Source organism: Electrona antarctica (assembly GCF_951216825.1).
Source record: "Electrona antarctica genome assembly, chromosome: 7".
Taxonomy (NCBI): domain Eukaryota; kingdom Metazoa; phylum Chordata; class Actinopteri; order Myctophiformes; family Myctophidae; genus Electrona; species Electrona antarctica.
In genome coordinates, this window is record NC_136812.1 from 22,451,235 (window position 1) to 22,523,323 (window position 72,089).

Genomic DNA, 72,089 nt, shown 5'->3' on the forward strand with positions numbered 1-72,089 from the left:
CTTCACCGCATCTGGTGCATACATCTGGAATATTACAATTATACTTATTAAGTTTAACTGGTGTAATGTACACTCTCATAAGCCAGATGTATTGTAGAAGTTTTAGACGAGTATTCCCAGTCTGGGATTGAGCTTGTGCACAAGCCGTACTCCATTGTTCCACTGTTAAATCCTCCTGAATATCTGTTCTCCAGGCATTAAGCCTATCTTCCGAGGATTCCGGAGAAAAGTCAACCAACAGGGCGTAGAAATCTGATATTAACCCCCTTCCGAATGGGTCATTAACCAAAGCTTTCTCCAGCACAGACATGGATGGGGCCAGCATGGATTGCCCCAGATTAGTTCTAATAAAGTCCCTCAGTTGCAGATATTTAAAGAAGTGTTTGCGAGGGATATCATATTTAATGACCAGTTCCTCAAACGAGAGCATACTCCCCCGACCCCTCTCAAATACATCCCTTAATTGACCTATTCCCCTATCAGCCCACAATTTAAACCCCCCATCAGCTCTACCTGGCACAAATTGATTATTACCCCATATTGGGCTGAAGCGAGAGAGACGTGGATGTTCTCCCAAAAATATATTAACCTCATGCCAGACTTCAATCATTGTTTTAACTATAGGATTGCTTGTAATTCTTTTTAGGTTTTTATAAGTATCTGAGTAAATATGAAGGGGGAGTGGTAACTTCAAGGAGCTTGATTCCACATCTTTCCATGCCGGCGCCGCATCCGTTGTAAAGTAGAACATTAGTGTTCTCAATTGAGCTGCCCAAAAATACCACAGCAAGTTAGGACACTGTAATCCTCCCCTATCATAGGGTAGATAAAGTAAGGACAATCTAAGTCTAGGACGTCTATTGTTCCAAATAAAGTTGGTCAACAATTTCCTGGTTCTAGAAAAGAAGTTTGGTGGAGGTGACAAGGGTACGTTCTGAAACAAATACAATAGCTTGGGAAGTACATTCATTTTGAGTATATTAATTCTGCCGATCAAAGATATTGAAAGACTTGACCATCTATTAATTGAATTTTCGATTGTGGCTAAAATTGGGTCATAATTGGCATTCACAACCTCTTCCAACCTTGGCACGATTTGGATTCCCAAATAAGTAAAGGCATTTACTGGTCTGAAGTGACGAACATGACCGGGAGGGTTTGATCTTTCTTCCGAGTTCAGAAGCATAATGGATGACTTAGAGTTGTTTACCTTGTAGCCAGATATGCGACCATACGATGTTATTAGATCCAGAATAGCTGGGACAGATATCTCCAAATTTTTCAGGAATAATATTACATCATCAGCATATAAAGATATGCGGTGCTCTAGATTTTCTATATTAATACCTGTAATTAGTGTATGTTCCCTTACAGCAATTGCAAATGGTTCAATTGCGATCAAAAATAAGAGTGGTGATAAAGGGCATCCCTGTCTACAGCCTCTATGGATCCTAATCGGTCTAGATATATTATTGTTGGTTAGTATTTCTGCATATGGATCGTTATACAACAGTCTTACCCATTTACAAAAGTTCTCCCCCAAGCCAAATCGACCAAGAAGCTCGAATAGAAACGGCCACTCTACGCGGTCGAAAGCTTTTTCCCCATCGAGAGATAAAAAGGCTGTATCTGGCGCCCCCTCCTGGACATGCAATAAATCCAATACTCTCCTTACATTGTGAAAACCCTGGCGGGCCACCATGAACCCATTCTGGTCCTCATCTATAATTTCAGGTAGGATAAGTTCTAGTCTCTTTGCAAGTATTTTGCAAAGTATCTTAAGATCAGAATTTAAGAGGCTGATTGGACGCATATTTTCGCATCTATCATTTGATTTACCAGGTTTTGGCAAAAGTATAATGAGGGCTCCTCTCAAAGTGGGAGGCAATACTCCCTCTTCAAAAGATTCAGTATACATGTCCAAGAGGGGTTTCGCCAATCCGCCCGCAAATCTTTTATAAATGTCTATCGGCAGACCATCAGGCCCTGCAGCTTTTCCAGACTTCATATTACTCATTGCCTCCAAAATCTCACCAATACTCACATCTGCCCCCAACTTTTTACTGTCTTCCTCTCGAATTTTAGGAATATTAATTCCATCCAAAAAGGAGCTCTCAACTACATCTTCTTGATTTGTCTCGGAGCTATATAATTTACCATAATAATCTCTAAATGCCTCGCAAATTTGGATAGGGTCTTCTATCGTCTCCCCAACATCATTTTTTAACATGTTGATTGCTCTTTCAGTTTGCATTTGTTTAATGCGCCAGGCTAGAACCCTGCCAGACTTCTCACCCTGGTCAAAGATAGTTTGTTTGAGCTTTAACAAATTAGCTGCTGCTTTGGAAGCGGATATTTCATTATATTGTGCACGTAATAATAATATTTCCTGATGTAATTTAGGACAAGGCTTCTTAAAGTAAGAGCCTTCCATAGCTTTAATTTTTGATTCCAGTAATATAACTTTTTGTTTGTTTTTCTTTGTTTTGGAGCTCGTAAAATTTATAATCTGTCCCCTAATAAAAGCCTTAAATGCTTCCCACCTTATAGTTGCCGATGTTTCATCCGTATTTGTAGCAAAATAGGTGTCTATTTGTTCTTCCAAAAAAGTTATCAGCTCAGGGTCCTGGAGCCATCTCTGCTCAAACCTCCACTTAGGGGGGTCCCGCATCCGACCTGGGTCTACATAAATCAAACTATTAGGAGCATGATCTGAAATTAGGATACTATCATACACACAGTCCTTAACTCTATTTACAAGACTTGCAGAAACCAGAAATAAATCAATTCTACTGTACGTTTTGTATGTACTAGAATAGCATGAGTATGCAGATACACCAGGGTTTCTATCTCTCCATATGTCTCTAAGATTTAAGTCTTTGGAAAACTGGTGAATAACTTCCCTACTTTTAGAGTGAGTTTTGTCTGAATGAGTAGATCTATCTTCAGTAGGATTAGGGGTCACATTCCAGTCCCCCGCTATCAGATAATGACCCCCAAGAGATGTCAATAATATAAATAAGTTACTGAAAAACTTTGGGTCATCATTGTTCGGTGCGTAGATATTTACCAAAATAAGACACTCTGCAAAAAGATTACCTTGAATTATCAAATATCGCCCCATTTTATCGGCAATTACCTTAGTAACATTAAATGGGATAGATTTGTGTATAAGAGTCATGACCCCCCTAGCCTGGGAAGTGAAAGGTGCTGAAAACACCTCCCCTCGCCATCTTTTCCTAATCCTAATATCCTCATTCAGTAACAAATGCGTTTCCTGGAGAAAGACAATACTCGAGTGGATATCTTTTAACCTTCCCATCACCTGCTTAACCTTTTTGATTTTTTGTAAACCCCTACAATTCCATGAAGTGAATTTAACCTCCAATTCTCTAGCCATAATCACATATCTCAAATGACTTTTCTGAACCTGAATTTAGAGCAGTGCCGCAATAGGTCTATTTAAGTTCATTAAATAGGCCTATTAGCTATAATGCATTGTTATCTGCAGTGTTGGGCAAGTTAAGCTACATGTAGCTGACCCAAGACTGCAAAACAGTGAATCATACCCAATACTTATAGGCCTATTAATTAACTTTAATAGAGCGATTGCTTACTCCACTATACGTACAGGTATTCAAGCCTCAATTCTTACTGGGAAAAAATAAATAAATTAAAACCAGTGTTGGGCATTCTGATGGGCAAGTTAAGCAACATGTAGCTGACCCAACACTAAGTGCTCCAATGTAATTTCCTATTTTATGTCAGAACATGCATCAATAGCAATTTGTTGATAAATGTAACAGCACAAGCAGGATAAAAAAAAGCACTTTAAAGTCTCCAGTTGCAAAACAAGCTTTCATCAATTCAGTATCGAGTTTCTGTATCACTCATCTGATGGGCAGTGGGCACCACTAACAAAATAAAAATCCAGCTACACAAAATGCCAAGTCGATCACAAGTTTGCCAGTAAATGCTTAAGACACCCAACCCTAAACAAGGAAATGGAAGTCTAATTGTTTTCTCCTTGATTTGCATTAACTAGAAATGTAATGCTAGGAGGAAAATAAAGGTAACAAAATGCAAGATGCGTCTACTGTATGTCACACCATTTACAGGCACACACCGATATCAGAGCAATGGTAGGTAAAATCACATAATACACACACACACACACTTGTAATAAAATACTGTTTTAATGTAAACACAAATATTTAGTGAACACAATTTGGAACGAAAGGCAAATGGGATGGTGGGGGACGTCCACAGATATCTGACAACATAAATCTCAAGGCACATAAGAAAAGTGCAAAATATTTTCTAATTCTCTTCACAACAAAGGAAGCCCATCTTTTTAACCGGCGGCACTCAAGTGTAATCCAATCATGAAAGATCACAGGCCTCTCTGTTACACATTAAACATGATGACATTCAAAGTGTGAATACAATATTGCACTTTCTTCAGATGTAGATCTATGAATATATGAAACAACTCCCATAGGGAGTTAATTACTAGGACCCCGTTTATGAATATCTTTGGTAGACTGTATAGATCTGGAGGGAAATCAGACATTTAACATCTTGACGTTGGCTGTTTCCTGTGAAGTAAACTGGATATCAGATGTAGGGAGGAGGGATCTGTTTGCTTGTGGCTTGTTCCCCATCCGTTGACAGACTGAGCAAAGTAGGTGCCATGTGAATATGGCCACTTGCACAGTCATCATGGATTACTCTGCCTCTTACTTTTGAATGCCCAGGCTAGATCTCATGTTTTCATACACCACATAGCTAATGCTGACCGCTGGTATGACCTTCATGAAGTTGGGCAGGATGCCGCGGTAGAGTCCAAAGAACCCCTCCTTTTCTACAATCTTCTTCACCATCGTGGTCATGTTCACTTGCTCTGAGCCCTCAATAGATGCTGAGAAGGTAAGGAGTCAAAAGGTTAATGAACATACACGACAAACTGTCCAGATCTGAGGTAAATTCAGACTCATTAAATTAAAATATATGCAATTGAAGTACTTTTGTCCCACACCACTTACTGTCACAGTGAATTCAACTTTGTGTAATTGATATATTTTTTTAAATAACACAGGTGTTGAAAACTAGCACTCGCGATAATACACCAAGGCTTACAGTGTAAGCAATGCATCTACAAATTGTACAATTGTGCAATGTGATGTCCATATCAAATAAATAAACATTGCTATGGAAAAACAGGGAGACCCCTGAATTGAACAAACACTATAGTAGTCCGGCAGCAGACAGGCTTCTTTTGTTTAAAGTGGGAAATGTGGTATATAGTATTTTTTATTGGCCTAAAATATTGTCTATATACACATACATTCACGAATCCACTTGCTGACCGGCTGTTAGTATTGGGCAATCTTTTTAATAGGGGTTTCTTGTGACCCTACCATTAACATCCTATGGCTGGCAAAAATGTCAAATTTTCCTTTTGCTTTAAGTAGCATGTGACATGTCAAACTAGTTTTTCATGATTCTAAATCCATTCCAAGCATTAGTTTTGCACAAAATACACTCCTAGGCCTAAAAGCAGCCATAGCCACTTGCCCAAATGTGCCCAAAATGTGTATTTTGTGCAAAACTAATGCTCGGAATGGAATGGTCACATGCTACTTAAAGCAAAAGGAAAGTTTGACATTTTTGCCTGCCATAGTAGGATGTTAATGGTAGGGTCACAAGAAACCCCTATAAAAGAAAAATCCCAATACTTCCAGCCGGTCAGCAAGTGGATTCATGGATGTATGTATATAGACAATATTTTAGGCCAATAAAAAAAGACTATACCAAATTTCCCACCCGTCCACCTCGGCTGCCGGACTATAGTATAGATCAGGGTTACCCAATTAACTTTCCTCAAGGGCCATATTTTGACTAGGGTACCAGGCTGGGGGCAGAGTCCGCACGCACGAGGTCTTGCCCTGAAAATTCATTTTCAGGGCAAGACCCCATTTGAAAAGGATGCCCAGTTTGACATGCATATGCTACTGACCCCCATTTAATGCCATTTATATCTGGGACCTTCCAGGGGCCACAAGGGGGCGCTCCGCGGGCCACCTATTGGGGAACCCTGGTATAGATTGTTCAATAACGGGGTTCTCCGTGTTTCTCCAACACTTTAACAGAAAATATATTTCCAGATCGGAAGACCAATTTTATCCACTAGAAGAGAGAACCCATACAGCAAGGTTACCCAATTCATTTTCCTCAAGGGCCATATTTTGACTAGGGTACCAGGCTGGGGGCCGAGTCCGCACGCACAAGGTCTTGCCCTGAAAATTCATTTTCAGGGCAAGACCCCATTTGAAAAGGATGCCCAGTTTGACATGCATAGGCTACTGACCCCCATTTAATGCCATTTATATCTGGGACCTTCCAGGGGCCACAAGGGGGCGCTCCGCAGGCCACCTATTGGGGAACCCTGGTATAGATTGTTCAATAACGGGGTTCTCCGTGTTTCTCCAACACTTTAACAGAAAATATATTTCCAGATCGGAAGACCAATTTTATCCACTAGAAGAGAGAACCCATACAGCATAGAACAAGAGAAAAGAAAACAGAATTGGAACTATAACATTTAAGCTGAAACATTCTTTGTTGGGTTCTCTCTCCTGATTGGCTGAAATTTGCAACCCACCTGAAAATGTATTTTATGAAACGGAGATAGAGCTGCCTAGTCTGTTGCACTCGCTTGAAACTCCCAATGCAAAGCATTGTTTTTAAAACTAGTGTAGTTCACAAATCAACATCATTAGAAAATGACAAAGTTAGATAAAATGTGGAAGACATTTCTTTCCACTATGTCCCATTCGAAGTGCATTGCCTTAAATGTAACAAGCATCACTATTCAAAAGAAAGGAAACTTGGAGAGACACTTTGGAACAGCACAATAGTGCGTTTATCAGGATGGCATTATAGCGAAAGAGAAACTATTAACAACTAGAGCAGTGCCTGGCCTACTTGGAACGATGCAAGTTAGAAATGCATGCTCCACCCAGTTATAATGTCTGCGTCCCTTTTATGGCCATATATGGAGTTCTTCACAGGCATGCCCAAATATGGAGTCTATGCAGATGTCAGAACCACATTGTGATGTCAGAACAGGCCAGCTCCATATATGGTGATATAGGGGTGATCAGGTGTGATTAATTGGCTAATTTGGGCCCTGTCCAGAGGCTGGACAGAGGCCTTTTGGTCCGACCGACTCAAAGCCGGGAACTGCAGTCCCTGTGGTGGAACGCGTGTGTCCAATTTGAAGTCGGTGGGGCGAACAGTTGAGTTAGAAATAAATAATTACCATCAGAATATAGAGCTTTAACATTTTAACAAAAAATGTAAACAAAAAAATAACAAAGCACCTTTAATGTTGTACCTTTTACTTATAATCCAATATGACAGACCATTCAAATTGTAAACCGCATAGAAAGAACCCCAAGGTATCAGCCTGTGGTGGATGTCTTACCTGCAGCTTGCATCCTGGTGCGGATCAGAGCGAGAGGGTAGCTGGCCAGTTGGCCACAAGTGCTGGAGATGGTACCACAGGCCAGCAGCACCATAATCCCAGGGTTGCATGTGTCTTTGGCATAGCGGGACAGCCAGGCATTTTTTAAGCTCTAGAGATGGTAGGCAGAAAGAATTTTGGGAAATCAGATTATGCCCAAGTTATAGTAGTTGCAAGCCATATATACAGAATCAGTTGGAGAAATCAAAACTATAATACATGTGTAGGTGTGCGCACGTGCATGCGTGTGTTTACACAATATATAGTGTAACTACTATATCAATGAATTTATAAACATGAATGTATTAATGTTAAGACAAGTCTCTTGTTTTGTTTGTTTGTATGTTTCTGCTATTTGTTTTCCAATCTGTAACTTACTGGTTAAACATTCTTGAAATGCTTGTATGCCAAAAATCATAAACAGATGTTTAAAAAAAAAAAAAAAGACAAGGCTATGTTTTTTCTGGCTGTGAGTACGCACACAATACAGCAATATACAGTCTAACTACTTGTCATATATTTTATAATGTAGTATCCTTAGACATTGTGTACCTCATACACTGCCAGATCTATCCCAGCATATGGAATAATGCCTATAATATTTGGAATGTAGCCTTTGTAGAATGCCTTCACGCCTTCTTTCTTGAGGATTTTCTTTCCACAGTCAAACATTCCAGTGTACTGTCCAGTCTTCCCCAGAGTCAGCCTGGTTTTCATCACCTGCATTGGTGCATTGAAGCGCCCAACCCCAGTTCTTAGGCGGTTTAGTGTGGTCCATTGCTGGCGAGGTAGGTCATCTCCAGCTATGGCACCAGCTCCTGGTTCCCAGATGTACCGGTGCATGCGGGAGGGCCCGGCTGACTCCCACTCCTGCTTCCACGCTGCTGCAAGCCATGCATCTCTGGAGATGTCCTCAGGGATGGAGTTGAGCATCTCCTGTGCTGCCCTGTTGTAGGGGTGACGAGACCTGAGTCTGCTTGGAGGCGCTGGAGTTGTGGTGGTGCCATGCAGGATGTGCCAGTCCTGCTTTTGGGCTTTCCTGGCCAGGACGAGGGTGGCAGCCTCCCGTCGGAGGCCGGCCGGCTAATGCTGACCGCTGGTATGACCTTCATGAAGTTGGGCAGGATGCCGCGGTAGAGTCCAAAGAACCCCTCCTTTTCTACAATCTTCTTCACCATCGTGGTCATGTTCACTTGCTCTGAGCCCTCAATAGATGCTGAGAAGGTAAGGAGTCAAAAGGTTAATGAACATACACGACAAACTGTCCAGATCTGAGGTAAATTCAGACTCATTAAATTAAAATATATGCAATTGAAGTACTTTTGTCCCACACCACTTACTGTCACAGTGAATTCAACTTTGTGTAATTGATATATTTTTTTAAATAACACAGGTGTTGAAAACTAGCACTCGCAATAATACACCAAGGCTTACAGTGTAAGCAATGCATCTACAAATTGTACAATTGTGCAATGTGATGTCCATATCAAATAAATAAACATTGCTATGGAAAAACAGGGAGAGTTAGTTCTCCTTTAACCTTCTTAGTTTAGCTGAAAACCAAATGAGTTGTCCTTTAAACTATTTACTTAAATAAACACAAAATGAGCTTGTTACCCTTTAAACGTCTTAAACCTTTGTGAAAACAAAATTAATTATTTTAACCCTTTATCATGAAATACAAAAATGACTTAATTATGCCTTTAAACCCTTTAGTTTGGTAAAACACAAAATTGCAATCTTAATGCAAACACCTTTATATAAACCTTTAAACTCTGTTCACTTGCTTAAGTGAGTCATTTAAATTCTTCTTATACTATCCAGCAATGTAACAACTGCAAATACCAGCTCATTAGAAAGATCCCAAAAACGTGTAGGCTAAGCTCAATATGCAAGGTTAATAGATCTGAGTCCTTGTTGCAATTTCCAAGTTTAACCGCTTCCCACACCACCTTTAACTTGAGGATTGTGGTAGGGAACTTCTTGGCTGTCACTCGAAACGTTGCTCTTTCGACACAGTCTATCGCCGTTGCTTTGCACTGGCTATGCCGAGTTGCCGACACCTACTTTGTGGGCTTTGCGTATCTGAAGGCTGGATCCTCTTGCGTTGTCACCCGCGGAGGTTGTCGTCTCTCCTACCCGCGTTGAGCAGGTGTAGGTGTGCGCACGTGCATGCGTGCATGCGTGTGTTTACACAATATATAGTGTAACTACTATATCAATGAATTTATAAACATGAATGTATTAATGTTAAGACAAGTCTCTTGTTTTGTTTGTTTGTATGTTTCTGCTATTTGTTTTCCAATCTGTAACTTACTGGTTAAACATTCTTGAAATGCTTGTATGCCAAAAATCATAAACAGATGTTTAAAAAAAAAAAGAAAAGACAAGGCTATGTTTTTTCTGGCTGTGAGTACGCACACAATACAGCAATATACAGTCTAACTACTTGTCATATATTTTATAATGTAGTATCCTTAGACATTGTGTACCTCATACACTGCCAGATCTATCCCAGCATATGGAATAATGCCTATAATATTTGGAATGTAGCCTTTGTAGAATGCCTTCACGCCTTCTTTCTTGAGGATTTTCTTTCCACAGTCAAACATTCCAGTGTACTGTCCAGTCTTCCCCAGAGTCAGCCTGGTTTTCATCACCTGCATTGGTGCATTGAAGCGCCCAACCCCAGTTCTTAGGCGGTTTAGTGTGGTCCATTGCTGGCGAGGTAGGTCATCTCCAGCTATGGCACCAGCTCCTGGTTCCCAGATGTACCGGTGCATGCGGGAGGGCCCGGCTGACTCCCACTCCTGCTTCCACGCTGCTGCAAGCCATGCATCTCTGGAGATGTCCTCAGGGATGGAGTTGAGCATCTCCTGTGCTGCCCTGTTGTAGGGGTGACGAGACCTGAGTCTGCTTGGAGGCGCTGGAGTTGTGGTGGTGCCATGCAGGATGTGCCAGTCCTGCTTTTGGGCTTTCCTGGCCAGGACGAGGGTGGCAGCCTCCCGTCGGAGGCCGGCCGGCTAATGCTGACCGCTGGTATGACCTTCATGAAGTTGGGCAGGATGCCGCGGTAGAGTCCAAAGAACCCCTCCTTTTCTACAATCTTCTTCACCATCGTGGTCATGTTCACTTGCTCTGAGCCCTCAATAGATGCTGAGAAGGTAAGGAGTCAAAAGGTTAATGAACATACACGACAAACTGTCCAGATCTGAGGTAAATTCAGACTCATTAAATTAAAATATATGCAATTGAAGTACTTTTGTCCCACACCACTTACTGTCACAGTGAATTCAACTTTGTGTAATTGATATATTTTTTTAAATAACACAGGTGTTGAAAACTAGCACTCGCGATAATACACCAAGGCTTACAGTGTAAGCAATGCATCTACAAATTGTACAATTGTGCAATGTGATGTCCATATCAAATAAATAAACATTGCTATGGAAAAACAGGGAGAGTTAGTTCTCCTTTAACCTTCTTAGTTTAGCTGAAAACCAAATGAGTTGTCCTTTAAACTATTTACTTAAATAAACACAAAATGAGCTTGTTACCCTTTAAACGTCTTAAACCTTTGTGAAAACAAAATTAATTATTTTAACCCTTTATCATGAAATACAAAAATGACTTAATTATGCCTTTAAACCCTTTAGTTTGGTAAAACACAAAATTGCAATCTTAATGCAAACACCTTTATATAAACCTTTAAACTCTGTTCACTTGCTTAAGTGAGTCATTTAAATTCTTCTTATACTATCCAGCAATGTAACAACTGCAAATACCAGCTCATTAGAAAGATCCCAAAAACGTGTAGGCTAAGCTCAATATGCAAGGTTAATAGATCTGAGTCCTTGTTGCAATTTCCAAGTTTAACCGCTTCCCACACCACCTTTAACTTGAGGATTGTGGTAGGGAACTTCTTGGCTGTCACTCGAAACGTTGCTCTTTCGACACAGTCTATCGCCGTTGCTTTGCACTGGCTATGCCGAGTTGCCGACACCTACTTTGTGGGCTTTGCGTATCTGAAGGCTGGATCCTCTTGCGTTGTCACCCGCGGAGGTTGTCGTCTCTCCTACCCGCGTTGAGCAGGTGTAGGTGTGCGCACGTGCATGCGTGCATGCGTGTGTTTACACAATATATAGTGTAACTACTATATCAATGAATTTATAAACATGAATGTATTAATGTTAAGACAAGTCTCTTGTTTTGTTTGTTTGTATGTTTCTGCTATTTGTTTTCCAATCTGTAACTTACTGGTTAAACATTCTTGAAATGCTTGTATGCCAAAAATCATAAACAGATGTTTAAAAAAAAAAAGAAAAGACAAGGCTATGTTTTTTCTGGCTGTGAGTACGCACACAATACAGCAATATACAGTCTAACTACTTGTCATATATTTTATAATGTAGTATCCTTAGACATTGTGTACCTCATACACTGCCAGATCTATCCCAGCATATGGAATAATGCCTATAATATTTGGAATGTAGCCTTTGTAGAATGCCTTCACGCCTTCTTTCTTGAGGATTTTCTTTCCACAGTCAAACATTCCAGTGTACTGTCCAGTCTTCCCCAGAGTCAGCCTGGTTTTCATCACCTGCATTGGTGCATTGAAGCGCCCAACCCCAGTTCTTAGGTGGTTTAGTGTGGTCCATTGCTGGCGAGGTAGGTCATCTCCAGCTATGGCACCAGCTCCTGGTTCCCAGATGTACCGGTGCATGCGGGAGGGCCCGGCTGACTCCCACTCCTGCTTCCACGCTGCTGCAAGCCATGCATCTCTGGAGATGTCCTCAGGGATGGAGTTGAGCATCTCCTGTGCTGCCCTGTTGTAGGGGTGACGAGACCTGAGTCTGCTTGGAGGCGCTGGAGTTGTGGTGGTGCCATGCAGGATGTGCCAGTCCTGCTTTTGGGCTTTCCTGGCCAGGACGAGGGTGGCAGCCTCCCGTCGGAGGCCGGCCGGCTAATGCTGACCGCTGGTATGACCTTCATGAAGTTGGGCAGGATGCCGCGGTAGAGTCCAAAGAACCCCTCCTTTTCTACAATCTTCTTCACCATCGTGGTCATGTTCACTTGCTCTGAGCCCTCAATAGATGCTGAGAAGGTAAGGAGTCAAAAGGTTAATGAACATACACGACAAACTGTCCAGATCTGAGGTAAATTCAGACTCATTAAATTAAAATATATGCAATTGAAGTACTTTTGTCCCACACCACTTACTGTCACAGTGAATTCAACTTTGTGTAATTGATATATTTTTTTAAATAACACAGGTGTTGAAAACTAGCACTCGCGATAATACACCAAGGCTTACAGTGTAAGCAATGCATCTACAAATTGTACAATTGTGCAATGTGATGTCCATATCAAATAAATAAACATTGCTATGGAAAAACAGGGAGAGTTAGTTCTCCTTTAACCTTCTTAGTTTAGCTGAAAACCAAATGAGTTGTCCTTTAAACTATTTACTTAAATAAACACAAAATGAGCTTGTTACCCTTTAAACGTCTTAAACCTTTGTGAAAACAAAATTAATTATTTTAACCCTTTATCATGAAATACAAAAATGACTTAATTATGCCTTTAAACCCTTTAGTTTGGTAAAACACAAAATTGCAATCTTAATGCAAACACCTTTATATAAACCTTTAAACTCTGTTCACTTGCTTAAGTGAGTCATTTAAATTCTTCTTATACTATCCAGCAATGTAACAACTGCAAATACCAGCTCATTAGAAAGATCCCAAAAACGTGTAGGCTAAGCTCAATATGCAAGGTTAATAGATCTGAGTCCTTGTTGCAATTTCCAAGTTTAACCGCTTCCCACACCACCTTTAACTTGAGGATTGTGGTAGGGAACTTCTTGGCTGTCACTCGAAACGTTGCTCTTTCGACACAGTCTATCGCCGTTGCTTTGCACTGGCTATGCCGAGTTGCCGACACCTACTTTGTGGGCTTTGCGTATCTGAAGGCTGGATCCTCTTGCGTTGTCACCCGCGGAGGTTGTCGTCTCTCCTACCCGCGTTGAGCAGGTGTAGGTGTGCGCACGTGCATGCGTGCATGCGTGTGTTTACACAATATATAGTGTAACTACTATATCAATGAATTTATAAACATGAATGTATTAATGTTAAGACAAGTCTCTTGTTTTGTTTGTTTGTATGTTTCTGCTATTTGTTTTCCAATCTGTAACTTACTGGTTAAACATTCTTGAAATGCTTGTATGCCAAAAATCATAAACAGATGTTTAAAAAAAAAAAAAAAGACAAGGCTATGTTTTTTCTGGCTGTGAGTACGCACACAATACAGCAATATACAGTCTAACTACTTGTCATATATTTTATAATGTAGTATCCTTAGACATTGTGTACCTCATACACTGCCAGATCTATCCCAGCATATGGAATAATGCCTATAATATTTGGAATGTAGCCTTTGTAGAATGCCTTCACGCCTTCTTTCTTGAGGATTTTCTTTCCACAGTCAAACATTCCAGTGTACTGTCCAGTCTTCCCCAGAGTCAGCCTGGTTTTCATCACCTGCATTGGTGCATTGAAGCGCCCAACCCCAGTTCTTAGGTGGTTTAGTGTGGTCCATTGCTGGCGAGGTAGGTCATCTCCAGCTATGGCACCAGCTCCTGGTTCCCAGATGTACCGGTGCATGCGGGAGGGCCCGGCTGACTCCCACTCCTGCTTCCACGCTGCTGCAAGCCATGCATCTCTGGAGATGTCCTCAGGGATGGAGTTGAGCATCTCCTGTGCTGCCCTGTTGTAGGGGTGACGAGACCTGAGTCTGCTTGGAGGCGCTGGAGTTGTGGTGGTGCCATGCAGGATGTGCCAGTCCTGCTTTTGGGCTTTCCTGGCCAGGACGAGGGTGGCAGCCTCCCGTCGGAGGCCGGCCGGCTAATGCTGACCGCTGGTATGACCTTCATGAAGTTGGGCAGGATGCCGCGGTAGAGTCCAAAGAACCCCTCCTTTTCTACAATCTTCTTCACCATCGTGGTCATGTTCACTTGCTCTGAGCCCTCAATAGATGCTGAGAAGGTAAGGAGTCAAAAGGTTAATGAACATACACGACAAACTGTCCAGATCTGAGGTAAATTCAGACTCATTAAATTAAAATATATGCAATTGAAGTACTTTTGTCCCACACCACTTACTGTCACAGTGAATTCAACTTTGTGTAATTGATATATTTTTTTAAATAACACAGGTGTTGAAAACTAGCACTCGCGATAATACACCAAGGCTTACAGTGTAAGCAATGCATCTACAAATTGTACAATTGTGCAATGTGATGTCCATATCAAATAAATAAACATTGCTATGGAAAAACAGGGAGAGTTAGTTCTCCTTTAACCTTCTTAGTTTAGCTGAAAACCAAATGAGTTGTCCTTTAAACTATTTACTTAAATAAACACAAAATGAGCTTGTTACCCTTTAAACGTCTTAAACCTTTGTGAAAACAAAATTAATTATTTTAACCCTTTATCATGAAATACAAAAATGACTTAATTATGCCTTTAAACCCTTTAGTTTGGTAAAACACAAAATTGCAATCTTAATGCAAACACCTTTATATAAACCTTTAAACTCTGTTCACTTGCTTAAGTGAGTCATTTAAATTCTTCTTATACTATCCAGCAATGTAACAACTGCAAATACCAGCTCATTAGAAAGATCCCAAAAACGTGTAGGCTAAGCTCAATATGCAAGGTTAATAGATCTGAGTCCTTGTTGCAATTTCCAAGTTTAACCGCTTCCCACACCACCTTTAACTTGAGGATTGTGGTAGGGAACTTCTTGGCTGTCACTCGAAACGTTGCTCTTTCGACACAGTCTATCGCCGTTGCTTTGCACTGGCTATGCCGAGTTGCCGACACCTACTTTGTGGGCTTTGCGTATCTGAAGGCTGGATCCTCTTGCGTTGTCACCCGCGGAGGTTGTCGTCTCTCCTACCCGCGTTGAGCAGGTGTAGGTGTGCGCACGTGCATGCGTGCATGCGTGTGTTTACACAATATATAGTGTAACTACTATATCAATGAATTTATAAACATGAATGTATTAATGTTAAGACAAGTCTCTTGTTTTGTTTGTTTGTATGTTTCTGCTATTTGTTTTCCAATCTGTAACTTACTGGTTAAACATTCTTGAAATGCTTGTATGCCAAAAATCATAAACAGATGTTTAAAAAAAAAAAGAAAAGACAAGGCTATGTTTTTTCTGGCTGTGAGTACGCACACAATACAGCAATATACAGTCTAACTACTTGTCATATATTTTATAATGTAGTATCCTTAGACATTGTGTACCTCATACACTGCCAGATCTATCCCAGCATATGGAATAATGCCTATAATATTTGGAATGTAGCCTTTGTAGAATGCCTTCACGCCTTCTTTCTTGAGGATTTTCTTTCCACAGTCAAACATTCCAGTGTACTGTCCAGTCTTCCCCAGAGTCAGCCTGGTTTTCATCACCTGCATTGGTGCATTGAAGCGCCCAACCCCAGTTCTTAGGCGGTTTAGTGTGGTCCATTGCTGGCGAGGTAGGTCATCTCCAGCTATGGCACCAGCTCCTGGTTCCCAGATGTACCGGTGCATGCGGGAGGGCCCGGCTGACTCCCACTCCTGCTTCCACGCTGCTGCAAGCCATGCATCTCTGGAGATGTCCTCAGGGATGGAGTTGAGCATCTCCTGTGCTGCCCTGTTGTAGGGGTGACGAGACCTGAGTCTGCTTGGAGGCGCTGGAGTTGTGGTGGTGCCATGCAGGATGTGCCAGTCCTGCTTTTGGGCTTTCCTGGCCAGGACGAGGGTGGCAGCCTCCCGTCGGAGGCCGGCCGGCTAATGCTGACCGCTGGTATGACCTTCATGAAGTTGGGCAGGATGCCGCGGTAGAGTCCAAAGAACCCCTCCTTTTCTACAATCTTCTTCACCATCGTGGTCATGTTCACTTGCTCTGAGCCCTCAATAGATGCTGAGAAGGTAAGGAGTCAAAAGGTTAATGAACATACACGACAAACTGTCCAGATCTGAGGTAAATTCAGACTCATTAAATTAAAATATATGCAATTGAAGTACTTTTGTCCCACACCACTTACTGTCACAGTGAATTCAACTTTGTGTAATTGATATATTTTTTTAAATAACACAGGTGTTGAAAACTAGCACTCGCGATAATACACCAAGGCTTACAGTGTAAGCAATGCATCTACAAATTGTACAATTGTGCAATGTGATGTCCATATCAAATAAATAAACATTGCTATGGAAAAACAGGGAGAGTTAGTTCTCCTTTAACCTTCTTAGTTTAGCTGAAAACCAAATGAGTTGTCCTTTAAACTATTTACTTAAATAAACACAAAATGAGCTTGTTACCCTTTAAACGTCTTAAACCTTTGTGAAAACAAAATTAATTATTTTAACCCTTTATCATGAAATACAAAAATGACTTAATTATGCCTTTAAACCCTTTAGTTTGGTAAAACACAAAATTGCAATCTTAATGCAAACACCTTTATATAAACCTTTAAACTCTGTTCACTTGCTTAAGTGAGTCATTTAAATTCTTCTTATACTATCCAGCAATGTAACAACTGCAAATACCAGCTCATTAGAAAGATCCCAAAAACGTGTAGGCTAAGCTCAATATGCAAGGTTAATAGATCTGAGTCCTTGTTGCAATTTCCAAGTTTAACCGCTTCCCACACCACCTTTAACTTGAGGATTGTGGTAGGGAACTTCTTGGCTGTCACTCGAAACGTTGCTCTTTCGACACAGTCTATCGCCGTTGCTTTGCACTGGCTATGCCGAGTTGCCGACACCTACTTTGTGGGCTTTGCGTATCTGAAGGCTGGATCCTCTTGCGTTGTCACCCGCGGAGGTTGTCGTCTCTCCTACCCGCGTTGAGCAGGTGTAGGTGTGCGCACGTGCATGCGTGCATGCGTGTGTTTACACAATATATAGTGTAACTACTATATCAATGAATTTATAAACATGAATGTATTAATGTTAAGACAAGTCTCTTGTTTTGTTTGTTTGTATGTTTCTGCTATTTGTTTTCCAATCTGTAACTTACTGGTTAAACATTCTTGAAATGCTTGTATGCCAAAAATCATAAACAGATGTTTAAAAAAAAAAAGAAAAGACAAGGCTATGTTTTTTCTGGCTGTGAGTACGCACACAATACAGCAATATACAGTCTAACTACTTGTCATATATTTTATAATGTAGTATCCTTAGACATTGTGTACCTCATACACTGCCAGATCTATCCCAGCATATGGAATAATGCCTATAATATTTGGAATGTAGCCTTTGTAGAATGCCTTCACGCCTTCTTTCTTGAGGATTTTCTTTCCACAGTCAAACATTCCAGTGTACTGTCCAGTCTTCCCCAGAGTCAGCCTGGTTTTCATCACCTGCATTGGTGCATTGAAGCGCCCAACCCCAGTTCTTAGGCGGTTTAGTGTGGTCCATTGCTGGCGAGGTAGGTCATCTCCAGCTATGGCACCAGCTCCTGGTTCCCAGATGTACCGGTGCATGCGGGAGGGCCCGGCTGACTCCCACTCCTGCTTCCACGCTGCTGCAAGCCATGCATCTCTGGAGATGTCCTCAGGGATGGAGTTGAGCATCTCCTGTGCTGCCCTGTTGTAGGGGTGACGAGACCTGAGTCTGCTTGGAGGCGCTGGAGTTGTGGTGGTGCCATGCAGGATGTGCCAGTCCTGCTTTTGGGCTTTCCTGGCCAGGACGAGGGTGGCAGCCTCCCGTCGGAGGCCGGCCGGCTAATGCTGACCGCTGGTATGACCTTCATGAAGTTGGGCAGGATGCCGCGGTAGAGTCCAAAGAACCCCTCCTTTTCTACAATCTTCTTCACCATCGTGGTCATGTTCACTTGCTCTGAGCCCTCAATAGATGCTGAGAAGGTAAGGAGTCAAAAGGTTAATGAACATACACGACAAACTGTCCAGATCTGAGGTAAATTCAGACTCATTAAATTAAAATATATGCAATTGAAGTACTTTTGTCCCACACCACTTACTGTCACAGTGAATTCAACTTTGTGTAATTGATATATTTTTTTAAATAACACAGGTGTTGAAAACTAGCACTCGCGATAATACACCAAGGCTTACAGTGTAAGCAATGCATCTACAAATTGTACAATTGTGCAATGTGATGTCCATATCAAATAAATAAACATTGCTATGGAAAAACAGGGAGAGTTAGTTCTCCTTTAACCTTCTTAGTTTAGCTGAAAACCAAATGAGTTGTCCTTTAAACTATTTACTTAAATAAACACAAAATGAGCTTGTTACCCTTTAAACGTCTTAAACCTTTGTGAAAACAAAATTAATTATTTTAACCCTTTATCATGAAATACAAAAATGACTTAATTATGCCTTTAAACCCTTTAGTTTGGTAAAACACAAAATTGCAATCTTAATGCAAACACCTTTATATAAACCTTTAAACTCTGTTCACTTGCTTAAGTGAGTCATTTAAATTCTTCTTATACTATCCAGCAATGTAACAACTGCAAATACCAGCTCATTAGAAAGATCCCAAAAACGTGTAGGCTAAGCTCAATATGCAAGGTTAATAGATCTGAGTCCTTGTTGCAATTTCCAAGTTTAACCGCTTCCCACACCACCTTTAACTTGAGGATTGTGGTAGGGAACTTCTTGGCTGTCACTCGAAACGTTGCTCTTTCGACACAGTCTATCGCCGTTGCTTTGCACTGGCTATGCCGAGTTGCCGACACCTACTTTGTGGGCTTTGCGTATCTGAAGGCTGGATCCTCTTGCGTTGTCACCCGCGGAGGTTGTCGTCTCTCCTACCCGCGTTGAGCAGGTGTAGGTGTGCGCACGTGCATGCGTGCATGCGTGTGTTTACACAATATATAGTGTAACTACTATATCAATGAATTTATAAACATGAATGTATTAATGTTAAGACAAGTCTCTTGTTTTGTTTGTTTGTATGTTTCTGCTATTTGTTTTCCAATCTGTAACTTACTGGTTAAACATTCTTGAAATGCTTGTATGCCAAAAATCATAAACAGATGTTTAAAAAAAAAAAGAAAAGACAAGGCTATGTTTTTTCTGGCTGTGAGTACGCACACAATACAGCAATATACAGTCTAACTACTTGTCATATATTTTATAATGTAGTATCCTTAGACATTGTGTACCTCATACACTGCCAGATCTATCCCAGCATATGGAATAATGCCTATAATATTTGGAATGTAGCCTTTGTAGAATGCCTTCACGCCTTCTTTCTTGAGGATTTTCTTTCCACAGTCAAACATTCCAGTGTACTGTCCAGTCTTCCCCAGAGTCAGCCTGGTTTTCATCACCTGCATTGGTGCATTGAAGCGCCCAACCCCAGTTCTTAGGCGGTTTAGTGTGGTCCATTGCTGGCGAGGTAGGTCATCTCCAGCTATGGCACCAGCTCCTGGTTCCCAGATGTACCGGTGCATGCGGGAGGGCCCGGCTGACTCCCACTCCTGCTTCCACGCTGCTGCAAGCCATGCATCTCTGGAGATGTCCTCAGGGATGGAGTTGAGCATCTCCTGTGCTGCCCTGTTGTAGGGGTGACGAGACCTGAGTCTGCTTGGAGGCGCTGGAGTTGTGGTGGTGCCATGCAGGATGTGCCAGTCCTGCTTTTGGGCTTTCCTGGCCAGGACGAGGGTGGCAGCCTCCCGTCGGAGGCCGGCCGGCTAATGCTGACCGCTGGTATGACCTTCATGAAGTTGGGCAGGATGCCGCGGTAGAGTCCAAAGAACCCCTCCTTTTCTACAATCTTCTTCACCATCGTGGTCATGTTCACTTGCTCTGAGCCCTCAATAGATGCTGAGAAGGTAAGGAGTCAAAAGGTTAATGAACATACACGACAAACTGTCCAGATCTGAGGTAAATTCAGACTCATTAAATTAAAATATATGCAATTGAAGTACTTTTGTCCCACACCACTTACTGTCACAGTGAATTCAACTTTGTGTAATTGATATATTTTTTTAAATAACACAGGTGTTGAAAACTAGCACTCGCGATAATACACCAAGGCTTACAGTGTAAGCAATGCATCTACAAATTGTACAATTGTGCAATGTGATGTCCATATCAAATAAATAAACATTGCTATGGAAAAACAGGGAGACCCCTGAATTGAACAAACACTATAGTAGTCCGGCAGCAGACAGGCTTCTTTTGTTTAAAGTGGGAAATGTGGTATATAGTATTTTTTATTGGCTTAAAATATTGTCTATATACACATACATTCACGAATCCACTTGCTGACCGGCTGTTAGTATTGGGCAATCTTTTTAATAGGGGTTTCTTGTGACCCTACCATTAACATCCTATGGCTGGCAAAAATGTCAAATTTTCCTTTTGCTTTAAGTAGCATGTGACATGTCAAACTAGTTTTTCATGATTCTAAATCCATTCCAAGCATTAGTTTTGCACAAAATACACTCCTAGGCCTAAAAGCAGCCATAGCCACTTGCCCAAATGTGCCCAAAATGTGTATTTTGTGCAAAACTAATGCTCGGAATGGAATGGTCACATGCTACTTAAAGCAAAAGGAAAGTTTGACATTTTTGCCTGCCATAGTAGGATGTTAATGGTAGGGTCACAAGAAACCCCTATAAAAGAAAAATCCCAATACTTCCAGCCGGTCAGCAAGTGGATTCATGGATGTATGTATATAGACAATATTTTAGGCCAATAAAAAAAGACTATACCAAATTTCCCACCCGTCCACCTCGGCTGCCGGACTATAGTATAGATCAGGGTTACCCAATTAACTTTCCTCAAGGGCCATATTTTGACTAGGGTACCAGGCTGGGGGCAGAGTCCGCACGCACGAGGTCTTGCCCTGAAAATTCATTTTCAGGGCAAGACCCCATTTGAAAAGGATGCCCAGTTTGACATGCATATGCTACTGACCCCCATTTAATGCCATTTATATCTGGGACCTTCCAGGGGCCACAAGGGGGCGCTCCGCGGGCCACCTATTGGGGAACCCTGGTATAGATTGTTCAATAACGGGGTTCTCCGTGTTTCTCCAACACTTTAACAGAAAATATATTTCCAGATCGGAAGACCAATTTTATCCACTAGAAGAGAGAACCCATACAGCAAGGTTACCCAATTCATTTTCCTCAAGGGCCATATTTTGACTAGGGTACCAGGCTGGGGGCCGAGTCCGCACGCACAAGGTCTTGCCCTGAAAATTCATTTTCAGGGCAAGACCCCATTTGAAAAGGATGCCCAGTTTGACATGCATAGGCTACTGACCCCCATTTAATGCCATTTATATCTGGGACCTTCCAGGGGCCACAAGGGGGCGCTCCGCAGGCCACCTATTGGGGAACCCTGGTATAGATTGTTCAATAACGGGGTTCTCCGTGTTTCTCCAACACTTTAACAGAAAATATATTTCCAGATCGGAAGACCAATTTTATCCACTAGAAGAGAGAACCCATACAGCATAGAACAAGAGAAAAGAAAACAGAATTGGAACTATAACATTTAAGCTGAAACATTCTTTGTTGGGTTCTCTCTCCTGATTGGCTGAAATTTGCAACCCACCTGAAAATGTATTTTATGAAACGGAGATAGAGCTGCCTAGTCTGTTGCACTCGCTTGAAACTCCCAATGCAAAGCATTGTTTTTAAAACTAGTGTAGTTCACAAATCAACATCATTAGAAAATGACAAAGTTAGATAAAATGTGGAAGACATTTCTTTCCACTATGTCCCATTCGAAGTGCATTGCCTTAAATGTAACAAGCATCACTATTCAAAAGAAAGGAAACTTGGAGAGACACTTTGGAACAGCACAATAGTGCGTTTATCAGGATGGCATTATAGCGAAAGAGAAACTATTAACAACTAGAGCAGTGCCTGGCCTACTTGGAACGATGCAAGTTAGAAATGCATGCTCCACCCAGTTATAATGTCTGCGTCCCTTTTATGGCCATATATGGAGTTCTTCACAGGCATGCCCAAATATGGAGTCTATGCAGATGTCAGAACCACATTGTGATGTCAGAACAGGCCAGCTCCATATATGGTGATATAGGGGTGATCAGGTGTGATTAATTGGCTAATTTGGGCCCTGTCCAGAGGCTGGACAGAGGCCTTTTGGTCCGACCGACTCAAAGCCGGGAACTGCAGTCCCTGTGGTGGAACGCGTGTGTCCAATTTGAAGTCGGTGGGGCGAACAGTTGAGTTAGAAATAAATAATTACCATCAGAATATAGAGCTTTAACATTTTAACAAAAAATGTAAACAAAAAAATAACAAAGCACCTTTAATGTTGTACCTTTTACTTATAATCCAATATGACAGACCATTCAAATTGTAAACCGCATAGAAAGAACCCCAAGGTATCAGCCTGTGGTGGATGTCTTACCTGCAGCTTGCATCCTGGTGCGGATCAGAGCGAGAGGGTAGCTGGCCAGTTGGCCACAAGTGCTGGAGATGGTACCACAGGCCAGCAGCACCATAATCCCAGGGTTGCATGTGTCTTTGGCATAGCGGGACAGCCAGGCATTTTTTAAGCTCTAGAGATGGTAGGCAGAAAGAATTTTGGGAAATCAGATTATGCCCAAGTTATAGTAGTTGCAAGCCATATATACAGAATCAGTTGGAGAAATCAAAACTATAATACATGTGTAGGTGTGCGCACGTGCATGCGTGTGTTTACACAATATATAGTGTAACTACTATATCAATGAATTTATAAACATGAATGTATTAATGTTAAGACAAGTCTCTTGTTTTGTTTGTTTGTATGTTTCTGCTATTTGTTTTCCAATCTGTAACTTACTGGTTAAACATTCTTGAAATGCTTGTATGCCAAAAATCATAAACAGATGTTTAAAAAAAAAAAAAAAGACAAGGCTATGTTTTTTCTGGCTGTGAGTACGCACACAATACAGCAATATACAGTCTAACTACTTGTCATATATTTTATAATGTAGTATCCTTAGACATTGTGTACCTCATACACTGCCAGATCTATCCCAGCATATGGAATAATGCCTATAATATTTGGAATGTAGCCTTTGTAGAATGCCTTCACGCCTTCTTTCTTGAGGATTTTCTTTCCACAGTCAAACATTCCAGTGTACTGTCCAGTCTTCCCCAGAGTCAGCCTGGTTTTCATCACCTGCATTGGTGCATTGAAGCGCCCAACCCCAGTTCTTAGGCGGTTTAGTGTGGTCCATTGCTGGCGAGGTAGGTCATCTCCAGCTATGGCACCAGCTCCTGGTTCCCAGATGTACCGGTGCATGCGGGAGGGCCCGGCTGACTCCCACTCCTGCTTCCACGCTGCTGCAAGCCATGCATCTCTGGAGATGTCCTCAGGGATGGAGTTGAGCATCTCCTGTGCTGCCCTGTTGTAGGGGTGACGAGACCTGAGTCTGCTTGGAGGCGCTGGAGTTGTGGTGGTGCCATGCAGGATGTGCCAGTCCTGCTTTTGGGCTTTCCTGGCCAGGACGAGGGTGGCAGCCTCCCGTCGGAGGCCGGCCGGCTAATGCTGACCGCTGGTATGACCTTCATGAAGTTGGGCAGGATGCCGCGGTAGAGTCCAAAGAACCCCTCCTTTTCTACAATCTTCTTCACCATCGTGGTCATGTTCACTTGCTCTGAGCCCTCAATAGGTGCTGAGAAGGTAAGGAGTCAAAAGGTTAATGAACATACACGACAAACTGTCCAGATCTGAGGTAAATTCAGACTCATTAAATTAAAATATATGCAATTGAAGTACTTTTGTCCCACACCACTTACTGTCACAGTGAATTCAACTTTGTGTAATTGATATATTTTTTTAAATAACACAGGTGTTGAAAACTAGCACTCGCGATAATACACCAAGGCTTACAGTGTAAGCAATGCATCTACAAATTGTACAATTGTGCAATGTGATGTCCATATCAAATAAATAAACATTGCTATGGAAAAACAGGGAGAGTTAGTTCTCCTTTAACCTTCTTAGTTTAGCTGAAAACCAAATGAGTTGTCCTTTAAACTATTTACTTAAATAAACACAAAATGAGCTTGTTACCCTTTAAACGTCTTAAACCTTTGTGAAAACAAAATTAATTATTTTAACCCTTTATCATGAAATACAAAAATGACTTAATTATGCCTTTAAACCCTTTAGTTTGGTAAAACACAAAATTGCAATCTTAATGCAAACACCTTTATATAAACCTTTAAACTCTGTTCACTTGCTTAAGTGAGTCATTTAAATTCTTCTTATACTATCCAGCAATGTAACAACTGCAAATACCAGCTCATTAGAAAGATCCCAAAAACGTGTAGGCTAAGCTCAATATGCAAGGTTAATAGATCTGAGTCCTTGTTGCAATTTCCAAGTTTAACCGCTTCCCACACCACCTTTAACTTGAGGATTGTGGTAGGGAACTTCTTGGCTGTCACTCGAAACGTTGCTCTTTCGACACAGTCTATCGCCGTTGCTTTGCACTGGCTATGCCGAGTTGCCGACACCTACTTTGTGGGCTTTGCGTATCTGAAGGCTGGATCCTCTTGCGTTGTCACCCGCGGAGGTTGTCGTCTCTCCTACCCGCGTTGAGCAGGTGTAGGTGTGCGCACGTGCATGCGTGCATGCGTGTGTTTACACAATATATAGTGTAACTACTATATCAATGAATTTATAAACATGAATGTATTAATGTTAAGACAAGTCTCTTGTTTTGTTTGTTTGTATGTTTCTGCTATTTGTTTTCCAATCTGTAACTTACTGGTTAAACATTCTTGAAATGCTTGTATGCCAAAAATCATAAACAGATGTTTAAAAAAAAAAAGAAAAGACAAGGCTATGTTTTTTCTGGCTGTGAGTACGCACACAATACAGCAATATACAGTCTAACTACTTGTCATATATTTTATAATGTAGTATCCTTAGACATTGTGTACCTCATACACTGCCAGATCTATCCCAGCATATGGAATAATGCCTATAATATTTGGAATGTAGCCTTTGTAGAATGCCTTCACGCCTTCTTTCTTGAGGATTTTCTTTCCACAGTCAAACATTCCAGTGTACTGTCCAGTCTTCCCCAGAGTCAGCCTGGTTTTCATCACCTGCATTGGTGCATTGAAGCGCCCAACCCCAGTTCTTAGGCGGTTTAGTGTGGTCCATTGCTGGCGAGGTAGGTCATCTCCAGCTATGGCACCAGCTCCTGGTTCCCAGATGTACCGGTGCATGCGGGAGGGCCCGGCTGACTCCCACTCCTGCTTCCACGCTGCTGCAAGCCATGCATCTCTGGAGATGTCCTCAGGGATGGAGTTGAGCATCTCCTGTGCTGCCCTGTTGTAGGGGTGACGAGACCTGAGTCTGCTTGGAGGCGCTGGAGTTGTGGTGGTGCCATGCAGGATGTGCCAGTCCTGCTTTTGGGCTTTCCTGGCCAGGACGAGGGTGGCAGCCTCCCGTCGGAGGCCGGCCGGCTAATGCTGACCGCTGGTATGACCTTCATGAAGTTGGGCAGGATGCCGCGGTAGAGTCCAAAGAACCCCTCCTTTTCTACAATCTTCTTCACCATCGTGGTCATGTTCACTTGCTCTGAGCCCTCAATAGATGCTGAGAAGGTAAGGAGTCAAAAGGTTAATGAACATACACGACAAACTGTCCAGATCTGAGGTAAATTCAGACTCATTAAATTAAAATATATGCAATTGAAGTACTTTTGTCCCACACCACTTACTGTCACAGTGAATTCAACTTTGTGTAATTGATATATTTTTTTAAATAACACAGGTGTTGAAAACTAGCACTCGCGATAATACACCAAGGCTTACAGTGTAAGCAATGCATCTACAAATTGTACAATTGTGCAATGTGATGTCCATATCAAATAAATAAACATTGCTATGGAAAAACAGGGAGAGTTAGTTCTCCTTTAACCTTCTTAGTTTAGCTGAAAACCAAATGAGTTGTCCTTTAAACTATTTACTTAAATAAACACAAAATGAGCTTGTTACCCTTTAAACGTCTTAAACCTTTGTGAAAACAAAATTAATTATTTTAACCCTTTATCATGAAATACAAAAATGACTTAATTATGCCTTTAAACCCTTTAGTTTGGTAAAACACAAAATTGCAATCTTAATGCAAACACCTTTATATAAACCTTTAAACTCTGTTCACTTGCTTAAGTGAGTCATTTAAATTCTTCTTATACTATCCAGCAATGTAACAACTGCAAATACCAGCTCATTAGAAAGATCCCAAAAACGTGTAGGCTAAGCTCAATATGCAAGGTTAATAGATCTGAGTCCTTGTTGCAATTTCCAAGTTTAACCGCTTCCCACACCACCTTTAACTTGAGGATTGTGGTAGGGAACTTCTTGGCTGTCACTCGAAACGTTGCTCTTTCGACACAGTCTATCGCCGTTGCTTTGCACTGGCTATGCCGAGTTGCCGACACCTACTTTGTGGGCTTTGCGTATCTGAAGGCTGGATCCTCTTGCGTTGTCACCCGCGGAGGTTGTCGTCTCTCCTACCCGCGTTGAGCAGGTGTAGGTGTGCGCACGTGCATGCGTGCATGCGTGTGTTTACACAATATATAGTGTAACTACTATATCAATGAATTTATAAACATGAATGTATTAATGTTAAGACAAGTCTCTTGTTTTGTTTGTTTGTATGTTTCTGCTATTTGTTTTCCAATCTGTAACTTACTGGTTAAACATTCTTGAAATGCTTGTATGCCAAAAATCATAAACAGATGTTTAAAAAAAAAAAGAAAAGACAAGGCTATGTTTTTTCTGGCTGTGAGTACGCACACAATACAGCAATATACAGTCTAACTACTTGTCATATATTTTATAATGTAGTATCCTTAGACATTGTGTACCTCATACACTGCCAGATCTATCCCAGCATATGGAATAATGCCTATAATATTTGGAATGTAGCCTTTGTAGAATGCCTTCACGCCTTCTTTCTTGAGGATTTTCTTTCCACAGTCAAACATTCCAGTGTACTGTCCAGTCTTCCCCAGAGTCAGCCTGGTTTTCATCACCTGCATTGGTGCATTGAAGCGCCCAACCCCAGTTCTTAGGCGGTTTAGTGTGGTCCATTGCTGGCGAGGTAGGTCATCTCCAGCTATGGCACCAGCTCCTGGTTCCCAGATGTACCGGTGCATGCGGGAGGGCCCGGCTGACTCCCACTCCTGCTTCCACGCTGCTGCAAGCCATGCATCTCTGGAGATGTCCTCAGGGATGGAGTTGAGCATCTCCTGTGCTGCCCTGTTGTAGGGGTGACGAGACCTGAGTCTGCTTGGAGGCGCTGGAGTTGTGGTGGTGCCATGCAGGATGTGCCAGTCCTGCTTTTGGGCTTTCCTGGCCAGGACGAGGGTGGCAGCCTCCCGTCGGAGGCCGGCCGGCTAATGCTGACCGCTGGTATGACCTTCATGAAGTTGGGCAGGATGCCGCGGTAGAGTCCAAAGAACCCCTCCTTTTCTACAATCTTCTTCACCATCGTGGTCATGTTCACTTGCTCTGAGCCCTCAATAGATGCTGAGAAGGTAAGGAGTCAAAAGGTTAATGAACATACACGACAAACTGTCCAGATCTGAGGTAAATTCAGACTCATTAAATTAAAATATATGCAATTGAAGTACTTTTGTCCCACACCACTTACTGTCACAGTGAATTCAACTTTGTGTAATTGATATATTTTTTTAAATAACACAGGTGTTGAAAACTAGCACTCGCGATAATACACCAAGGCTTACAGTGTAAGCAATGCATCTACAAATTGTACAATTGTGCAATGTGATGTCCATATCAAATAAATAAACATTGCTATGGAAAAACAGGGAGAGTTAGTTCTCCTTTAACCTTCTTAGTTTAGCTGAAAACCAAATGAGTTGTCCTTTAAACTATTTACTTAAATAAACACAAAATGAGCTTGTTACCCTTTAAACGTCTTAAACCTTTGTGAAAACAAAATTAATTATTTTAACCCTTTATCATGAAATACAAAAATGACTTAATTATGCCTTTAAACCCTTTAGTTTGGTAAAACACAAAATTGCAATCTTAATGCAAACACCTTTATATAAACCTTTAAACTCTGTTCACTTGCTTAAGTGAGTCATTTAAATTCTTCTTATACTATCCAGCAATGTAACAACTGCAAATACCAGCTCATTAGAAAGATCCCAAAAACGTGTAGGCTAAGCTCAATATGCAAGGTTAATAGATCTGAGTCCTTGTTGCAATTTCCAAGTTTAACCGCTTCCCACACCACCTTTAACTTGAGGATTGTGGTAGGGAACTTCTTGGCTGTCACTCGAAACGTTGCTCTTTCGACACAGTCTATCGCCGTTGCTTTGCACTGGCTATGCCGAGTTGCCGACACCTACTTTGTGGGCTTTGCGTATCTGAAGGCTGGATCCTCTTGCGTTGTCACCCGCGGAGGTTGTCGTCTCTCCTACCCGCGTTGAGCAGGTGTAGGTGTGCGCACGTGCATGCGTGCATGCGTGTGTTTACACAATATATAGTGTAACTACTATATCAATGAATTTATAAACATGAATGTATTAATGTTAAGACAAGTCTCTTGTTTTGTTTGTTTGTATGTTTCTGCTATTTGTTTTCCAATCTGTAACTTACTGGTTAAACATTCTTGAAATGCTTGTATGCCAAAAATCATAAACAGATGTTTAAAAAAAAAAAGAAAAGACAAGGCTATGTTTTTTCTGGCTGTGAGTACGCACACAATACAGCAATATACAGTCTAACTACTTGTCATATATTTTATAATGTAGTATCCTTAGACATTGTGTACCTCATACACTGCCAGATCTATCCCAGCATATGGAATAATGCCTATAATATTTGGAATGTAGCCTTTGTAGAATGCCTTCACGCCTTCTTTCTTGAGGATTTTCTTTCCACAGTCAAACATTCCAGTGTACTGTCCAGTCTTCCCCAGAGTCAGCCTGGTTTTCATCACCTGCATTGGTGCATTGAAGCGCCCAACCCCAGTTCTTAGGCGGTTTAGTGTGGTCCATTGCTGGCGAGGTAGGTCATCTCCAGCTATGGCACCAGCTCCTGGTTCCCAGATGTACCGGTGCATGCGGGAGGGCCCGGCTGACTCCCACTCCTGCTTCCACGCTGCTGCAAGCCATGCATCTCTGGAGATGTCCTCAGGGATGGAGTTGAGCATCTCCTGTGCTGCCCTGTTGTAGGGGTGACGAGACCTGAGTCTGCTTGGAGGCGCTGGAGTTGTGGTGGTGCCATGCAGGATGTGCCAGTCCTGCTTTTGGGCTTTCCTGGCCAGGACGAGGGTGGCAGCCTCCCGTCGGAGGCCGGCCGGCTAATGCTGACCGCTGGTATGACCTTCATGAAGTTGGGCAGGATGCCGCGGTAGAGTCCAAAGAACCCCTCCTTTTCTACAATCTTCTTCACCATCGTGGTCATGTTCACTTGCTCTGAGCCCTCAATAGATGCTGAGAAGGTAAGGAGTCAAAAGGTTAATGAACATACACGACAAACTGTCCAGATCTGAGGTAAATTCAGACTCATTAAATTAAAATATATGCAATTGAAGTACTTTTGTCCCACACCACTTACTGTCACAGTGAATTCAACTTTGTGTAATTGATATATTTTTTTAAATAACACAGGTGTTGAAAACTAGCACTCGCGATAATACACCAAGGCTTACAGTGTAAGCAATGCATCTACAAATTGTACAATTGTGCAATGTGATGTCCATATCAAATAAATAAACATTGCTATGGAAAAACAGGGAGAGTTAGTTCTCCTTTAACCTTCTTAGTTTAGCTGAAAACCAAATGAGTTGTCCTTTAAACTATTTACTTAAATAAACACAAAATGAGCTTGTTACCCTTTAAACGTCTTAAACCTTTGTGAAAACAAAATTAATTATTTTAACCCTTTATCATGAAATACAAAAATGACTTAATTATGCCTTTAAACCCTTTAGTTTGGTAAAACACAAAATTGCAATCTTAATGCAAACACCTTTATATAAACCTTTAAACTCTGTTCACTTGCTTAAGTGAGTCATTTAAATTCTTCTTATACTATCCAGCAATGTAACAACTGCAAATACCAGCTCATTAGAAAGATCCCAAAAACGTGTAGGCTAAGCTCAATATGCAAGGTTAATAGATCTGAGTCCTTGTTGCAATTTCCAAGTTTAACCGCTTCCCACACCACCTTTAACTTGAGGATTGTGGTAGGGAACTTCTTGGCTGTCACTCGAAACGTTGCTCTTTCGACACAGTCTATCGCCGTTGCTTTGCACTGGCTATGCCGAGTTGCCGACACCTACTTTGTGGGCTTTGCGTATCTGAAGGCTGGATCCTCTTGCGTTGTCACCCGCGGAGGTTGTCGTCTCTCCTACCCGCGTTGAGCAGGTGTAGGTGTGCGCACGTGCATGCGTGCATGCGTGTGTTTACACAATATATAGTGTAACTACTATATCAATGAATTTATAAACATGAATGTATTAATGTTAAGACAAGTCTCTTGTTTTGTTTGTTTGTATGTTTCTGCTATTTGTTTTCCAATCTGTAACTTACTGGTTAAACATTCTTGAAATGCTTGTATGCCAAAAATCATAAACAGATGTTTAAAAAAAAAAAGAAAAGACAAGGCTATGTTTTTTCTGGCTGTGAGTACGCACACAATACAGCAATATACAGTCTAACTACTTGTCATATATTTTATAATGTAGTATCCTTAGACATTGTGTACCTCATACACTGCCAGATCTATCCCAGCATATGGAATAATGCCTATAATATTTGGAATGTAGCCTTTGTAGAATGCCTTCACGCCTTCTTTCTTGAGGATTTTCTTTCCACAGTCAAACATTCCAGTGTACTGTCCAGTCTTCCCCAGAGTCAGCCTGGTTTTCATCACCTGCATTGGTGCATTGAAGCGCCCAACCCCAGTTCTTAGGCGGTTTAGTGTGGTCCATTGCTGGCGAGGTAGGTCATCTCCAGCTATGGCACCAGCTCCTGGTTCCCAGATGTACCGGTGCATGCGGGAGGGCCCGGCTGACTCCCACTCCTGCTTCCACGCTGCTGCAAGCCATGCATCTCTGGAGATGTCCTCAGGGATGGAGTTGAGCATCTCCTGTGCTGCCCTGTTGTAGGGGTGACGAGACCTGAGTCTGCTTGGAGGCGCTGGAGTTGTGGTGGTGCCATGCAGGATGTGCCAGTCCTGCTTTTGGGCTTTCCTGGCCAGGACGAGGGTGGCAGCCTCCCGTCGGAGGCCGGCCGGCTAATGCTGACCGCTGGTATGACCTTCATGAAGTTGGGCAGGATGCCGCGGTAGAGTCCAAAGAACCCCTCCTTTTCTACAATCTTCTTCACCATCGTGGTCATGTTCACTTGCTCTGAGCCCTCAATAGATGCTGAGAAGGTAAGGAGTCAAAAGGTTAATGAACATACACGACAAACTGTCCAGATCTGAGGTAAATTCAGACTCATTAAATTAAAATATATGCAATTGAAGTACTTTTGTCCCACACCACTTACTGTCACAGTGAATTCAACTTTGTGTAATTGATATATTTTTTTAAATAACACAGGTGTTGAAAACTAGCACTCGCGATAATACACCAAGGCTTACAGTGTAAGCAATGCATCTACAAATTGTACAATTGTGCAATGTGATGTCCATATCAAATAAATAAACATTGCTATGGAAAAACAGGGAGACCCCTGAATTGAACAAACACTATAGTAGTCCGGCAGCAGACAGGCTTCTTTTGTTTAAAGTGGGAAATGTGGTATATAGTATTTTTTATTGGCCTAAAATATTGTCTATATACACATACATTCACGAATCCACTTGCTGACCGGCTGTTAGTATTGGGCAATCTTTTTAATAGGGGTTTCTTGTGACCCTACCATTAACATCCTATGGCTGGCAAAAATGTCAAATTTTCCTTTTGCTTTAAGTAGCATGTGACATGTCAAACTAGTTTTTCATGATTCTAAATCCATTCCAAGCATTAGTTTTGCACAAAATACACTCCTAGGCCTAAAAGCAGCCATAGCCACTTGCCCAAATGTGCCCAAAATGTGTATTTTGTGCAAAACTAATGCTCGGAATGGAATGGTCACATGCTACTTAAAGCAAAAGGAAAGTTTGACATTTTTGCCTGCCATAGTAGGATGTTAATGGTAGGGTCACAAGAAACCCCTATAAAAGAAAAATCCCAATACTTCCAGCCGGTCAGCAAGTGGATTCATGGATGTATGTATATAGACAATATTTTAGGCCAATAAAAAAAGACTATACCAAATTTCCCACCCGTCCACCTCGGCTGCCGGACTATAGTATAGATCAGGGTTACCCAATTAACTTTCCTCAAGGGCCATATTTTGACTAGGGTACCAGGCTGGGGGCAGAGTCCGCACGCACGAGGTCTTGCCCTGAAAATTCATTTTCAGGGCAAGACCCCATTTGAAAAGGATGCCCAGTTTGACATGCATATGCTACTGACCCCCATTTAATGCCATTTATATCTGGGACCTTCCAGGGGCCACAAGGGGGCGCTCCGCGGGCCACCTATTGGGGAACCCTGGTATAGATTGTTCAATAACGGGGTTCTCCGTGTTTCTCCAACACTTTAACAGAAAATATATTTCCAGATCGGAAGACCAATTTTATCCACTAGAAGAGAGAACCCATACAGCAAGGTTACCCAATTCATTTTCCTCAAGGGCCATATTTTGACTAGGGTACCAGGCTGGGGGCCGAGTCCGCACGCACAAGGTCTTGCCCTGAAAATTCATTTTCAGGGCAAGACCCCATTTGAAAAGGATGCCCAGTTTGACATGCATAGGCTACTGACCCCCATTTAATGCCATTTATATCTGGGACCTTCCAGGGGCCACAAGGGGGCGCTCCGCAGGCCACCTATTGGGGAACCCTGTGTAGCACTAGTGTCACTGTATCACAGGCAACTAATGGTTATGCTACTGGACTAGTATAGACGCTTCTAGATTCGTAAGGAGTGGTGGAAATAAATAGACCAGAGACAAGAGCTTAAATGTAGTAAGCCGGCAGTTTTACTGAAGATAGAAAAAAGCAAAAAAATAGTATGCATACAACTATTTACAATGGTGGAGGTAGGTAGGTGAATATTCATCCAAAACCCTAGTTTAATCCTTTCCTTATTTAGAGTAGGCTTTCAGGTTTAGTTCCTATTAGTTTGTTAACTAAATGTTTGGTTCACTTTAGTCAAACTAATATTATTTCCAATTTATGACCGGTCAGTCTTTATCCTATTTTTAATAGCCTATTTTAACAGGTAAGTCCTATTTAATTGTTAGCTATTTTATCTTTCTGAGTTAACTCTTATTTTTCAGGTGACAGGTAAGTAACCTTTAACACTTTTCTTTTCACAGATATCAAGGTAAATACACTTTAGAAAATAAAACAATTCCCTTTGTGTGTCAATCAAAAATATCCTTAATTGACGTAAATCAAGTAAGTATAAATGGAAGAAAAATATCCTTGTTAGGAAAATCAGGCAAATATCAATCAAAAATCCCTTTTCTAGTAAAGTCAGGAAAGTACCTTTAAACTCCCCTTTTAAAAGTTAAATGACCTTTAAGTTCAACCTTTACAGAAAAAATAAATAAAATGTCAAAGTCCAAAAACAAAACAAAAACAATCAATTAGTTCTCAAAAACAGTAGTGCAATATTGTCAACGCTTCAAATGAAATGATGTACACACTTTGTAATGTATTCTTTCTTCCCTTGTAGGTTTGTGTAATGTGTAACTTGTGTCCAAAAGTCTCTGTTCAAAAATGTCAGTTCAAAAGTCTTATAATCAATGCAGTTCAATCAATGTTCAATGAATCCAATTGTGTGAGTGAGATAATGCAGTTCAGTTCAATCAATCAATTCTCAATGTGAGTGAGACAGTTCAGTTCAAGGCAATCCAACTATGAGCATGAGAAAACTGTGTTTGGGTCAAACCGTGCAGAAGTTGCTGATGAAAACTTTCCAATGGTGAGTTGTCTCAAACCATGCAGGTAATTCTGATGAAAACTTTCCAGTCAGTGTAGATTAAGTTCTGGGTTAGCTCGCCATCTGATGACCAATGTGTGTGTCTTCCACTGCTACACAGTACACACACATGGAGGCATCCATCTTGTTTCTTTCTTTTCTGGAAATCTTTCTGTTGTCTTCAACTGGTAAAGTCACAAAGTTCGTTTTTTACACTCAAAACACTTCTCAACTTAGTCAGCTCCTCATAAACTCAAGTTGTACAGGAAACAAGACTTGAAATCACAAAATAACAACTCTAAACTGTCTTAAAGACGTTTTTCTGTCTCTCTGCTGCTGTTGCTGCTCACACTCTCTGCAGTTCCAATAATGGAGACTCTTAAAGGGGAAGTGCTCCTTTTATAGAAGGAGTGCATTTAAAGGGGAAAACGTTTTTAACCTCTCATAGAAAATGCTTCTGCATATCCTAGACACAACAGCACAAGCTTTTCACTTTTTAAAGAATGTATTATCATGAATGAACCAACTATTTATTGTTGTTTTTAAGAAATAGTAGATGCAATGAATTCACCATATTTATTTAATGCAGTATGACTTGCATTGGTCTAGTTGACTTTTATATTCATATAATTTACTATTTGAAACCTGGGTTACATACTCCCCTCCTTTCCTCATGCACGTCCCCGTGCATGATATTAATAGACTATATTGTTAAGTCTGAGTCTACGGGGCTCCAGGGAACATTTAAAGAGTCTGTAATCACTGTACTTAAGCTCTGGAACAGTGACTGGACTACAGTAACTAATGGGTTACCTAACTTAGGGTAAGTCAATTTCTTTGGGGGTTCTCTATGTCTACTGGACATTCTTGTGGGTTGTAAGTCGTCTTTGTCATTGTGGTCTCTAATGTTGGTATCTTCTTCTGTCTGTGCAGCATCAGGAACAGCATCCGCTTGTCCCTCATCATCCTCTTCTGTTCGTACAACATCAGGAACATCATCCTCTTGTGCCTTATCAACTTCTGTTTCAGGTTGATCATCAGTGTTCACGTTAGGTGAAGTAGCTTCTTCAGGGTTCACATCAGGTAATGTATGTTCAGGTAGGTTGCTTCCAGCAAGACTGATTTCAGGTAAGTTGCTTTCAGCAGGACTCAATTCAGGTAGGTTTAAGTCATAGTTTACCACTGGAACATTTTCAGAAATAGCTTCGGTTACTTCTTGCTCAACAGTGGATACTGGCATGAGTTGTGTCCCAGTGTTCCTTGTGACAGATTCGACCGTTTCCGGGGTAAGATCGAAACTCTGGGTTTCCACTACTAGGTCTCCATGACCATGAAGGTAAGTGAGATCATAATCTTCCAGGTCAGATTCTTGTCTTTCAGATTCATCTGAGCTTTCATCTCTTGGACTCTGACGAGTTTTTGGTCGTCTGGGTCTCTTTTCTGTGGTTGTTTCGACTTCAGCTGGAGTTGCAGGAAGGAAACCACATGGCAGTAACAGGTCTCTGTGAAGTGTCCGTAGTGGACCTTCTTTGGTTTCAGGTCTCACAACGTAGACTGGAACATTTCCGGACTTTTTCACTACGACATATATGTCTGTTTCCCACTTGTCTGCCAACTTATGTTTGCCTCGAAGTCGGACATTCCGAACCAAGACTCTATCGCCTTTTTCCAAGGTGGATTCAACAACATGTTTGTCAAACCTTGCTTTGTTACGGTCTGCCGTCTTCTTTGCGTTCTCCATTGCCACTTTGTAGCTTGCTTCAAGTTGGGATTTCAGGTTACGGACATATTGTGAGTGTGAGCCTGGCTGGTAATTGGCTGGCAAGCCGTAGGCTATGTCCACTGGCAATCTCGGTTGTCGCCCGAACATCAGTTCATAAGGTGTAAAACCAGTAACTTCATTTTTGGTACAATTGTAGGCATGTACTAATGGCTTAACATGCTCTCGCCAGTGACTCTTTTTCTTGTTCTCTAGGGTACCAAGCATATTCAGCAGAGTCCTGTTGAAACGCTCAACGGGGTTCCCTCTTGGGTGATACGGGGTGGTTCGAATCTTTTGAACGCCAGCTAGTTCACACAGTTCCTTTATGGTGCGAGACTCGAAATCTCTACCCTGATCGCTGTGTAGCCTCTCTGGAATTCCGTAATGGACGATGAATTGGTCCCATAAGCATTTGGCAACGGTCCGGGCCTTTTGGTTCGAGGTGGGGATGGCTACTGCGTACTTTGTAAAATGGTCTGTGATGACCAGGATGTCTTTCGTGTTGCTGGAATCTGGCTCCAGACTGAGGTAGTCCATGCATACCAGCTCGAGGGGTCTCGTGGCTGTGATGTTCACGAGGGGTGCAGCCTTCTGTGGCAAGACTTTACGCCGTATGCAGCGGTTACAGGTTCTGATTTTTGTCTCCACCTCTGCAGCCATTTTGGGCCAATAGAACCGTTTCCGAACAAGATCAAGGGTTCTCTCCACACCCATGTGGCCCATGTCGTCGTGTAGACTCTTTAAGACAGAGGGTCTCAAGTCTTCAGGCAACACAAGCTGGTAGTAACTTCGTGAACCCTCTTGTCGCTTCCTATACAAGACGCCATTTAAGACTTCAAGTTTGTTCAATTCTCTTAACAAGAGATAGAGTTCAGGGAGTTCTTTCCTGAGGGACGGTGGCGGTTTCTCTCCCGTCTCCAACTGTTTGAGCACTACTCGAATGCAGGTATCAGCTTGCTGTTTGTCTCTCAATTCAGCTGGCGTAAGCAGGGGAATGACAGGTAAGCCACCAAGCTGATCCTCCTCTTCAAAGCTTTCTGGGAGAGCGTTTGGATGGTGGGCAAGTGACACAACCAAAGTAGTGTTGGGTATTGTCTCTCCACGATCACTGTCGATCACTTGGTGGACTAAGTGCTTCTCGCAGATTGCTTTGACTGTGTCTCCATTCACATATTCAGGTTCCAACAAGTGTCTTTTTGTGAATTGTTCTATCCTCTCCAACTCTTTCCGTGATGTTTCATCATTAGGTAATCTGCTGTGTGGGCGTCTGGACAGCCCGTCTGCGTCCTGATTTAACTTCCCGGCTCTGTATTGTAGTTGGAAATCAAACGTTGACAGAGCAGACAACCATCTGTAGCTCGTAGCGTCGAGTTTAGCAGAGGTAAGGATGTATGTTAGTGGGTTGCTATCAGTGACAACTTGAAATGGGCATCCGTAGAGGTAATCCTGCAATTTTTCAGTCACTGCCCATTTGAGGGCAAGAAACTCCAATTTGTGAGCAGGATACCTTGATTCACAGCTTGACAGACCACGGCTTGCGTAGGCGATGACTCGCTTCTGTCCTTGTTGCTCCTGGTAGAGTGCAGCACCGAGACCTGAGGTGCTTGCATCCGTGTGTAAAACGTAGGGCAGCATAGGGTCAGCGAACCCAAGGATAGGAGCAGTTGTCAGCTTTTCAATTATGGTCTCAAATGCCGTCTGACAAGCAGAGGTCCATCTGTCATCGAAGAGGTCTTTTGGGTTGTGGTATTTCTTAGCACTTGCTGAGGCGTTAGTGCATTTTCTCAGCGGTGGGTATCCAGCTGTTAGTTCGTTGAGTGACTTGACAATCTTTGAATAGTCCTTTACGTATCTGCGAAAATAGCCGCAGAATCCAAGGAAGGTTCTCAATTCTTTGAGATTGTTGGGTCTTGGCCAGGTGTTCAGTGCTGCGATCTTCTCAGGGTCTGTTTCAATACCCTTCTCAGATATGATGTGGCCTAGATACCTTACAGAGCTCTGGAAGAACTTGCACTTCTCTGGTGAGAGTTTCAGGCCATACTCTTTCAGTCGGTCGAGCACACGCATCAACCTTTCCTCATGTTCTTCCAGCGTTGAGGAGAAAACGATCACGTCGTCCAGAAAGACTAGGGCTTGTTTCAAGTTCAGCTCTCCTATACAGCGCTCCATGAGCCTCTGGAACGTGCTAGGGGCGTTTGTTATCCCTTGAGGCATCCTGTTGAACTCGAAGAACCCTAGTGGGCAGACAAAGGCTGTTTTATGTTTGTCCACTTCCTCCATTTCAATCTGGTAGAAGCCAGACTTGAGATCCAACACTGAGAACCATTTGGATCCAGTCAACTTTGAGAATGATTCCTCAAGATTGGGTAAGGCGTAGGAGTCCTTCACCGTCTGAAGGTTCAGTTTTCTGTAGTCAATGCATAGTCTGACATCGCCACTCTTCTTCCTGACAACTACAATTGGCGAGGAGAACGGTGATTCAGACTCACGGATGACTTCTGCCTCAAGAAGTTGCTGGATATGGTTACGCACAGCTTCTATGTCTTGCGGGTGTATGGGCCTGGCCCTGTGTTTGAATGTTGTCTCGTTACTGAGGTTTATATGGTGCTTTATTTTGTCTGTGCGACCGAAGTCGAGATCATGTAGTGCGAACACCTCCGGCATCGAATTCAGCTTTTCGGTTATCCTCTCTTTCCACTCGCTGGGTACTGGAGATTCTCCAAAGTCAACGTTGAGTTTCGGCTTGTAGTCAGACTTTGTTGGGGAATCTGCGCCAAGAGATTTGATGGACTGGACACTTTGGATGGAATGTATCTCTGCTATCACAGCTTTTGGATGCAGTGTGATATCGTGGTCTGACTCGTTCTTCAGAATGACAGGTATGCAGCGTGACGACTTAGGTGGTAAACTTGTTAGGCCATTCGATACCAGCAAGCCGCCTGGCAAGGCTGATTTTGGGGACTCCACTGTCACCCACTTCACTGCATTCGATATCCTGCAGCTCACTGATCCTTCAAGGACTTTGGTCTGACCAGCTGCAACAGTCTCAGGGTCTCTGCAGTGCAGTCTGACTTCTCCCATGCTGGAATTTTCAGACTGTACTCTTCTGACTTCAAGGGTTTTCAAGACAACTTTGTAGCCGTATGGCAGTGACTCATAGTTCTGAGGTGCATTCTCTGCATAGTGTTCATACAGAACATCCAATGCGTTGGTGCCTATCAGCACCGATGATAGAGTGGAACATATGTCAGGCACAATCAGAGCTAATGTGGGGACTTCGATGTCTACTCCAAGTATGCTCTCTGGGAACGTGATGGTAACTTCGACATAGCCAAGGTATGGGACATCTTGACCATTCGCTCCCTCCACTTCAAGCAGGTTGTTCAATGAGTTAATAGGTAAATGAGACAGGTTTTCTTGGTAGAATGAATTGGGGATGGTCGTTACTTGAGAGCCTGTATCAAACAAGCAGCTGCAAGCTTGGTCGCTTATGGTAACTTGTGCAGTGCACTTGGCTCCAACCAGTCCTTTAGGGATAGTTACTGAATGTCGTTTGGCATTCGAACACTTGTTGGCGGTGCGCTGCTTCTGTTTGGGACACTTTGTCTGTGTTCCAGTTCCCGTTTGCCCCTCAACAGAAACTGCCTCTAGTTTAAATTATCAGGCTGTGAGGCGCCGTTCTCAACATCCCAAGCTAGCTGCTTTTCTGTCAGCTTCTTTCTTTTTGAGGAAACGAGAGTGGGGTTTGGTTCATTTTCACATTGGGGTTTGGTATGTCCATCCTCTCCACATCTGAAGCAATACCAGGGTTTTGGCCTTTTGCTTGTGTGGTTCTTTGCATCATGTCTGTGGGACTGCGGTTTCTGAGATGTGGGAGTGTTGACATGAGACTCTGTGGTAGCTGACTTTAGAGCTGCCGGTTTGGTTGATTTCTTACCGTCGCCTTTCTGGGTGATTCGTGTGAGCTGAGATTGTAGATTAGCTATCTGTCTTTTCAGATCTTGGATCTCAGAACCAGAATCAGGTGTCCATTGTGTTGGGGTGTAGTCTTCACACTGCACACTAGCACCTTGGTACTGGGATGATGCTTTTGGCTTTGATGCACTGAAATGCTGTTTCATGCGTGTTGCTTTGGACATTCTCTTGTTTTCTGCTGTGCGGAGTAACAGGAGAAGTTCAGCAAACGTAGGTGGGTTCTCTTTCCTTTGGTGACTATCCAACTGCAGTTCGGATAGTAAGGCATTGTCCCAGCAACCTCTAACAAACTGCCTTAGGAGTTGCCGGTCAAGGTCGCTTGCACCTACACCTCCCCTCCTGAAGGTGGTGTTTAGCATCACCTGCAGCCTCTGAAGATAAGCCGATGGTTTCTCACCAGCCGGTTCTTGCCACGTATTCAGGTACTTTGCAAAGAGGTCGTCTCCATCTTCAACAGTGCTAAAAGCAGAGTCCAAGATCTCCAAATATATATTTGGGGGAGATTCCGGTGGCAAGTGTTTCACTAAGTCAATAGCAGGTGAGGAGAGGCTTTCAAGGAGCTTGCGTGATTTGTGTAGGTCTGATTGTCTTGTGTCTTTCAGAAGAAGCTCCACATTAGAACGCCATGTCTCGTAATCCACTTCATTGTTGGGCTGAGGACAGCGCCCAGAGAAGGGTCTCAGTCTCAGGGAGGTGTGCATCTGCATGGCAGAGTCTTCATTTCTTACTATGTGCTCAACTATCACCTTCTGCACTTCAGGTGGGTTGACCACGGAAAGGTTCAGAGCAGCCTGTATTTTTTCTTTGGAGGGGACTGGTTGTGAAGACCAGTTCCGATCTGGTTGAACACGTTGCTCAGTAGCTGTACTGGGTAGAGGGCTACCATGTTCCGCACTTTCCTGGGTATCAGGCGATTGAATGCCTTCACTGTGGGCTTCTGTGTCGTCGAGGTGGACAGCTTCACCGATGACAGACAGTTCTTCTCTGAGGATAGCAGCAAAGTCCTTACCAGCTAGTCTTGCTATCCGTTTTAACTCTGAGAGGTAAGTCTGGGTAGCTGTCTTGCTAACTGTGGGCGTATAAACATCTGATAAGGCCCTGATCTGGATTGTGAGTTCAGCCTGAGTTTCACTTTGGAAGCTATGGGGCAATGGCGAAAGTGACAGTAGAGCTGAACCACTTGAGTATTCCACTATAGCGTGTCCATGGAATTCTGACTTGGGGTTGTCAATTTTGATTGTTCTCTCAATCAAGCCATGCTTGTTTAGAAAATCATATAGCTCTTCATCTGCTTTTGTGTTAGCAAATCTGGCATCAAGTAGAACACAGTTTGGGATTTTTACTCCTGATGTCTGAATTACCTCCTCCATCATTAAACTGTTTAATGTCTCTGGTCTCTAAGTTTATTACTAGCTTATTAGCTTATTACCACTCCTGGCTAGCTCGCCAAGATTTATGTAGCACTAGTGTCACTGTATCACAGGCAACTAATGGTTATGCTACTGGACTAGTATAGACGCTTCTAGATTCGTAAGGAGTGGTGGAAATAAATAGACCAGAGACAAGAGCTTAAATGTAGTAAGCCGGCAGTTTTACTGAAGATAGAAAAAAGCAAAAAAATAGTATGCATACAACTATTTACAATGGTGGAGGTAGGTAGGTGAATATTCATCCAAAACCCTAGTTTAATCCTTTCCTTATTTAGAGTAGGCTTTCAGGTTTAGTTCCTATTAGTTTGTTAACTAAATGTTTGGTTCACTTTAGTCAAACTAATATTATTTCCAATTTATGACCGGTCAGTCTTTATCCTATTTTTAATAGCCTATTTTAACAGGTAAGTCCTATTTAATTGTTAGCTATTTTATTTTACTTTCTGAGTTAACTCTTATTTTTCAGGTGACAGGTAAGTAACCTTTAACACTTTTCTTTTCACAGATATCAAGGTAAATACACTTTAGAAAATAAAACAATTCCCTTTGTGTGTCAATCAAAAATATCCTTAATTGACGTAAATCAAGTAAGTATAAATGCAAGAAAAATATCCTTGTTAGGAAAATCAGGCAAATATCAATCAAAAATCCCTTTTCTAGTAAAGTCAGGAAAGTACCTTTAAACTCCCCTTTTAAAAGTTAAATGACCTTTAAGTTCAACCTTTACAGAAAAAATAAATAAAATGTCAAAGTCCAAAAACAAAACAAAAACAATCAATTAGTTCTCAAAAACAGTAGTGCAATATTGTCAACGCTTCAAATGAAATGATGTACACACTTTGTAATGTATTCTTTCTTCCCTTGTAGGTTTGTGTAATGTGTAACTTGTGTCCAAAAGTCTCTGTTCAAAAATGTCAGTTCAAAAGTCTTATAATCAATGCAGTTCAATCAATGTTCAATGAATCCAATTGTGTGAGTGAGATAATGCAGTTCAGTTCAATCAATCAATTCTCAATGTGAGTGAGACAGTTCAGTTCAAGGCAATCCAACTATGAGCATGAGAAAACTGTGTTTGGGTCAAACCGTGCAGAAGTTGCTGATGAAAACTTTCCAATGGTGAGTTGTCTCAAACCATGCAGGTAATTCTGATGAAAACTTTCCAGTCAGTGTAGATTAAGTTCTGGGTTAGCTCGCCATCTGATGACCAATGTGTGTGTCTTCCACTGCTACACAGTACACACACATGGAGGCATCCATCTTGTTTCTTTCTTTTCTGGAAATCTTTCTGTTGTCTTCAACTGGTAAAGTCACAAAGTTCGTTTTTTACACTCAAAACACTTCTCAACTTAGTCAGCTCCTCATAAACTCAAGTTGTACAGGAAACAAGACTTGAAATCACAAAATAACAACTCTAAACTGTCTTAAAGACGTTTTTCTGTCTCTCTGCTGCTGTTGCTGCTCACACTCTCTGCAGTTCCAATAATGGAGACTCTTAAAGGGGAAGTGCTCCTTTTATAGAAGGAGTGCATTTAAAGGGGAAAACGTTTTTAACCTCTCATAGAAAATGCTTCTGCATATCCTAGACACAACAGCACAAGCTTTTCACTTTTTAAAGAATGTATTATCATGAATGAACCAACTATTTATTGTTGTTTTTAAGAAATAGTAGATGCAATGAATTCACCATATTTATTTAATGCAGTATGACTTGCATTGGTCTAGTTGACTTTTATATTCATATAATTTACTATTTGAAACCTGGGTTACACCTGGTATAGATTGTTCAATAACGGGGTTCTCCGTGTTTCTCCAACACTTTAACAGAAAATATATTTCCAGATCGGAAGACCAATTTTATCCACTAGAAGAGAGAACCCATACAGCATAGAACAAGAGAAAAGAAAACAGAATTGGAACTATAACATTTAAGCTGAAACATTCTTTGTTGGGTTCTCTCTCCTGATTGGCTGAAATTTGCAACCCACCTGAAAATGTATTTTATGAAACGGAGATAGAGCTGCCTAGTCTGTTGCACTCGCTTGAAACTCCCAATGCAAAGCATTGTTTTTAAAACTAGTGTAGTTCACAAATCAACATCATTAGAAAATGACAAAGTTAGATAAAATGTGGAAGACATTTCTTTCCACTATGTCCCATTCGAAGTGCATTGCCTTAAATGTAACAAGCATCACTATTCAAAAGAAAGGAAACTTGGAGAGACACTTTGGAACAGCACAATAGTGCGTTTATCAGGATGGCATTATAGCGAAAGAGAAACTATTAACAACTAGAGCAGTGCCTGGCCTACTTGGAACGATGCAAGTTAGAAATGCATGCTCCACCCAGTTATAATGTCTGCGTCCCTTTTATGGCCATATATGGAGTTCTTCACAGGCATGCCCAAATATGGAGTCTATGCAGATGTCAGAACCACATTGTGATGTCAGAACAGGCCAGCTCCATATATGGTGATATAGGGGTGATCAGGTGTGATTAATTGGCTAATTTGGGCCCTGTCCAGAGGCTGGACAGAGGCCTTTTGGTCCGACCGACTCAAAGCCGGGAACTGCAGTCCCTGTGGTGGAACGCGTGTGTCCAATTTGAAGTCGGTGGGGCGAACAGTTGAGTTAGAAATAAATAATTACCATCAGAATATAGAGCTTTAACATTTTAACAAAAAATGTAAACAAAAAAATAACAAAGCACCTTTAATGTTGTACCTTTTACTTATAATCCAATATGACAGACCATTCAAATTGTAAACCGCATAGAAAGAACCCCAAGGTATCAGCCTGTGGTGGATGTCTTACCTGCAGCTTGCATCCTGGTGCGGATCAGAGCGAGAGGGTAGCTGGCCAGTTGGCCACAAGTGCTGGAGATGGTACCACAGGCCAGCAGCACCATAATCCCAGGGTTGCATGTGTCTTTGGCATAGCGGGACAGCCAGGCATTTTTTAAGCTCTAGAGATGGTAGGCAGAAAGAATTTTGGGAAATCAGATTATGCCCAAGTTATAGTAGTTGCAAGCCATATATACAGAATCAGTTGGAGAAATCAAAACTATAATACATGTGTAGGTGTGCGCACGTGCATGCGTGTGTTTACACAATATATAGTGTAACTACTATATCAATGAATTTATAAACATGAATGTATTAATGTTAAGACAAGTCTCTTGTTTTGTTTGTTTGTATGTTTCTGCTATTTGTTTTCCAATCTGTAACTTACTGGTTAAACATTCTTGAAATGCTTGTATGCCAAAAATCATAAACAGATGTTTAAAAAAAAAAAAAAAGACAAGGCTATGTTTTTTCTGGCTGTGAGTACGCACACAATACAGCAATATACAGTCTAACTACTTGTCATATATTTTATAATGTAGTATCCTTAGACATTGTGTACCTCATACACTGCCAGATCTATCCCAGCATATGGAATAATGCCTATAATATTTGGAATGTAGCCTTTGTAGAATGCCTTCACGCCTTCTTTCTTGAGGATTTTCTTTCCACAGTCAAACATTCCAGTGTACTGTCCAGTCTTCCCCAGAGTCAGCCTGGTTTTCATCACCTGCATTGGTGCATTGAAGCGCCCAACCCCAGTTCTTAGGCGGTTTAGTGTGGTCCATTGCTGGCGAGGTAGGTCATCTCCAGCTATGGCACCAGCTCCTGGTTCCCAGATGTACCGGTGCATGCGGGAGGGCCCGGCTGACTCCCACTCCTGCTTCCACGCTGCTGCAAGCCATGCATCTCTGGAGATGTCCTCAGGGATGGAGTTGAGCATCTCCTGTGCTGCCCTGTTGTAGGGGTGACGAGACCTGAGTCTGCTTGGAGGCGCTGGAGTTGTGGTGGTGCCATGCAGGATGTGCCAGTCCTGCTTTTGGGCTTTCCTGGCCAGGACGAGGGTGGCAGCCTCCCGTCGGAGGCCGGCCGGCTAATGCTGACCGCTGGTATGACCTTCATGAAGTTGGGCAGGATGCCGCGGTAGAGTCCAAAGAACCCCTCCTTTTCTACAATCTTCTTCACCATCGTGGTCATGTTCACTTGCTCTGAGCCCTCAATAGGTGCTGAGAAGGTAAGGAGTCAAAAGGTTAATGAACATACACGACAAACTGTCCAGATCTGAGGTAAATTCAGACTCATTAAATTAAAATATATGCAATTGAAGTACTTTTGTCCCACACCACTTACTGTCACAGTGAATTCAACTTTGTGTAATTGATATATTTTTTTAAATAACACAGGTGTTGAAAACTAGCACTCGCGATAATACACCAAGGCTTACAGTGTAAGCAATGCATCTACAAATTGTACAATTGTGCAATGTGATGTCCATATCAAATAAATAAACATTGCTATGGAAAAACAGGGAGAGTTAGTTCTCCTTTAACCTTCTTAGTTTAGCTGAAAACCAAATGAGTTGTCCTTTAAACTATTTACTTAAATAAACACAAAATGAGCTTGTTACCCTTTAAACGTCTTAAACCTTTGTGAAAACAAAATTAATTATTTTAACCCTTTATCATGAAATACAAAAATGACTTAATTATGCCTTTAAACCCTTTAGTTTGGTAAAACACAAAATTGCAATCTTAATGCAAACACCTTTATATAAACCTTTAAACTCTGTTCACTTGCTTAAGTGAGTCATTTAAATTCTTCTTATACTATCCAGCAATGTAACAACTGCAAATACCAGCTCATTAGAAAGATCCCAAAAACGTGTAGGCTAAGCTCAATATGCAAGGTTAATAGATCTGAGTCCTTGTTGCAATTTCCAAGTTTAACCGCTTCCCACACCACCTTTAACTTGAGGATTGTGGTAGGGAACTTCTTGGCTGTCACTCGAAACGTTGCTCTTTCGACACAGTCTATCGCCGTTGCTTTGCACTGGCTATGCCGAGTTGCCGACACCTACTTTGTGGGCTTTGCGTATCTGAAGGCTGGATCCTCTTGCGTTGTCACCCGCGGAGGTTGTCGTCTCTCCTACCCGCGTTGAGCAGGTGTAGGTGTGCGCACGTGCATGCGTGCATGCGTGTGTTTACACAATATATAGTGTAACTACTATATCAATGAATTTATAAACATGAATGTATTAATGTTAAGACAAGTCTCTTGTTTTGTTTGTTTGTATGTTTCTGCTATTTGTTTTCCAATCTGTAACTTACTGGTTAAACATTCTTGAAATGCTTGTATGCCAAAAATCATAAACAGATGTTTAAAAAAAAAAAGAAAAGACAAGGCTATGTTTTTTCTGGCTGTGAGTACGCACACAATACAGCAATATACAGTCTAACTACTTGTCATATATTTTATAATGTAGTATCCTTAGACATTGTGTACCTCATACACTGCCAGATCTATCCCAGCATATGGAATAATGCCTATAATATTTGGAATGTAGCCTTTGTAGAATGCCTTCACGCCTTCTTTCTTGAGGATTTTCTTTCCACAGTCAAACATTCCAGTGTACTGTCCAGTCTTCCCCAGAGTCAGCCTGGTTTTCATCACCTGCATTGGTGCATTGAAGCGCCCAACCCCAGTTCTTAGGCGGTTTAGTGTGGTCCATTGCTGGCGAGGTAGGTCATCTCCAGCTATGGCACCAGCTCCTGGTTCCCAGATGTACCGGTGCATGCGGGAGGGCCCGGCTGACTCCCACTCCTGCTTCCACGCTGCTGCAAGCCATGCATCTCTGGAGATGTCCTCAGGGATGGAGTTGAGCATCTCCTGTGCTGCCCTGTTGTAGGGGTGACGAGACCTGAGTCTGCTTGGAGGCGCTGGAGTTGTGGTGGTGCCATGCAGGATGTGCCAGTCCTGCTTTTGGGCTTTCCTGGCCAGGACGAGGGTGGCAGCCTCCCGTCGGAGGCCGGCCGGCTAATGCTGACCGCTGGTATGACCTTCATGAAGTTGGGCAGGATGCCGCGGTAGAGTCCAAAGAACCCCTCCTTTTCTACAATCTTCTTCACCATCGTGGTCATGTTCACTTGCTCTGAGCCCTCAATAGATGCTGAGAAGGTAAGGAGTCAAAAGGTTAATGAACATACACGACAAACTGTCCAGATCTGAGGTAAATTCAGACTCATTAAATTAAAATATATGCAATTGAAGTACTTTTGTCCCACACCACTTACTGTCACAGTGAATTCAACTTTGTGTAATTGATATATTTTTTTAAATAACACAGGTGTTGAAAACTAGCACTCGCGATAATACACCAAGGCTTACAGTGTAAGCAATGCATCTACAAATTGTACAATTGTGCAATGTGATGTCCATATCAAATAAATAAACATTGCTATGGAAAAACAGGGAGAGTTAGTTCTCCTTTAACCTTCTTAGTTTAGCTGAAAACCAAATGAGTTGTCCTTTAAACTATTTACTTAAATAAACACAAAATGAGCTTGTTACCCTTTAAACGTCTTAAACCTTTGTGAAAACAAAATTAATTATTTTAACCCTTTATCATGAAATACAAAAATGACTTAATTATGCCTTTAAACCCTTTAGTTTGGTAAAACACAAAATTGCAATCTTAATGCAAACACCTTTATATAAACCTTTAAACTCTGTTCACTTGCTTAAGTGAGTCATTTAAATTCTTCTTATACTATCCAGCAATGTAACAACTGCAAATACCAGCTCATTAGAAAGATCCCAAAAACGTGTAGGCTAAGCTCAATATGCAAGGTTAATAGATCTGAGTCCTTGTTGCAATTTCCAAGTTTAACCGCTTCCCACACCACCTTTAACTTGAGGATTGTGGTAGGGAACTTCTTGGCTGTCACTCGAAACGTTGCTCTTTCGACACAGTCTATCGCCGTTGCTTTGCACTGGCTATGCCGAGTTGCCGACACCTACTTTGTGGGCTTTGCGTATCTGAAGGCTGGATCCTCTTGCGTTGTCACCCGCGGAGGTTGTCGTCTCTCCTACCCGCATTGAGCAGGTGTAGGTGTGCGCACGTGCATGCGTGCATGCGTGTGTTTACACAATATATAGTGTAACTACTATATCAATGAATTTATAAACATGAATGTATTAATGTTAAGACAAGTCTCTTGTTTTGTTTGTTTGTATGTTTCTGCTATTTGTTTTCCAATCTGTAACTTACTGGTTAAACATTCTTGAAATGCTTGTATGCCAAAAATCATAAACAGATGTTTAAAAAAAAAAAGAAAAGACAAGGCTATGTTTTTTCTGGCTGTGAGTACGCACACAATACAGCAATATACAGTCTAACTACTTGTCATATATTTTATAATGTAGTATCCTTAGACATTGTGTACCTCATACACTGCCAGATCTATCCCAGCATATGGAATAATGCCTATAATATTTGGAATGTAGCCTTTGTAGAATGCCTTCACGCCTTCTTTCTTGAGGATTTTCTTTCCACAGTCAAACATTCCAGTGTACTGTCCAGTCTTCCCCAGAGTCAGCCTGGTTTTCATCACCTGCATTGGTGCATTGAAGCGCCCAACCCCAGTTCTTAGGCGGTTTAGTGTGGTCCATTGCTGGCGAGGTAGGTCATCTCCAGCTATGGCACCAGCTCCTGGTTCCCAGATGTACCGGTGCATGCGGGAGGGCCCGGCTGACTCCCACTCCTGCTTCCACGCTGCTGCAAGCCATGCATCTCTGGAGATGTCCTCAGGGATGGAGTTGAGCATCTCCTGTGCTGCCCTGTTGTAGGGGTGACGAGACCTGAGTCTGCTTGGAGGCGCTGGAGTTGTGGTGGTGCCATGCAGGATGTGCCAGTCCTGCTTTTGGGCTTTCCTGGCCAGGACGAGGGTGGCAGCCTCCCGTCGGAGGCCGGCCGGCTAATGCTGACCGCTGGTATGACCTTCATGAAGTTGGGCAGGATGCCGCGGTAGAGTCCAAAGAACCCCTCCTTTTCTACAATCTTCTTCACCATCGTGGTCATGTTCACTTGCTCTGAGCCCTCAATAGATGCTGAGAAGGTAAGGAGTCAAAAGGTTAATGAACATACACGACAAACTGTCCAGATCTGAGGTAAATTCAGACTCATTAAATTAAAATATATGCAATTGAAGTACTTTTGTCCCACACCACTTACTGTCACAGTGAATTCAACTTTGTGTAATTGATATATTTTTTTAAATAACACAGGTGTTGAAAACTAGCACTCGCGATAATACACCAAGGCTTACAGTGTAAGCAATGCATCTACAAATTGTACAATTGTGCAATGTGATGTCCATATCAAATAAATAAACATTGCTATGGAAAAACAGGGAGACTTAGTTCTCCTTTAACCTTCTTAGTTTAGCTGAAAACCAAATGAGTTGTCCTTTAAACTATTTACTTAAATAAACACAAAATGAGCTTGTTACCCTTTAAACGTCTTAAACCTTTGTGAAAACAAAATTAATTATTTTAACCCTTTATCATGAAATACAAAAATGACTTAATTATGCCTTTAAACCCTTTAGTTTGGTAAAACACAAAATTGCAATCTTAATGCAAACACCTTTATATAAACCTTTAAACTCTGTTCACTTGCTTAAGTGAGTCATTTAAATTCTTCTTATACTATCCAGCAATGTAACAACTGCAAATACCAGCTCATTAGAAAGATCCCAAAAACGTGTAGGCTAAGCTCAATATGCAAGGTTAATAGATCTGAGTCCTTGTTGCAATTTCCAAGTTTAACCGCTTCCCACACCACCTTTAACTTGAGGATTGTGGTAGGGAACTTCTTGGCTGTCACTCGAAACGTTGCTCTTTCGACACAGTCTATCGCCGTTGCTTTGCACTGGCTATGCCGAGTTGCCGACACCTACTTTGTGGGCTTTGCGTATCTGAAGGCTGGATCCTCTTGCGTTGTCACCCGCGGAGGTTGTCGTCTCTCCTACCCGCGTTGAGCAGGTGTAGGTGTGCGCACGTGCATGCGTGCATGCGTGTGTTTACACAATATATAGTGTAACTACTATATCAATGAATTTATAAACATGAATGTATTAATGTTAAGACAAGTCTCTTGTTTTGTTTGTTTGTATGTTTCTGCTATTTGTTTTCCAATCTGTAACTTACTGGTTAAACATTCTTGAAATGCTTGTATGCCAAAAATCATAAACAGATGTTTTAAAAAAAAAAGAAAAGACAAGGCTATGTTTTTTCTGGCTGTGAGTACGCACACAATACAGCAATATACAGTCTAACTACTTGTCATATATTTTATAATGTAGTATCCTTAGACATTGTGTACCTCATACACTGCCAGATCTATCCCAGCATATGGAATAATGCCTATAATATTTGGAATGTAGCCTTTGTAGAATGCCTTCACGCCTTCTTTCTTGAGGATTTTCTTTCCACAGTCAAACATTCCAGTGTACTGTCCAGTCTTCCCCAGAGTCAGCCTGGTTTTCATCACCTGCATTGGTGCATTGAAGCGCCCAACCCCAGTTCTTAGGCGGTTTAGTGTGGTCCATTGCTGGCGAGGTAGGTCATCTCCAGCTATGGCACCAGCTCCTGGTTCCCAGATGTACCGGTGCATGCGGGAGGGCCCGGCTGACTCCCACTCCTGCTTCCACGCTGCTGCAAGCCATGCATCTCTGGAGATGTCCTCAGGGATGGAGTTGAGCATCTCCTGTGCTGCCCTGTTGTAGGGGTGACGAGACCTGAGTCTGCTTGGAGGCGCTGGAGTTGTGGTGGTGCCATGCAGGATGTGCAAGTCCTGCTTTTGGGCTTTCCTGGCCAGGACGAGGGTGGCAGCCTCCCGTCGGAGGCCGGCCGGCTAATGCTGACCGCTGGTATGACCTTCATGAAGTTGGGCAGGATGCCGCGGTAGAGTCCAAAGAACCCCTCCTTTTCTACAATCTTCTTCACCATCGTGGTCATGTTCACTTGCTCTGAGCCCTCAATAGATGCTGAGAAGGTAAGGAGTCAAAAGGTTAATGAACATACACGACAAACTGTCCAGATCTGAGGTAAATTCAGACTCATTAAATTAAAATATATGCAATTGAAGTACTTTTGTCCCACACCACTTACTGTCACAGTGAATTCAACTTTGTGTAATTGATATATTTTTTTAAATAACACAGGTGTTGAAAACTAGCACTCGCGATAATACACCAAGGCTTACAGTGTAAGCAATGCATCTACAAATTGTACAATTGTGCAATGTGATGTCCATATCAAATAAATAAACATTGCTATGGAAAAACAGGGAGAGTTAGTTCTCCTTTAACCTTCTTAGTTTAGCTGAAAACCAAATGAGTTGTCCTTTAAACTATTTACTTAAATAAACACAAAATGAGCTTGTTACCCTTTAAACGTCTTAAACCTTTGTGAAAACAAAATTAATTATTTTAACCCTTTATCATGAAATACAAAAATGACTTAATTATGCCTTTAAACCCTTTAGTTTGGTAAAACACAAAATTGCAATCTTAATGCAAACACCTTTATATAAACCTTTAAACTCTGTTCACTTGCTTAAGTGAGTCATTTAAATTCTTCTTATACTATCCAGCAATGTAACAACTGCAAATACCAGCTCATTAGAAAGATCCCAAAAACGTGTAGGCTAAGCTCAATATGCAAGGTTAATAGATCTGAGTCCTTGTTGCAATTTCCAAGTTTAACCGCTTCCCACACCACCTTTAACTTGAGGATTGTGGTAGGGAACTTCTTGGCTGTCACTCGAAACGTTGCTCTTTCGACACAGTCTATCGCCGTTGCTTTGCACTGGCTATGCCGAGTTGCCGACACCTACTTTGTGGGCTTTGCGTATCTGAAGGCTGGATCCTCTTGCGTTGTCACCCGCGGAGGTTGTCGTCTCTCCTACCCGCGTTGAGCAGGTGTAGGTGTGCGCACGTGCATGCGTGCATGCGTGTGTTTACACAATATATAGTGTAACTACTATATCAATGAATTTATAAACATGAATGTATTAATGTTAAGACAAGTCTCTTGTTTTGTTTGTTTGTATGTTTCTGCTATTTGTTTTCCAATCTGTAACTTACTGGTTAAACATTCTTGAAATGCTTGTATGCCAAAAATCATAAACAGATGTTTAAAAAAAAAAAGAAAAGACAAGGCTATGTTTTTTCTGGCTGTGAGTACGCACACAATACAGCAATATACAGTCTAACTACTTGTCATATATTTTATAATGTAGTATCCTTAGACATTGTGTACCTCATACACTGCCAGATCTATCCCAGCATATGGAATAATGCCTATAATATTTGGAATGTAGCCTTTGTAGAATGCCTTCACGCCTTCTTTCTTGAGGATTTTCTTTCCACAGTCAAACATTCCAGTGTACTGTCCAGTCTTCCCCAGAGTCAGCCTGGTTTTCATCACCTGCATTGGTGCATTGAAGCGCCCAACCCCAGTTCTTAGGCGGTTTAGTGTGGTCCATTGCTGGCGAGGTAGGTCATCTCCAGCTATGGCACCAGCTCCTGGTTCCCAGATGTACCGGTGCATGCGGGAGGGCCCGGCTGACTCCCACTCCTGCTTCCACGCTGCTGCAAGCCATGCATCTCTGGAGATGTCCTCAGGGATGGAGTTGAGCATCTCCTGTGCTGCCCTGTTGTAGGGGTGACGAGACCTGAGTCTGCTTGGAGGCGCTGGAGTTGTGGTGGTGCCATGCAGGATGTGCCAGTCCTGCTTTTGGGCTTTCCTGGCCAGGACGAGGGTGGCAGCCTCCCGTCGGAGGCTGGCCGGCTAATGCTGACCGCTGGTATGACCTTCATGAAGTTGGGCAGGATGCCGCGGTAGAGTCCAAAGAACCCCTCCTTTTCTACAATCTTCTTCACCATCGTGGTCATGTTCACTTGCTCTGAGCCCTCAATAGATGCTGAGAAGGTAAGGAGTCAAAAGGTTAATGAACATACACGACAAACTGTCCAGATCTGAGGTAAATTCAGACTCATTAAATTAAAATATATGCAATTGAAGTACTTTTGTCCCACACCACTTACTGTCACAGTGAATTCAACTTTGTGTAATTGATATATTTTTTTAAATAACACAGGTGTTGAAAACTAGCACTCGCGATAATACACCAAGGCTTACAGTGTAAGCAATGCATCTACAAATTGTACAATTGTGCAATGTGATGTCCATATCAAATAAATAAACATTGCTATGGAAAAACAGGGAGAGTTAGTTCTCCTTTAACCTTCTTAGTTTAGCTGAAAACCAAATGAGTTGTCCTTTAAACTATTTACTTAAATAAACACAAAATGAGCTTGTTACCCTTTAAACGTCTTAAACCTTTGTGAAAACAAAATTAATTATTTTAACCCTTTATCATGAAATACAAAAATGACTTAATTATGCCTTTAAACCCTTTAGTTTGGTAAAACACAAAATTGCAATCTTAATGCAAACACCTTTATATAAACCTTTAAACTCTGTTCACTTGCTTAAGTGAGTCATTTAAATTCTTCTTATACTATCCAGCAATGTAACAACTGCAAATACCAGCTCATTAGAAAGATCCCAAAAACGTGTAGGCTAAGCTCAATATGCAAGGTTAATAGATCTGAGTCCTTGTTGCAATTTCCAAGTTTAACCGCTTCCCACACCACCTTTAACTTGAGGATTGTGGTAGGGAACTTCTTGGCTGTCACTCGAAACGTTGCTCTTTCGACACAGTCTATCGCCGTTGCTTTGCACTGGCTATGCCGAGTTGCCGACACCTACTTTGTGGGCTTTGCGTATCTGAAGGCTGGATCCTCTTGCGTTGTCACCCGCGGAGGTTGTCGTCTCTCCTACCCGCGTTGAGCAGGTGTAGGTGTGCGCACGTGCATGCGTGCATGCGTGTGTTTACACAATATATAGTGTAACTACTATATCAATGAATTTATAAACATGAATGTATTAATGTTAAGACAAGTCTCTTGTTTTGTTTGTTTGTATGTTTCTGCTATTTGTTTTCCAATCTGTAACTTACTGGTTAAACATTCTTGAAATGCTTGTATGCCAAAAATCATAAACAGATGTTTAAAAAAAAAAAGAAAAGACAAGGCTATGTTTTTTCTGGCTGTGAGTACGCACACAATACAGCAATATACAGTCTAACTACTTGTCATATATTTTATAATGTAGTATCCTTAGACATTGTGTACCTCATACACTGCCAGATCTATCCCAGCATATGGAATAATGCCTATAATATTTGGAATGTAGCCTTTGTAGAATGCCTTCACGCCTTCTTTCTTGAGGATTTTCTTTCCACAGTCAAACATTCCAGTGTACTGTCCAGTCTTCCCCAGAGTCAGCCTGGTTTTCATCACCTGCATTGGTGCATTGAAGCGCCCAACCCCAGTTCTTAGGCGGTTTAGTGTGGTCCATTGCTGGCGAGGTAGGTCATCTCCAGCTATGGCACCAGCTCCTGGTTCCCAGATGTACCGGTGCATGCGGGAGGGCCCGGCTGACTCCCACTCCTGCTTCCACGCTGCTGCAAGCCATGCATCTCTGGAGATGTCCTCAGGGATGGAGTTGAGCATCTCCTGTGCTGCCCTGTTGTAGGGGTGACGAGACCTGAGTCTGCTTGGAGGCGCTGGAGTTGTGGTGGTGCCATGCAGGATGTGCCAGTCCTGCTTTTGGGCTTTCCTGGCCAGGACGAGGGTGGCAGCCTCCCGTCGGAGGCCGGCCGGCTAATGCTGACCGCTGGTATGACCTTCATGAAGTTGGGCAGGATGCCGCGGTAGAGTCCAAAGAACCCCTCCTTTTCTACAATCTTCTTCACCATCGTGGTCATGTTCACTTGCTCTGAGCCCTCAATAGATGCTGAGAAGGTAAGGAGTCAAAAGGTTAATGAACATACACGACAAACTGTCCAGATCTGAGGTAAATTCAGACTCATTAAATTAAAATATATGCAATTGAAGTACTTTTGTCCCACACCACTTACTGTCACAGTGAATTCAACTTTGTGTAATTGATATATTTTTTTAAATAACACAGGTGTTGAAAACTAGCACTCGCGATAATACACCAAGGCTTACAGTGTAAGCAATGCATCTACAAATTGTACAATTGTGCAATGTGATGTCCATATCAAATAAATAAACATTGCTATGGAAAAACAGGGAGAGTTAGTTCTCCTTTAACCTTCTTAGTTTAGCTGAAAACCAAATGAGTTGTCCTTTAAACTATTTACTTAAATAAACACAAAATGAGCTTGTTACCCTTTAAACGTCTTAAACCTTTGTGAAAACAAAATTAATTATTTTAACCCTTTATCATGAAATACAAAAATGACTTAATTATGCCTTTAAACCCTTTAGTTTGGTAAAACACAAAATTGCAATCTTAATGCAAACACCTTTATATAAACCTTTAAACTCTGTTCACTTGCTTAAGTGAGTCATTTAAATTCTTCTTATACTATCCAGCAATGTAACAACTGCAAATACCAGCTCATTAGAAAGATCCCAAAAACGTGTAGGCTAAGCTCAATATGCAAGGTTAATAGATCTGAGTCTGTAGTATATTGATAACCCAGATACACATAATACACTTAAACTTATGTAGTCTATATCCTGTATAACTCTAGACAGCCTGAGAGTCTATGTGTTACCCCTTTTTCTCCTTCCCTTTGTTGAGACAAATAGGCCTACTCTGATGTGATGTATGTATGTCTTTATACCATGGCACAAATATACATTCTTACTGCACACAGATGTATTGCACCCACAGCATAATGTTAAGTACAAGTATAAGTATAAGGTTAAGCATGGCTGCACCCAAGGTAATGCTTATGAAGAAAACATATAGGCTGGACTGCACTAATGCACTAATACTGATGTGCACCCACAGTTCTGCCGGCCTGAGGTCAAATAGGTCATATGGTTCCCAGGCTATGTTGGAAAGTTTATCAATGGATGTGACTATAATATATTCTCCTTAGTTACAGCCTTGGTTACGTAGTGGTAATGGACACACACACACACACACACACACACACACACACACACACACACACACACACACACACACACACACACACACACACACACACACACACACACACACACACACACACACACACACACACCCCATATAGTATAAAAAGCACCTCGTGTTAGTTGTGCTTTGCTTTTTCAGTAGAACCATCTTGCTGGTAAGTCATGATTCGATATATGTCTTGATAAGGGCTTCTCAGAGAACATCTCCTGTTTAGTCATGATTTGGAATGCTTATAGATGTCCTGTAATAAACTCTAAATTGGAAAGAAAGGACATTGCCTGGACTGCCTCTCTTTTTTGTATAACCTGCCTGGTACATATCTCCACCTATTATCAACACTCAATTTACTACAAATCTGGCGAGCTTAGCTGCGGACGATTACAACCTGTCGAGGGGACGTTGGTGAGTTGTTTGACTGCTAACAGGTTAACGGAAAGAACCTTTATTGATTTGGCGTTGGGGTGTTGTATAATGGTGGGGATATGGCCTTTTGTTGCAGGCAGAGGGAGTCCATGTTACTTTATTGGTAGGAACTACGGTTGCTAGAAATAAAGACAAGTACATACAATAAATGTGTATGACATAAGTAAGATATAAAAACAAAAAAAACTAAATAAAAAAGTGAAAAGAAATGTGTAGTGTGATTGAAGGGGGGCCATGCGCATGGCCGGGGTTTTACTGGGCTTGGTGATGTTGGGCTGTGCGCAGAGTTTTTAATTCCATAAATCGTAACGGTGAATATCTGCTGCAAACCTTTTTGGTTATACAGTCTAGTCTGGGGAGTCGCACCCTTTAATCCACGAAACAGATCAGCTGGAACGGACTGAATGACATGTATACTTTGTTAGTTTAAAGGGGGCCTTGGGCTCACGGGTGGTTTTTGCCAGTCTTAGTCACTCCTACGGTGTTAAGCTGAGCTGTTGAAATGGTACAGTCTTAGTCACAGTTTGTGTTAAGATAGTGTACTCTTAGACACTGTTGGTGTTAAGATACTCTTAGACACTTTTGGTGTTAAGGTGTTGTTGTTGTCACTCTTGATGGAATGGATAATGTAAAAGTTTTGTTTTGTGTTTGGATTGGATTTTTTTTGTATGCGTGTGTCTTGTGTGGATTGCTTGTATAAAATGAGGGCGGATATTGAGGTGTGTTATGTTTTGTTATGGTGATAATGCGACTGTTGATCATATTGTTGATGGTTGTTATATTGAATTGGGACTATTGTATTAAATGTGGTTATTATATGGGGAGTGAAAGTTGTTGGTCTCTCTCTCTCTCTCTGTGCGCTTCTCGGCGTCTGTCCTTCCGGCCAATGGGATGGCAGGGCTTTACACGGCCTGCTCCTCGGGTTAGCGCCGAGGGGGTATAGGAGAGGAGTGTATGGTCCACACGCGCGCGGCAGTGGGGAGTAGATATACTCGATTACTTGTTGCTGCATGCGTGCTCCTCCCTGCTCGCTCTCCTCAGCATTGAGGGGGGTGGGGTGGGGATGGGGGGCCGGTGTTGGCCTTCCCGGCTATGGCATGGCATGGCTTGGCTTTCACAGTTTTTCACGGTTTTGTTGAGTGTTCCAATCCATGGTTGATGATGATGTCACAGTGGTTAAAACATGTTCCATGTTTTAAAGGGGGGAAGGTATATTGATTTGGTTTGGAACATTTAAGAAAATAGTAATAAGGGTAATAATACGAATGATAATAATAATAATAATAATAATAATAGGCTAATAATGATGATAATAATAATAGGTAATAAACAATGAATAATCCAAAGGAGACATTGATGGACAGTGAAATTGAAACCTTTAAATCTCTATATACATAAAGGAATATCATAATGAAACAGGGAGTAATTAGGAATCTCCTTTGCATTCTTGTTTGGAAGAAATGGTCTATTTGAGCAATTGAATTTTGGAACTAAAGTGAAAATGAAAACAAAAGAGCATCATTGGACCCTGGTTCCTATTGTGTGAGTGTGAGTGAAGGCCCATGTGATTGAGGGTTATGTTTAAAGAATTGGAGAATTGATACTAATAACATCGTTTTTGTGTTCTTATGTCCAAAACACATGTGGAGTGTCCAGTGACGACACAGAGCCAAACCCCATCCCAGACTACAGAACAAAGGCCAGGAACTCAGACAAAAGACACAGAGGCCTTGTCTGGATTGAGGGGGAAAGCATGCAGACCCATTGCAGATGACCTCCGGTGATCTGGGGACTGCCATGGTGTTGCAAAGATCAGTAATGGCTCAAACCATTTGAAGTTTAATAGACCACATAGTAGTATTTGTAAATCAATTATTTGAGTGTGTTTGTGCAGGCATGCAGGCAGATCATTGGGAAATATATGCTAGGCAAAGCAAGGTCATGATACAACTCTGACTTTGAACCTTTTCTTATTTTGAGTGGTGGGACTGGCTATGGTACATTCATTTTGTCAGGAGGAAGCAGATATTATTATTGATATAATACTGTTTCACCTAGCCACGAAAACCTGAACTAGGAGGAGTTTAGTGACAGTATAAGTTTGCGGGCAGGTAGCAAGCCAGGGGATATTTTCCAATGATAAGTCACATGTTTGGAAAAGTGTGTTGTATGAATGAAAAGTGTGATAGAAGCCGTATGGACTGAAAGGACAGAGTAAATGGCTGATGAATGAGTACAACAATATTGCATTACACATTTAAAGTCTAATAGACACAGAAAATACAGTGAGGAATGTACTCATAATAGACCTAATAGGTATGTCAATATCGAGTAGAAAATGACATGACGACTTGACTTTAGACTGAGACCGTGAGTTAATGGCATGCGTGTGTAATGATAGAAGCAAAAGTATATTTGCTGGTTGATTGCATATGGGTGTGTTGTGTTGACCTGTGTTGTTTGGTTCATTGTAACTAAAATAACGGCACAGATCAATTCAGCACGTGCTCGAACTTTATGAAGTAGACTAATGTAAATGACAGAGCATATTCCTCGATCGGCATGCATGACTGACTGATTATCGGAGCTCTGGAAAACATTGCATGGACATGACTGGGACAGGACGGTTAGTTTGACGGTGGGAAAGGAAAATAGGTACATACATACATAAGATCTCCATATAATGTGATGGGATGATGAGGGTGAACCCTGAGGAATGAATGTGCTTTGGAGAGTGATGAACGTGTATGAATGAGTCAATGACTGAATGTAGTAATGTACTTCACAAAGTTACAAGGGGGGACTTTTACATTGGGAGAGAATATGTCCAATTGCTGATAGAGACCATTATTTTAAGTGAGAAATAAGTTGATAAATGAAAATATAGTCAAATATGAGAACAGTTTAAGTTACATATAGTAAGCCAATTATACATGTTATGGGTTCGAGGATAAAGACAGAGATGAGGAACTAATATACAGAGTGAAAGTAATTCAATGCACTGATAAATGTGCGGCTAACAGAGAGGGAAAGCTATACAGGACTCATATGAGGTCCGTATTTGGAATAATCAATAGATAAAGAAATGAACACATAAGTAATGATTGACTTTTGAGTCTGATGTCTTAAGTAATCACAAGGAGTGGTTTTGGAAGAGGGTATTTTGGTGTGGATAAAAACAAGTACTGGCCTTAGTGTGCTGTGAGTTTCGTGGGAGGGCGTGGACGCGACGGCTGAAACGTGCGCTCCCTAAAACACATAGTGCACAGGGACCATTGGGATCATGACCCCGTGGTCACAGATCAGCTGGTAGCTAATTGTGTGAGTGCTGAGAGGGACGGAGTTGGCCCCACCTCTAGTGGGTGAAACTAAAGGGTTAAAGCTACAAAGGCCCCTCAGCAGTCTAAAAAAAACCCACCATTTTGTGCCCTATAAGGAGCTTGTTGATTTGATATCAGTGAATTGTCCCATTTCTTGTTGTACAAACAACTTCTGGGAAATAGAATAGATTTCAGATCTTAACATTAGGTGTATAACATTTGGACAGATAGTGTCACTGCAGTTGTTTTTGTGTTAATCTTGTAGTCATTTAGTGTTTATGATGAGTTCTGAGGCAATTCTAACCCCAGTGGGAGTTGTGGAGCGGGATAACCCCTCCATTGGGGGTATTTCCATGATTTCAAAGAAATGGAATAGACGCTGGCCTGCAATTAAACAGACATGGCCAGAAACTGGCACTTTCAATGAAGACGTTATTAGAACTATAGGGGTCCTTGTACGTGCGTATAGAGCAGGAGAGAAAACAACAGCCCGAACAGTGAAGCGTAAATTTGAAATAGCAGTCTTAGATTTGTTTAAGGCGGAGCAGGGGCAACGAACCGCCGACAAGGACAGCCGGCCTGATGACACCGCTGGCCAACGAAATTGTGCTATCAATTCGGGATCAGACGACTGCAGCGGGGACTCAGTGAATTCTGAGGTGAGCTCTGACGACGACAGTGACCAGTGGTCATTTGAGCGACAGCCAGGACATCTTGCTGTCACCCGGCACTATGATATGGATGAGCGGGAACGTGTTTGCAACATGAGGGACGACACTATCACTGCTACACAAATGGCAGTGATAATTGAGGGTCACAACCTGGTCTATCGTCCATTTTCATACATAGACATAAAATACATTGTAAACAACCTGCCGCCACTCTGCGACGGAGCCCATTCATGGATCACTACGTTCAATGTACTCTTGGAGGGCATTCAATTGACGATGGGTGATTTTAAGAAATTGATTGTCTGGCAAGTTGGCGTTTATGCGATGGACAATGTTTTGAATTGGGCAGGACTTCAGAGATATATCGATATAACTGTTAATGATGACCTTAATGATGACCTTTTTGATGCATACAGGAGCCGCCTCTGGCGTGTTTTGAGGGTCCTCTACCCGACGAATGTAGACCCCAGCAGTATTTTTATTGAGGATATGAGTCGAGCTGAACACCCAAGAATTTATGTAGACCGGGTGTATCAAAGATGGAGATCAGTCACAGGGAACGATCCAGACCTAAATAAATTTGAGCAGGTGGTTTTCAGAGGCAAGGTTGAAAAAGGCCTGCCTGAGGCAGTACAGAAGGAGTTAATGGAGGTTGTGGGTCTTACCAGCATGACTAAAGCAATGTATATACACCATGTCGCGCATTATGTCAATCTGTACCGCAAAAAGCTAACTACTCAGACAGAGCAAGGTGAGGAGATGAAGAGGGAGTGGACTCATGCCCAACTGGGGAGACAGATGGGGGTTAGTCCAGGTAGTCAGCTGCAGCCACCACGGGCCAGCCAGGCTGCACCCCAGTACCTCCCATACTCTCCTCTGCCCGGGGTTAGACCACCTAGACGTCAAGGACCTGGTAGTAATTCCCATCAGAGGAACCAGAGCGCTTGTTACATATGCGGAGAATTCAGCCATTTCTGGCGTCAGTGTAACCGGGGCGACCAACTGCGACCTCCGCAGGGGTTGCAGGAATCATATGTCTGACTATAGACTCAAATAAGGATGTTAATGCCACAGCATACATACTTATGTGAGTAGGGGGGAGGATACGGGCAGAAAACCGCTGTCATTGAAGATTTTGCATTTCAACTTAGATGTTTTGTTTTTATTTTGTGTGTTTCAATGCATGTAATATTTGGTGATGTGCATTCTGTCAATTGTTTATGGTTTATTATTTTTGAACGTGTGGTTGACAATGACACATGGATTATGTGTTTAGTTATTGTTTGATGTTTATTTGGTTGTTTTTATTATTTGTGTCATGCTTTTGTCTCTCAAGAGGGGTTAGGTGATACCATTGTGTTGGGGGTAGGTTACTTTGAGATTGAGTGGTTATTGCTGTTTTTGTTTTGTTTGGGAGATACGTTTCGGTATAGTTTTGTTATAAATATACGTTTAAGAAGGTTCTTGTTAACCTTCTAGAGGGGATTATGTAGTATATTGATAACCCAGATACACATAATACACTTAAACTTATGTAGTCTATATCCTGTATAACTCTAGACAGCCTGAGAGTCTATGTGTTACCCCTTTTTCTCCTTCCCTTTGTTGAGACAAATAGGCCTACTCTGATGTGATGTATGTATGTCTTTATACCATGGCACAAATATACATTCTTACTGCACACAGATGTATTGCACCCACAGCATAATGTTAAGTACAAGTATAAGTATAAGGTTAAGCATGGCTGCACCCAAGGTAATGCTTATGAAGAAAACATATAGGCTGGACTGCACTAATGCACTAATACTGATGTGCACCCACAGTTCTGCCGGCCTGAGGTCAAATAGGTCATATGGTTCCCAGGCTATGTTGGAAAGTTTATCAATGGATGTGACTATAATATATTCTCCTTAGTTACAGCCTTGGTTACGTAGTGGTAATGGACACACACACACACACACACACACACACACACACACACACACACACACACACACACACACACACACACACACACACACACACACACACACACACACACACACACACACACCCCATATAGTATAAAAAGCACCTCGTGTTAGTTGTGCTTTGCTTTTTCAGTAGAACCATCTTGCTGGTAAGTCATGATTCGATATATGTCTTGATAAGGGCTTCTCAGAGAACATCTCCTGTTTAGTCATGATTTGGAATGCTTATAGATGTCCTGTAATAAACTCTAAATTGGAAAGAAAGGACATTGCCTGGACTGCCTCTCTTTTTTGTATAACCTGCCTGGTACATATCTCCACCTATTATCAACACTCAATTTACTACAAGTCCTTGTTGCAATTTCCAAGTTTAACCGCTTCCCACACCACCTTTAACTTGAGGATTGTGGTAGGGAACTTCTTGGCTGTCACTCGAAACGTTGCTCTTTCGACACAGTCTATCGCCGTTGCTTTGCACTGGCTATGCCGAGTTGCCGACACCTACTTTGTGGGCTTTGCGTATCTGAAGGCTGGATCCTCTTGCGTTGTCACCCGCGGAGGTTGTCGTCTCTCCTACCCGCGTTGAGCAGTCGAGTTGGCGTCTCTCCTACCCGCGTTGAGCAGTCGAGTTCTCACTGTAGCTCTTCTCCCAACATTGACGACACAGGTCGGTTCTTTATAAACGGGCATTTATTTCGGGCATTCTTCTCATCCCTCAGTTGTTCCATCCATGCCGTGAGAACTATGTTCACACAAAAATACACATAAATCAATCAACAAAGTGCATCATAATACATAATATTGATTAAACAAATGAAAATACCAAACATGTAGAAATGCGCGATGCGCAGGTGAACGTGTCACATACAACACAACATCAAAGACTAATCTAAAATACCTCGTTGGCCGCTTGTTGTGAAAAGAGGTTCTTGAATCTTGAGTTGCTTAAAGTTCTTATAATGTCCTTTGACAGTCTGCTTTGGCTTCAGACGTCTTTCTTACTTTAACAGTTTGTGACACACTAAACTGCAAGTGTGCTGCTGCTTCCTTCATGCAGACCAGTGTCCGAGTGAGTGAGACAAAGTTTGTACCACCTGCCTGCAATGCCAGGCAATCATGCATCAATCAGTCAATCAAACATGGTCCAGTGTTGCTACTGACAGACAGGGAACTTGGTTCTGCCTCAAAGTTATCATCACATCATGTTTACATTCTTAACCTCATATGAAATCAATTATGAACCACATATTTATTGTATGCATCATGAAATTATTATGAATTATGCTTTATGAACTTATGACCATGAATTGTTGTATTTTAGTCCTTTTAAAGTAAGCATTTTAATAGCAGCAGTTACACTCTCTCTCTCTCTCTCTCTCTCTCACACACACACACACACACACACACACACACACACACACACACACACACACACACACCATCTTAGTGACTCTAGTCTGTGTCCCCTCTGACATCTCTGTCTTTCAGTTACACTCACTCTGAGTTGGTATCGCCAAAATAATCTCAGCACATCCCCAAAAACAACTTTTTTACCAGCTGCTGTGTAAGCACAGCTGGTCTATGTTCTCTCTGCTTGGCTTTCACGCCCACTCGACCTATCCTTCTCAATGGCTGCTGTATTGACTACCTATCGTCCTGATTAGCTGCCTCGTCTCTAGGCAACCAGACACTTTTTGCCTCTAGCCGACCTTTCAGCCAATGGGATAGCATGCAGCCAGCAACAACCCACTAGTGTGTGTGTGTGTGTGTGTGTGTGTGTGTGTGTGTGTGTGTGTGTGTGTGTGTGTGTGTGTGTGTGTGTGTGTGTGACTGTGTGTGTGTGCAGCTGGTAAAATATGACATTTTGGGCTTGTTTTTTTTTGTCCTTCAAGAGTTCAAATGCAGGATTGTTTAATTGACTGACTTTCATGAGTAAAAGTTATCTTCTTCCCGTTTCTTCCTCGATCCTCATCTGTGTGTTCCTCTCTGTCACTTTCTCAACCTTGCTCTCTGTTCTTGTGTTTTACCGTTCTTTCCATTCCACCCACTTCCCTGCTGGTCTCTGTCTCCAGATGCTGAGCTCCATACTGTTTGCAGGTGTGGGTGTTTTGGGGGCAGGTTACTCTGTCATAATATCTGCCGTGGCTATCAACAAGGGACCAAAGTGTAACATTAATGCTACCACTCACGATGACTGGATCTACCCTTTCGTTGACAGGTGAGAGCTTTTTTCTTTTTTTTGTGAGAGCAGCCGTAGCTGAGTCCGTAGAGAGGCCATCTGGGAATCGGTATTTCGCTGGTTAGATCCTTGGCCCACCCACTTTGTGTCAAAGTGCCTCTGAGCAAGACACTCTCATCAGATCCACCTGAGCTAATTTCCTCTACCTCTACGGGGGTCAGAAAACTCCTTTCAAATCTGTATTTGATTTCCCCTTTACATTGTTTAAGATATTTTTGGGGCTTTTTGCCTTTATTGATAGATATACAGGAAACAGGGAGATAGATGGGGGGGAAGACATGCAGCAAATGTCGTCGGGATCGGGACTCGAACCTGCGACACACTGTCAGGCTGGATTACCAGCCTGGGTGCCTGGACTGCTAGGCCGACCCGGGCCTCCCCTTTACATTGTTAATAAGAATTGATTGATTGATTGATTGAATACTTTATTAATAGTTTGCAAAAAAGGGTACAGTGGTACATATGTATACAAAAGGTGCTAAAAGGATAACCCAAAAAAGTACAAATTGCATTGAGGTCCTGTGTATTCAATTCATCGAGACATTTAAAGACAAACAATAAGTATGTTGGTGTATAGTTGCTGTTGTGTTGGGAAACACCAACCATCCTGTCTTCTTGCTCTCTTTTTCCAGTAACTACCTATCTGACCACATAATTTGGTCAAAGTGTGTCGAACCAGTTGGTGTGGTGTCCTGGCATCTGTCTTTGTTCGCCGTACTGCTGGTCATGGGTTTGAGCCAGATGGTGCTATGTGCCGTCCAGGTGATAAACGGCCTGCTGGGAGCCCTGTGTGGGGACTGCTGCGGTGCAGGGGTCAGTATAATTTAGATTTACTTTAAATTATGTCCAAGCTTAGGTTGATTTGGTTTTATTTTTATCATGACAAAATGTATTTGGCACACCTTGAATGATGTTGAATGATGGCTGTGTTTAATATCAGTGAAGATAGTGACACATAATTAAGAAAATTTAAATATGATCTATCACTTGATTTGTAATACATTTGGGATGTAAAGTAATCCAAAATGCACTTAAAATAATCCAATGACACCCTTGGATTTGTTTTCTGTGAAAATAGCCGGTTATCACTTCTATTTTGAAAGTAATTTTTCAAAGCTGTCCATATTTTGTGTCTTTTAGAGTCCTGATGCAGCCTGAGCAATTCCTTCTACCACATGTTGGAAGGCTGGAGCTACTGTACATTTCGTCTTCCATTTATCCTGAAGTTAATTAGAAGATGGGACTTATTCCTCCTGCATCTCTTCTGTCCAAATATGTCTGTTGCAGTTAGCAAAGATTTATATGTTTTCTCATATGTATGCAGTAATACAATTTTAGATTGTACACATCAATTCACTGTATCTGACATTGTATATTTAATGATATGGTCTGGTTTGGGGTAATTGAATTAGGCTTTAAGTAGCACTAGCATGTGACAAACTATGGGTTATTCTGATTCTGAACCCATTCCAAGCATTATTTTTGCATGAAAAACACCCCTTGTGCTAAATTCGGCCATAGCCACTTGCCCAAATGTGATCATCTCATCACATTTGTGAAGACGGCTATGGCCGAGCATCTCTTGAGTCTGACCCAGGCCAGAGTTATACACAATACAAAATATAACTCTAGTGGCAGTCAGCAGCCCGACCAATTCAGAACACAATGTAGAAGACATATGTCTATATATTAACATTACAGCAGCCAGCAGCAGTTAGGCACATCATCAGATCATAATACAATCTGCATCACCTTCCACGATCATGACGTGAACCTTCTCCTCCTCCAACAACTCGATAACGTTCTCATGTTAGTTTGTTACTTATTTTCTGAGCCATGCAAATAAACAACAACCCGCACTGACCGGAGACAGAGAGATTCATGCGTTCCGCCGCTCCCGTGCGTAAAGCTAAACCAGAAACAGGACAGTCATTGCGTCAGCATGGATGTAGCCTCGGAAACCCAGACGTTTTATTTCCAGCACGGAGGTGGGGGGGATATCGTTTGGGGATAAAGTTTGCACGCTTCTACCTGTTACTTCTCTGACAGCGCAGTTCAACTTCAGCCAGTCAATAGTGGGACACCGCTGAGAGCCACATACACAGCTGCAGTTAGGTTCTTAATTAAGGGCGCGTTCTGAATGCAAAGCAAACTAATAGGCGAATAGGCGAATAGCCTAATAGGCGAATAGCCTAATAGGCTCCGGTGCGCTATGCAAAGGGAAATAATGACTTCTGTCCGTGACAATAATCAATGCTACAGTTTGAATTATGTACACACGCACACATAGAGCAAAAAATATGATATTGGGAAAACAATTGATTTTTATTTTATTTTTTTCAACTTTCGACTTCTCCTAATCAGAATCGACTTGTGTTTATCAAATCGATGCATCAATTTTTTTTGTGCCCTATTGGGGAGTAATTTTATACATTGTGAGTGTTGTATCTGGAACCACAATTCACATTAATAATAGCATAAATAACTGTTTTAAGTTGTCTCTCTTAAAATGAGAGACTTAACTTCTGCTCTGACCAACACTTAGTTGGGGCAGCTGCAGGGGTCCCTGTATGCTAAATAGATCAGCTCGCTGATAGCAGCACTGTGCTTCCTGTGACCACACCTAATATGGAGATATCTTGGACCATTTTGGTCTGGGTGTCAAACGACTGTCTGTTTGAGCCTATTCACATGTGTATTCTGCTTCTTTATAAACTAGCCAGAACTGTCTGTATGTGTGTTAGTCTCCGGAAGCCGTGAGGTTGAAAGCTAGTAGCCCCTAGTTTCCATGCGCTGACAATAGTTGGAAATGACACGTCCACCAGGGGGAAACCTTGACCAGGCTATGGTGAGTATGCCAGTAAGGCCATATTGGGTCTATTCAAAGGTGCTGATAACAGATGATTTCGCCTATTCAATACAGAGATAACGGTCGAATCCGCTGCTGAAGTATGGCCGGGCTCAGGGCTCATGGCTGATATGTTGTACTCTGCAAATAAATGGAACTCCGGAACAACCTTCATTTGCCTGTCTGCCGTCGACTTCATTCTCCGTATTTTTGCCTAAGTATTTAAGTCAAGTCTTTATGTCTGTTTATGGGCTATATAGGGAGGGAAAAGCAGTCTCCTCTCGTTATAGTTCAGATGAGTAAGACTGCTGCCATATGACGATATGGTGGCCTGTATTAACCCCAAATTAGAGAGTTCACTCATTGTGTAAATAATACATACAATATATTCTCACTTTAATAACCATTTAAACTCTGTATACTGTGTTGACCATGTTCCCCAGGGTCTGTACTAGGCCCCCTCCATTTTCCCTCTACACCACCAAAAATAGCTGACCTACAAGCTCACAATGCTTGAATGTTCACTATTTTCACCAAATGTTTGCACACTATGAAATGCCCAGAATAGTAATGTTGGGTTCACTTGGTTAACTTGCATTATAAATACATTTATTTACTGTATTTGCAAAGATGTGCTATTGAAAAATAGCAGATCTACAAGCTCATAGCACGGCACAGCTCAGAGACAAGCTCAGAGACTCAGCCATCTCTATAGCTCCAATCATCACCCACATAGTAAACCTCTCCATCAAACAGGGACAGGTCCCCCAAGATTTCAAACTGGCCAAAGTAACCCCCTTGCACAAGAAAGGGAGTAAATTAGACCCCGGCAACTACCGCCCTATTTCTATTCTTAGTTCCATCTCGAAAGTGATGGAAAAAATAGTCTATGAACAGGTTGAAAAGTATCTTGCCACTAATAAATTATTGTACGAGTTCCAATCTGGCTTCAGAACATCCCACTCCACTGACACATGCCTTCTCTATTTGAGCGACCACATCAAACAAGAGGTGGACGCTGGCAAATACTGCGGCATGGTCATGCTGGACCTCCAAAAGGCTTTTGACACCGTGAACCACTCCATACTGGTTAACAAGCTAAAAGCAATTGGTTTCGATAGCACATCAGTGAGCTGGATGCAATCCTACCTGGAGGGGAGAGAACAGATGGTGGAAGTGAACGGAACACTGTCCCCCCCCCTCCCAGTGAGCTGTGGCGTTCCACAAGGAAGCATACTAGGGCCTCTACTGTTCCTAATATATGTAAACGACATGACTTCAGCTTGTGACTGCAACTTGTTCCTGTTCGCAGATGACTCAGCACTGCTGGTCTCGGACAGGGACAAACTGCAGGTTGAAAATGCCCTCAGCTCTGAACTCGGTAGAATCTGCACCTGGCTCGCTGATAACAAACTATCTTTACACCTGGGAAAAACTGAATCCATTCTCTTTGGCTCTATTAGTAATCTCAGCAAGGCAAATGGCTTCTTGGTTAGAGTGGGTGACAATGTTATCACACGTAAAGATGAAATTACCTACCTAGGCTCCATCCTGGAGGCTAATCTTTCCGGTGATAAAATGGCCACCAACGTAATCAAAAAAGTCAACCATAGAACAAGATTCCTCTACAGGATCTCCTCACTGGTCAACAAAAACACCTTGAAGACCTTAACAGGAGCCCTTGTACAGGGTTTATTTGACTATGCATGCACCTCCTGGTACCACAGCACCTCAAAGGCCCTTAAAACCAGGCTCCAGACTTCCCAAAACAAACTGGTCAGGCTCCTACTTGATCTAGCCCCCCGAACCCACCTAACCCCTGCCCACTTCGACAGGCTGGAATGGCTTAGGGTCGACGACAGAGTACAGCATCTTGCAATGGGTCTGGTCCACAAGATTCGATACACTGTATATATTTATTTTCCCTTTTTACCTCCTTTATGATGAATTCCTGTTCTGTCTATAGAAGTGTCTATTTGTACGTCTCTAAATGTTTTGATGATTTGAACATGGTGGACCCTATTGGAAACAAGTGTAATGCTTAATTGGGTCGTCCACTCACAGTTAACAGCCTTTGTATTGAGTTTGTGCTTGAAATGTACTGTAATTCTGCAAACTGTTAATAAATTCTTCAATCAATCAATCAATAGGCCTATAAGGTCTGACCGCCCAAGTTAGTATGTACTAGTGTTGCATTACTGCCCCCTCGTGGACATTTGTGGATACTACACCAGTAGTATTCACAACAGTTCGTTGAATGCATTTTGCTCAATATTTACAATAGATTCACTGACTCACAGACAGTGCCAAACAAACAGCCAAGTAAACTATTACAGTATCTCTTATCATTTTCATTTAAAGCAAACAAGTAAAACTGTTTTTGGAGAAAGATCTGAAGGTACGTGTTCATTTGCATGTCCAAGTCTACTCAACTCTAAATAAAATGTAACTTTGATTTGAGACGTGTGTCGTATGCTGTGTTGTTTACACTTTACAGTAGCAAAGCGATATGCGCATTAACAAGTCCATGATTCACTATGTCACTATTCACTATTCACTATGAGTAGCAGTAGCTACAAAATAAACTACATGTTTGATTGAATACTTACTGTATTACCAGTTTGTAAATTGTAACATAGTACAGCAGTGGTATTATACTCATAGAGTATATATATAAGATTATACTGCTAAAGGAATTGGGGCTCTATGTGGAACGTTCCTTCAAGATTAAAGTTCCGAACCCGCCCCGGATGACATTCATTGCGTACACGTTTACAGTTACAGACGGTATCCTAGCTTCAGGTTGACCCTGAAGAAAAATAGAAAATTACAAATGATCACGTTTTATGAGTGGTCCAACGTGACTTGAAAGTAAGGTAAGATTCAGAATATCACTTTGTGTTTGTTTGTTTTAGCAGACTATTTCTGTAATCTCCGTCCGATCGAGTCCGTCTCTTCAGTGCTGCAGCACTGACTTGAAGTTGCAAATATTTCTCCTTCTTTGTTGCTTCTAGATAAAACAACATAGATATATCATATATGGGATCCTTGCCGGATAAGAGTTGCCCTGGTCCGGTGCGTTAGAGAGACTCGCTAACGCACTGGACCAGGGCTAGGATAAAATATGCTTGGGAATTATACTGTGGTATTTGAGAGGGGATGCATACACACACACACACACACACACACACACACACACACACACGTCTTTTGGTCTGTATAATGTATAATAAGAGCACTGTTTACCTATAATATGCTGTTTTCACTGTTGCTACACTTAAAATGTAAAAGTGTGATGTGAACCCATACATAGCTAGTAGTAGTTATGTATTTGGCAATGGCATACACACTGAGGTATGAAGTTTTTTTAAGTAAAATAAAAACACTGTTAAATTAAACTGCAATTAAAATGTTGCCTGTCATTTTATAATGGATGATTTACTTAAACGTCTGGGTTTCCGAGGCTACTGGAGTGGGCATGACCTTTGGGCAAGTAGAAGTTAGAAGAACATGACCTGTACTTGCCCGACGGGCAAGTGCCTCTGAGACCTTAGTGTCAACCCCTGAATGTGACATGTACGTGTTTACCTGTTTCCACAGATAAAATGCTTTCTGCTATAGTTAGAAGAAATGCTTTGACTGCTCCCAAGGTACGTGTGTTTAGCTCAGTTAAATGCTTGGATCATTCTAGGGCATGTTTAATCTTAGGCAACAAAATGTACATTTTCAGAATATCTTTTGTAAAGATGTTACCTGTCAAGTCATTAATTAAGTGTGTGTGTGTGTGTGTGTGTGTGTGTGTGTGTGTGTGTGTGTGTGTGTGTGTGTGTGTGTGTGTGTGTGTGTGTGTGTGTGTGTGTGTGTGTGTGTGTGTGTGTGTTTAGGTATGGAGGGCCAGTCCTCAACAAATGTCCTGGATACCTGC

At 41.9% G+C, this 72,089-nt stretch overlaps 3 protein-coding genes across 3 annotated transcripts in view; 1 reads left to right on the forward strand and 2 right to left on the reverse strand.

Annotated features, from left to right (window-relative positions):
* Positions 1-4,185: 4,185 nt before the first annotated feature.
* Positions 4,186-8,254, reverse strand: LOC306926630 (mitochondrial adenyl nucleotide antiporter SLC25A24-like; the record flags this gene model as incomplete). Its single annotated transcript, XM_079505987.1, has 3 exons — positions 4,186-4,921; positions 7,490-7,640; positions 8,081-8,254. The coding sequence occupies 3 exons, from the start codon at positions 8,252-8,254 to the stop codon at positions 4,740-4,742; spliced, it is 507 nt and encodes a 168-aa protein (XP_079362113.1). The 3' UTR covers positions 4,186-4,739.
* An 11,016-nt stretch (positions 8,255-19,270) lies between these two features.
* LOC306926174 (mitochondrial adenyl nucleotide antiporter SLC25A24-like) lies at positions 19,271-45,773 on the reverse strand (the record flags this gene model as incomplete). Its single annotated transcript, XM_079505437.1, has 9 exons — positions 19,271-19,362; positions 20,186-20,383; positions 22,952-23,102; positions 23,543-23,710; positions 24,085-24,206; positions 31,769-31,966; positions 44,557-44,707; positions 45,148-45,315; positions 45,690-45,773. The coding sequence occupies 9 exons, from the start codon at positions 45,771-45,773 to the stop codon at positions 19,271-19,273; spliced, it is 1,332 nt and encodes a 443-aa protein (XP_079361563.1).
* Positions 45,774-71,769: 25,996 nt separating this feature from the next.
* The window catches only part of LOC306926175 (transmembrane protein 69-like), a gene marked incomplete at its 5' end in the record, with an annotated part of 1,276 nt that continues 956 nt past the window's right edge, over positions 71,770-72,089 (forward strand). The window contains one exon of the mRNA XM_079505438.1: positions 71,770-71,814. Coding sequence (XP_079361564.1) covers positions 71,770-71,814 — 45 coding nt within the window. The remainder of the gene's footprint in view (positions 71,815-72,089) is intronic.